Source organism: Sphaerodactylus townsendi, linkage group LG04 (assembly GCF_021028975.2).
Source record: "Sphaerodactylus townsendi isolate TG3544 linkage group LG04, MPM_Stown_v2.3, whole genome shotgun sequence".
NCBI lineage: Eukaryota > Metazoa > Chordata > Lepidosauria > Squamata > Sphaerodactylidae > Sphaerodactylus > Sphaerodactylus townsendi.
Genome location: NC_059428.1, coordinates 32398143 through 32469819, shown reverse-complemented (window position 1 = coordinate 32469819; position 71677 = coordinate 32398143). Strand labels below are relative to the sequence as shown.

The 71677-nt window shown below is 43.0% G+C and overlaps 2 protein-coding genes and 1 long non-coding RNA gene across 4 annotated transcripts; 1 reads left to right on the top strand and 2 right to left on the bottom strand.

Annotated features, from left to right (window-relative positions):
- Positions 1-17952: 17952 nt before the first annotated feature.
- Positions 17953-30271, bottom strand: LOC125431536 (arachidonate 5-lipoxygenase activating protein). The gene is made up of 5 exons (XM_048494421.1): positions 30152-30271; positions 26521-26620; positions 24465-24535; positions 22102-22183; positions 17953-19449 (listed from the first exon to the last, which is right to left on the bottom strand). The coding sequence occupies exons 1-5, from the start codon at positions 30219-30221 to the stop codon at positions 19287-19289; spliced, it is 486 nt and encodes a 161-aa protein (XP_048350378.1). The 5' UTR covers positions 30222-30271; the 3' UTR covers positions 17953-19286.
- Positions 30272-38206: 7935 nt separating this feature from the next.
- Positions 38207-61070, bottom strand: USPL1 (ubiquitin specific peptidase like 1). 2 transcript variants are annotated; one of them, XM_048493206.1, is made up of 9 exons: positions 60958-61070; positions 55601-55759; positions 55035-55163; positions 52274-52859; positions 49385-49483; positions 46224-46353; positions 44335-44460; positions 41936-42096; positions 38207-40109 (listed from the first exon to the last, which is right to left on the bottom strand). In XM_048493206.1, exons 2-9 carry the CDS (start codon positions 55682-55684, stop codon positions 38362-38364), a joined length of 3063 nt encoding a protein of 1020 aa, XP_048349163.1. In that variant the 5' UTR covers positions 55685-55759; positions 60958-61070; the 3' UTR covers positions 38207-38361. The 2 variants fall into 2 exon arrangements, with proteins under 2 accessions (XP_048349163.1, XP_048349164.1); XM_048493207.1 differs by having other exon boundaries at positions 55652-55759.
- A 15-nt stretch (positions 61071-61085) lies between these two features.
- Positions 61086-61838, top strand: LOC125430885. Its single transcript, XR_007244242.1, has 2 exons — positions 61086-61238; positions 61589-61838. It is a non-coding gene; the product is annotated as an uncharacterized LOC125430885 (long non-coding RNA).
- Positions 61839-71677: the final 9839 nt, after the last annotated feature.

Below are 71677 nucleotides of genomic sequence, written 5' to 3'. Positions count from 1 at the left end.
GAGACAGATCAACTTCTTCATAGAGTTTTCCATAGGAATGGAGTCAATCATCTCATTTAGAAATGAAAAAGACTCATTTGAATCTTTAGTGCAAACGGACTTCTCCATAGGATTCGAATCAGCATTGAGAGATGGTGCAGAATCATTCACACCATTAGAACAAATTGGATTTTCCATAAAATTAAAATCAACAGTTGACTTCTCTTTCAGAGGGTCACTTCTATTACTTGTCATTAGTGATTGTTTTGTCCCTCTATTAGCTGGATAGTCATAAAAGTCAGATAGATGCTTGCATCCTGGTGCTGCTGGTAGCCAATTAAAATATACAGATTGAAAGTCAATATGTAAAAGTTTTCTCAAAGAGCTGATAACATTCCTGCGTGCATTCCATCATGCAGTATTCTGACTAATACATAGAGTAATACGATTTATTTGTAATATGTGACTACTCTTTTGAGAACAATGTCCATCAGCTTCAGCTACAGTTTGGTGATGATTTAAAAGTAGATTTTGCCCACTAGTTGTGTTGATATTATCTTCCAATTGAAATGATTTTGCATTAGAGGCCAAGTGACTAATTAAAGCATTAGGTCTCTCCAGCTGTTTCTTAAAGAAGTGATTCAAAAGTAGCTTGCATTTGCTCAACCATTCTGGACGGAAAGACAAGTTGCTCATAATTGTCATCTACTGCTTTAGCTGTTAGCAAACATTGCTTAGCTCTCAGTTCCATATCTGAGTGCTGCTGTATTTTACCCCTGCGAGGCTGTAAAAATTCTTCCAAACTATCTTGCAGGATCTCCTGATCAAACAAAAAAATTTCTCCTGAGGGAGTAAGATTCTCTGGAGCTATGGAAACTTCCTCCCTTCCAAGTTCCAAAAGCTGTTGTTTAAAGAAACTGCACATGATTTTTCCAGCTTCTCAAATTCTCCTCCTTCTGAGAACAAAATTCATCAATCTTTGTCTGTTTAATAGGTTTTGCAGGAGGAGGGGGACCAGAACATACCCAGCTTCGTTTTTGATATGCCATAATAGTCAAGTTTGTTTGATAGGCAAAGTAATGGGCGCTCTTCCAAAAAAAACAGTGTTTCACTCCTAATCTGTATGTCCGCTTCCAAAATCACTCCACTCGTAAAATAAAAGCCAGTTCATTAAAAGGTCAGTACTCCACATCCTAAGGTAAAATAGAACTACTAGGGCTCTAATTAACAGCAATAAAATTGATTTCTTGAGAGCGCAATAAACAAGCACTTCTTGTCCTACTGATGTTTTGAGAGAATCTGTAAACACAGAAGATTGAAATACCCCTTGTTCATTCCTCTGTATTTGTGGTATGTTAACTGATACAGATTTGGGGACACTTATTAGCTGTACCAAATGAACAGTTCTGCCTTTACTGCCTACTAAATGTACTTAGTGTTGCAGTTTAATTTTTCACTTGATAACATTTTTGTTTCTCCATTCCTATATTCAGATGAAATAAAGAAAAAATCAAGACAGAAAATCAAGAGGTATCTCTAGAAAGGAAGAAAAGCATATAGGCCCAAGGGCATACAAAAAGCCTAATTCTGATCATCTGCTAACAGGTGATAACAGGTGGCTGCCCAATCCAGAGCAGGTGTGTCGAAAGCCATGGCTGTTCTCTATCACCTTTGAAGGACACATTAGTTTCCATGGACCTACACTCAGAAGGGTGTATAAGTCAGAGCATGAGATCATGGTGCATCCATAGGGAAAGCTGGGGTGTAGCGGAAACTAACATCAGCTGCACCCCCGCCATGCTGGCAATGCTGGCAGCCATGCTGGGGTTCTGGCGCAGCGCGCAGCGCCACATCAGGGAATCTGGGAATGGCATTTCTGCTGGCATAGAGCCACAAGGTTTCCACAACTCATTTCATCACTCTGAATTGGGCTGAAAGTAATTGAGCAAAGACAAAAAGTTTCAATGCAGGTTGCCTAACTCCTTTGAGCGATCACTGGTCTTAAATTTCCCAAAGGTGCTGTCAAGAATGTTGTCTCTGTCATTACTGAGAAGTGGTTACAGTCTTCTTGACTGGGCTATTATGCCCACATTTTATATTAAAAGCTGCAATACAGACTGCTTTTCATGTACCTGTCTACTGTTGCAAGGACATTGTATGCACAGAAACGGAGAGATAATAAAATACCAGCAAAGGAAGACTGGGTATTGAAAATCACAGAAAGTCACATTTCTGGCAGAATTGACAACTTTATTAAGAGACAGTAATACAGAGAAGTTTACAGAAATCTGGAAACCTTTTATGGACTATCTATTGAAAACATATGGTAGAGAAATAATTGCAGGATTTGAGCTCTATAAGAAAATAGAAGAATGAATTAGGATATTAGTAACGATATACAGTGTATTTGATAAATTGTTTCATTTTCAATATATGCACAAACCTAAAAGGAATTAGAATTCAAGAATGAGACAGCTGGAAGTCATTATATGGGTGTATAGAGTTAGTTATAATTGGTGTGTTTAGATGTATTTTTTCTTTCCTGTGATTTTTGTATTCTTTTCTTCTATTCTGTATTAATGTAATTGTGGATGTATGTATTTTTTTCCCCAGGAGAGAGAGGGAAAATTTTAAAAAAATTAATTGAAAAAAAAACTGCAGATATGATTTTTAAAATCTCTCTGTGACCGCTGAAGAAGGGAGTTAAAAGCGGCGTCAACAATTACAGCAATGGTCCTTACATGGAGGGAGGGAAAGGAGAATGAGTTCCATTGGTATATTTTGGTTTCAGAAGAGTTCTCTTCAAACAAGGAGTCAAAGATTGTGCTTGAAAACCTGGTGGCTCAGATCTTATTTTTCAGGCACATTGACCAAAGATGACTCACAGGCTATTTTGCTGTGGCTCTGAAAACGTGTGATTTTATGGAAAGAAAAGAAAAATGAAGATGAATCTAGGCTTCGCATTACATGGTAGATTACTCCGCTATGATCTACTGTCGGAACTAATTCCTGTCTCCAGCTTAATGACAAAATAAAGCAGAGTATAAATACATATTAATAAAGAAATGAATAAATAAAATAAGTCTTGCTTGCTTTATTTATTTATTTATTTGTTTGTTTGTTTGTTTGGATTTGAATCCTGCCCTATCCCTGCAGGGCTCAGGGTGGGTCACAATATAAAATCAGTTATCCAATCACTCAAATAATTACCATAAAATACCCATCCATAAAATACCCATCCATTATTAAACAATTAAACAATACAAGTAAAAACATTAAAATGACAGTCAGTATAATATAGGCTTAGAAATATGGGTTTAGCTATAAAAAATAGAGAGCGATCGTAGATGCGTAATCACAATTAGTACTTTGGAAAAATGTCAAATGAAAACTCAGCTGCTGTGTAATATAATGTTATGATATAATTTTATATATATCATAGACTAAAGTCTGGGAGGTTCATATCCCCACTCTGCCACAAAAGCTTGCTTTGATCAGTCACACATTTGCCTCACAGGATGATTATGAGGATAAAATGGAATAGAGGACACAATCGCATAAAATGGGAGGAGTACACAACGCTTTGGGGAGCCCCGGCTGATGCCCCTTTCTAAAATCTGTGGATCCTGCCATTCCATCCTCCCTCTTTCTTAGGGGACCATGAGTAGGACTTTCATCGGTAATTTTGATAGATGCTGCATTTTAATGGGGTTGGATTTAGCATATTACAGAGCCATATTTAATAACCATTTAAAAAAATTTGATTTTATTTGTGCTACCATCTCTTATTTGTTTGTTCAAGGTTCCGAGGTTGACTTCCGGGAGTGGCGGTTTATTATTATTATTATTATTATTATTATTATTATTATTATTATTATTAACAACAACAACAACAACAACAACAACAACAACAACAACAACAACAACAACAACATGAGCAGTTTGGGGTCCTCACAGGGAGAAAGATGGATTATAAATGAAACAGATAGATAAATAAATTTTCAAAGTCTCTCAAAAGTTACATACAAAAAAAGAGCTTAGATTTTAAACAAGAATGAAATAAAAGACTGTGTGCTGTCTTTTGCACAACAGCCTTAATTTGTGAGGGGTGGGGGGTGGATAAGTGAAACCATCAATGCCTTAACTCTAAAGCTTTTATATATATATAATGTATAATGTATATATATAATGTATAATCACAAACGATTATGCCAAAGTTACCCTCTAGATGGCACTTTATCACCTCTGGTAAAACAAATACTGGCAGTCATAATGATTTGCAGTGCAATTCTATGCAGTTGCAGTATGTTTTCATTATGTTTTATATATTGTACATGCATGTATTTTTTAATGTGAACAGGAGATGTAGTGTAATGCCCCTTCAACAGGAGCAGTCTCCCAGTACAAGTGTAAAGTATTTATTGCCCAAATTTGCTCTCCAAATCTGTGTGTAGCCTTCTTAGAGGAAGCTTTTGGAGATGTTAATAAACTAACTGTTTGCTGTGTTGAACATCTGAATATCTCATTTTTTTATGCCCTCATCTGATGTAAGAATATTTCATAACCTACCTCACAGGGTTATCATGAAGATTAAAGAGAAGAAGGGAGAATGTTTACACTGCCTTGAGCATTTTTGGTGCAAGGGATGTGTATGTTAAAGAAACCTTAATTAATCAGCGGTAATCTTTAGCCGTTTCATTTCCAAGCAGAGGGCAAGACTCAAACCAGTTTGCATCAGTATTGAACTCTTTGGTATAGTAGCCCCTTTTTTCTGGGTCACTGTCAAAAGTTCTTGTGGGGGGAAAAGCAAATTAATTTATTTAATGACTTGTCACCAGTTTCACCATGCAGTGTGTCGCTAATCTCTGGAAGTCTTCTCTGCCTCTCAAGCAGGAAGGCACTTCTTAAGTCCACAAGATGGAACGGGATTGCTTCCCACGATGGTGCCAACCATGGCTGAGATTCTTCCATTGGAAGGAGCCAAGAAGCACCATGTGAGTCACCTGTCTTAAAGACCCAGCACATATAATCTATTTCTTTGTGAGTGTTATGGGGCTAAATCAGAAACAAAACTCGCAAGGCAAAGTGATAGATAGATAGTTTAATACGGCCAAAGGCCAGCAAAGACAAAACAAAACAACAGCACACATTCACAACAGCAAATTACAACAATTATTACAGCTAACCATTTACATGAATGTTTGGTTTTCCAGCTCATCCCTGATTAAGTAGGCCCTTATGCGTTTTGCACGCCAATGCACAGAACTTTGTTACCTGTTGGGAGATGGTTGCATCCTTTGTCTTCCTCCAACAGCATTTTCCTAATCTCTTTGTCAGGATCCTTTGCAATTATCAAGTTGTGTTTGCACAAGCAGAGGTAAAATAAAGAGCTCTCTCTTTCTGCCTTATGCAGCATGCAGTGTAACAAGATATGTATCATACAATCCAACGTCCCTAGAGTTACAAACACATTTCCTTTTCAAATGCCAAGGGGTTTTCCCCAAATCTGCCCATAAAGCATAGATGATGGAAATGTGTCCAAACCATTCGTTCTAGAAAAAAGGCCCATCGGTATTTGGCTATGGTAATATAAGTTGAATGTAGGGGGCCATTACTGTACCACTACCAGATTTCAATGGTCTATATAGAGCAGGAAATGAGGCATTATCATTTTGGTAGTCAATGTCGTCCAATCGTTGATATACCATCTTAAGAGCTAAGGGCAAGTCCCATTCAAGCATCAGCATAGGGTCTAGCCCAATCTGTTTAAGCTTCAGGATAATCTTCTCCGACCAGATTGGGTATGGTGATGTTGACAGAAATGCTGGTAATAGGCCCTGGGGGTGTAGGTGGACTTTAATCCAATATTTGATGGCTCTCTTCCAGACTATAGTTTCCACTTTAGCTATTCCTGCTTCATGTCTCAGCAAGGCAAAGTAAAAATATCTTTAACTCAGCCGTTCCACCATACAGAGCAAAACTAACTAAAGTGAACCCAGCAATATAGCAGTGAACAGGAAATGCAGCAGAGAGTCTCTCTATGTTAAACAACTGGTTCTCGCTTGCAACACTTTGTGGTGAGTTAAGTTCCACTTCTCAGATCCACCAAGATGCAGGATTCTTCTCGTCTACTTCTCTTTCAAATGCCTTCCGTTCCAACAAACTGGACAGCACAGCAACCAGCCTGCAGCCTGCAGCTTGAAAGCTATAGACCTTACACAAAGTGATAAGAGCCCAGGAAATCTTATCAGGTTTCTCAGCAACGTGCTTCTTCCCCTGCTTCTAAGCTGTAAACATGGACTCCACCCCTACTTGGTGGGCAGCCTCATCCAAGAGCCAGGTGCCTGGCATGGCGGCACTGCCATACTCAGTCACCACCCCCAAAAAGGCTTCCCTGCAGTCAAGGATGTAGGTGGGGTTTTTTTCCCAGGTTTAAACCCCACATTACATGTCCGAAGCTCCACCCCCCATTTGTGGGGGTTTTTTTTTTGGTATTTTTAAGTGTTTTTTTCAGTTTGTGGCCTGCAGGGGGTGCATTGTTTAGGCTAGCAGTACCAAAACTTCAGGGAGTTTTCAGGAGACTCTCCTGATGATAGCCTCAACTGTTTGAGGTTTATCTAGTCTGTGTTATGGGACTCTCGTGCTGAAGTGCCCCATCCCTCATTGTTTCCAATGGGAGCAAATAGGAGATGGGGGCTACACCTTTGAATGCCCATAACTTTGGACCCCCTGAACCAAACTTCACCAAACCTGGGTGGTATCATCAGGAGAGTCTCCTAAAGATATCCTGAAAGTTTGGTGCTGCTAACTTAACAATTTTACCCCTGACAGCAGGCACCCCCAAAATTTCCCCAGATTCTCCTTTTAAATCATCCCCTTCAGCATGGATTTAAAGGGAGAATGTGAGGTTCCCAGTTTAAACATTGAAAGTGATGCTGCTTCAGGGTGGGGGAGAATCCACCGCAAAACAGCATCACTTTCAATGTTGTTTTAACTGGGGACTTCAGATTCTCCCTTTAAGGCGGATTTAAAAGGAGAATCTGGGCTTCCTAGTTTAAGCAATCAAAGGAGCCACAGCCCTCAGGCCACAAAAACCTTCAACAGTCCACAGCCCTCAGTTTGTATCATCTGAGCAAAGCTGTTAACTGTAGGATATTTTGGAGGTCTAACTGCCCAATCCATGGATGAGGGAAGGGGAATCCACTTATATATATATATATATATATACCAAATATAAGTGGATTCCCCTTCCCTCATCCATGGATTGGGCAGTTATATATATATTATTATATATATTATATATATTATATATATATTATATATATATGCATCAGTGTGATAAATACGATCTCCAATACAGTTATAACCGTTTGCTAATGACAGAGCACAAGAAGTTAGCCGACGCTTCCAATACTCCTACAGATCCACAATCCAACGTAGTTATCACAATTAATGAGTCAGTGTAATCAATGGAGGTTCTCAACCACGGGTCTAGAAATTTATTTCTAGCTAAACTATGTAACGGACAATATAATATCACGTGTTGGATCGATTCTTCATAAGCTGAGCTGCAGGGACAAAATCTTTCGTTAAAGGGCACTTTCTGTATTCTGCCCTGAGTAGTCGCTGAAGGAGAATATTGCACCTGGCAAGAGTTCGAGTTTGCTGCAATTTGGGTTCTAAAACCAAATGGAAATATCTAGCCATGATATGCGGTTTTAGTGGTACGCCCAGAGGTGGGATCCAGCAGGTTCTCACAGGTTCCCGAGAGTAGGTTACTAATTATTTGTGTGTGCTGAGAGGGGGTTACTAATTGGTGATTTTGCCACATGATTTTTGCCTTAGCTATGCCCCTCCTCTCAGCAGTAGCAGGCAGAACTTGAAGCAGTCTAGCAGGAGGTGCACCGGCGTGCGTGGCAGCCTGCGCCTGCGTGCATTCGTTTCCCGCCCAAGGACCAGCACAATGGCTGTGTCCTTGCCACAGCCCCGCCCAGGAATGCCCCGCCCCCGTCGTGCCTGACCACGCCCCCGTCGTGCCACGCCCAGCCTCATTGGTGCTACTTCACAGTTTGAATCCCACCACCATGGGAACCTGTTACTAAAATTTTTGGATCCCACCACTGGTTATGCCCAAGTGCAAGGGAGAGCAGTGTTTACTTGCCTGCTTCATCAGATAGCTATACTCGAGATCATATACCTAATCTCTTTTTGATCGTCAGCTTTAGCTCGTTGCATTCAGTAGGGCCAATGTGTCCAGGGATAAACCCAGTTCATGAATTTTTAACTCAACAAAGGACCACCATTCAGTTTGCTGGCAGATTTGCCCTCCCAGAGGTACTTACCCTGGTAGAAGGGCAAATTCACCAGTGGGTGGCCGCCACAGCCCTTCACGATGGCCAGACATAGTTAAGAGCGCTGCATCAGCCATCTTGCAGTCCTGCCACCTTCTCTTCCACCCGGGCTTTGCCTCCAGGAATGCTGGTGCCCAATCTACCCCTTTTGGGTGGTGTAAGTCCATTAAGCCAAATAGAGGGCTTTCTGGCAGCAGGGAGGCTTTTTGTTTCTAACCTCCCTGTGCCACCGAAAAGCCCTCGTGGAGATGTCAGTGTGGTGCCGCAGCGGTGCCATGTCCTGCCGTCAAGGGCTCTGGAAGGGGCTGCCCTTTATAGAGTTGCCATGAGTCTAAAGCGACTTGGAGTCACTCAACACACACACAGCCATCTCGAATATTAAGGGACAGCTCTCATGTAAAAGGGTGTTTCCTGTGAGGACATTATAGCACGAAAATTGCCTTCCTTCACAACACAACCATCTCTCTAACCTGTCACACTACAGACAGCGTGGCTCCAGTTTGATCAGGCAGCCTTACTGTGACTGCAGAAGGCAATCTGAGCTGAATGTATCACTTACAGGAGATGATCAATGTTTACACATCCGGTTAGGCTTCCCGGGGAAACAAATTATTTATGCTACCCAATTCACTGGGGTCCTGCAATTTTTAAAATGCAAAGTTCCTGCACTGGTTGTGAGACAGAATGTCACTAACGAGTTCCCACTTGAAAAGGTTTGCTGCTGATATTGATGGACATGAATGGCAATCAGAAAACACTTCATCAGAAAGACGGACCTTGGTCTAGAGAAGCGCATCCCCAGGATGGGTGTTTTGTTTTATTTTATGGGCAAAAGCTGCTTGTGCTGCTTGGCAGCCTTCTTTGCTGACCTCACTAAATTTTAAACAAAGCAACTTGCAATACCCAGAACATAAGAACATAAGAACTAGCCTGCTGGATCAGACCAGAGTCCATCTAGTCCAGCTCTCTGCTACTCGCAGTGGCCCACCAGGTAACTTTGGGAGCTCACATGCAGGAGGTGAAAGCAATGGCCTTCTGTGGCTGTTGCTCCTGAGCACCTGGTCTGTTAAGGCATTTGCAATTTCAGATCAAGGAGGATCAAGATTGGTAGCCATAGATCGACTTCTCCTCCATAAATCTGTCCAAGCCCCTTTTAAAGCTATCCAGGTTAGTGGCCATCACCACCTCCTGTGGCAGCATATTCCAAACACCAATCACACGTTGTGTGAAGAAATGTTTCCTTTTATTAGTTCTAATAAATTAGTCCGGGGGAGGGCGGTATATAAACCTAACCAATAAATAAATAAATAAATCTTCCCCCCAGCATTTTCAATGAATGCCCCCTGGTTCTAGTATTGTGAGAAAGAGAGAAAAATTTCTCTCTGTCAACATTTTCTACCCCATGAATAATTTTATAGACTTCAATCATATCCCCACTCAGCCATCTCCTCTCCAAACTAAAGAGTCCCAAACGCTGCAGCCTCTCTTCATAAGGAAGGTGCTCCAGTCCCTCAATCATCCTCGTTGCCCTTCTCTGCACTTTTTCTATCTCTTCAATATCCTTTTTGAGATGTGAAATGGGACCTATGGGCACTGGCGTAATGCCCATTGGGCAAGGTGGGCAGCTGCCCAGGGCATCACCTTGTGGGGGGCATCAAAATGCTGGGTTCGTTTTTGGGTATTTTAGTGGCTTTCCATTTTTGGCCTGCAGGGGGTGCGGGTTTTAGGCTAGCAGGAGACTGTCCTTATGATACCCCCCAAGTTTGGTGAGGTTTGGTTCAGGGAGTCCAAAGTTATGGACTCCCAAAGGGGGTGCCCCATCTCCCATTGTTTCCAATGGGAGCTAATAGGAGATGAGGGCTACAGTTTTGAGGGTCCATAACTTTGGCCCCCCGAACCAAACTGCACCAAACTTGGGGGGTATCATTAGGGCAGTCTCCTGATGAGACCCTGAAAGTTTTGAGACTGTGCCTTCTCTAGAAATAAAAGTGCCCCCCACAGCCTGCAACCCCCCATTGAAAGCAATGCACAGAAGAAAACTCAATGCAGAACAAAGATTCTTGGGCAGATTTCCACGATGTTCCTGCAGGGGGTGCATTTTTTGGATGTATCGGCAATCCAAAATTTCAGGGTATCATCTGGAGATGATGGCACCCCCCCCCCCAAGTTTGGTGCAGTTTGGGTCAGGGGGGCCAAAGTTATGGACCCTCAAAACTGTAGCCCCCATCTCCTATTAGCTCCCGTTGGAAACAATGGGGGATAGGGGCACCCCCTTTGGGAGTCCATAACTTTGGACTCCTTGAACCAAACCTCACCAAACTTGGGGAGTAGCATAAGGACAGTCTCCTGATGATATGCTGAAATGTTGGTGCTGATCTGTCTAAAATGCACCCCCTGCAGGCACCAATGTCCTGGTGCAAAAAGAAATTTGGTCGTGGTGGAGTGGCCGCCCATGGGGGGGGGGGGCATCCAACTCAGGTTTTGCCCAGGGCTACAGTTTGCCCAGGGCTGCCTCATTACGCCCCTGCCTATGGGAAATAGGGTTGCCAACTGCCTGGAGAAAAAAAATGCCCTGTCTATTTAATAAAGGCTTAATGGGATGTTATCCATGAAAAACTTCAGCTGCCCATTTCTATTAAAAGGACAGGACATTTTCTCCAGGTCTGTGGGCAGCCCTCCTCAGGGTTGTTATTCAGAGCAAAAGAAGAGACAAGAAACTGACCCCAGTGAGGTATAAGCCTGGACATGTGTAACCTCAGCTTGTGGGTTCTGTGGGGCAGTACTTGGAATGAGTTGCAACAACAATTTTTAAACAACAAAATGGTTTACTTTTCTTTACAATTAACACTTTTAAAACATCAACATTTAACGTTACAATTCAAGGTCCTGTTCAGGTTGCATTTCAAGTCCTTCTATTTACAGTCTACTGATATTGCCAAGTCCAAATTCTTCTTTGCAAGTTGGCTGGCTCCTGAAGACTCCAAGGGCTTGATGAACAGGTTGCAACATGATGAAGGTCTCCAGGAGAACTCTCACCCATTACAACCACAAAAGAAACCCCTTGTCTTCTGCAAAGAGCTCTTTCAGCCTTTCTGCTGCTCTGAGTCTCCACCCCCTTACTGGGTCAACCCATTCTGGGCCAACCCATTCTGAGCATGGGGGTTACACATGCTTGCTAGATTGCTAGATTGCTAGATTGCATCTCTTTGTTACAATATTTAACATGTAGTAAGCTTCTCGCAAGTCTAGTTTAGTAAATATTTTCCCCTGCCATAGGCTTCCCAACAACTCTTGAATCAGGGGCAAGGGGTACTTGTTTATTGCACATGGAGATAGTGTTCAGTCCTCAGTAGTCATGGCTTGAAAAGATAGCCACTTTTTTGTGGCACTAAATGAGGACAGAAGAGTATTCGATTAAACTTTACATATCAGCCCATCCGCATCAGAGCAGGGACAGTTAACTGTTGTCAGCCACACCAACTTGAAGCGCAACTGGTAGCTGTTTACACATCATTAACACCATCTTACTACAAAAATAGGACATGGGAGGATAGGGCCCCAACTAGCTGTCGCTGTTCTCATATCCACAGCAGCCCCTCCATAAAGGTGCCTGGTCCCCCCACCTGCCCAGCTCCCCTCCCCCAGGCCCAGAGAGCAAGCCCTGCTCTCTACACGCTGGGCCATCCCTCCGGCTGGGTCACAGTGCCAGGGTTCCGGTCGCCATGGAGACGGAGAACTCTAAAAAATGCTCCAGGTGACCGTTGGGCTCAGATCGGACTCAACTGCTGTTGTGCTGGCAGCACAGGCCACTCACTGGCAGCAGAGGGGGCATTCCTGAGGCTGGATTCAGGGTTCCCTGCCTTCAGAAGAATGGTAAGACACCTGGAGGTTTGGGGACGGGTGGGTCAGGAGGGCAGAACCTGCATTCACTCCCCAAAGGAAACCAGGAACCGGTGCCTGAGTCCGAGGGGTTTCCATCACACCTTCAGACGGCCATGCGCTGAATGTCACGTCAGAATGATGGGGGGGGGGCACTCATCAAGGATAAAACCAGCTGCACATGCTGACTGGAGGAGCGCTGAGTGCCACCTGTGAAAGGGCTGAGGTCCTCTTGCTTTCTCATCTTTCAGGAGTCCTGGAAATGCTCGAAGGCCGGTCGTGGAGTGGTTCTAAAGAAGACAACCGAGGTCTGTCAGACCTCTCTGGGGGTAGGTGACTGTTGCTAAGGGATGGACCAGTGGAAGTAGCTGCTGAGCCCTTCTCTCAGTCTGGAAGGCAAGGCTGCCAAGTGGGGGCCCTGGGGCAGCCGGTCTTCTGGGAGGACTCAGGGGGACAATGGCTTTCTGTGGGTGCAGGCCAAGTCCTTCCGTGAGGGCAACAGGTTTGGGGGTGAGGTCTTCCCCTCCTGCAGGTGCCACAAAATGAAGTCTTCTTTCTTGGGCTTTTCTAGCAGGGGAGGGGGAAGTCCTGGAATTTCTGCCCCCATCCCAGGGTCTCCTGAATTCCATCCTTTCCACATTTCATTCCTCCACAGAAAATCACCCGCCGAGCAAAGTCGACCCTCTTTCAAGGGATTTGGACAATCACCAGCTGGTTGTCAGCCGTCTTCCTTCCAAGATGCGGTAACGGACTCTAAGGATGTTTCATGCCCTGATAGAACCGGATGTGGGAGGATCCTCCCGTGGACTCCTTGACTCCGTGTCATGCTGCTGAGATCACTTTTTCTTTCTGCTTTGGACCACAGCACACCTGGGGAAGGGAGGGAAGAGGCCACGGGAGGCCACCATTGACAGCAACAGAAGACCAGCTTCTCTGGTTTCAAAATGTTGGTGGGAACATCCTACAGGTCCAAACATTTCAGGATCACCATGGGCAATTCCAAGATTGGTAAGAACACAGGAAGACCTCTCAGAAGCCTGGATCCTCCGCCCTGCACCCAGGAGCCCCTGGCTTCCCTCCTCTCCTGCCCGCCCCTCTGATCCCCTTCCTTTGAGCCCGCCTCTGGTGTCTTCTTCCCTTCCTTCTCCCACCCTCACCATTCTTGATGCCCTTCCTGTCCCCTCCCCCACTGTCCATCATTCCCTCACCACCACCACCACCACCACCATGGTCCGTCTCTCCTTTCCTCCCATCACCCCTACCCCGCCTTTCCTTCCCTCCTGCACACACACCTTCCTCTACCCCCTACCCGAGGAGGAGGAAGGAATGGAGTGGGGTGCCGGAGCCCAGCCCTCCCCTTTGCCGTCCACCGCAGCCCTCACCCCTTTTCCCTTCCCCCCTTCACCACCCCCTCTGCCCTGCCCCCCTCCAGCCCCGCCAGCCTGAAATGCAAACGGGATACCACCAGGACCATCTCCTCTCGAGTCTGTAGAGAAGACCAGGAGATGGAGTGGTTGGCGGGGCCCCAGCCCTCCTCCCCTCCCCCCCATCGCAACCATTTTCCCTTCCCTTCCCTTCCCTCCCCTACCCCCCACCCTGCCTCTAGTCTTCCCCGTCCCATGGCCTCTTCTTCCGCTGCACAAGAGGAGGAGGCGATGGAGTGTCAGGCCAATGGCTGACCCCCATACCCTTCCTCTCCCCCAACCTCATGCCTCCTGCTTCCTCTCCCCCAGCCTCCTGCCTCCCCCTCATCCCCATAGCTTCTGCCCTTCCCACCAATGCTGCAGAGTCCACCTGATTGTTTGAGACCTCATGGGATTTGCCGGCCACCTTTTGGAGCCAAGAAGGGATTTTGGGGGCTTCCCCAGATTGGCTGGGGACTTTTTTCAAAGCCTTGCTTTGTGAGGAATTACGTTGTAGGTGGGAGGCTGGTCCACTCCAGCCACAGAAGTAATTTTGGTGGTAGGGGTAGGGTGGGCTGACTACCTTGTCAGGAGGCAGGATGGCGGGCTGGAAGCTACACTGGGCCCCATTGTGGGGCGAAGGCGTGATGATAAAGCAGGAGCTGAGGCAGAAGACACGGGCCAAGTTTGGAGTCGGGAATTGGGTCTGCTCCAACAAACACAAGAGTGGCCAGCTCAGGCTTCCTCACCAGCTCAGCCCTATTGAAAGCATCCTCAGCATAGGTTGGAGAGGAGTAGGCTGTAGATGGGTTGAATTGTACCAATAAACGAGTTAATCCCCAGCTGTTGTCTCTTCATTGAGGGGGCTCCCGGGGCTAATGATCAGTATTACTGAATTCTAAGGCCTTGTTTATTTCACTTGGATCCCGATGTAAATACACATTTTGAGGGTGATCAAGATTATTGGAGATGTTGCCCGTCAGATCTCCAGGCAGGCGACATTCTTCCCCTAACATTGCACGCGGACCCCCCTGTGGTGCCGTGAGAACATCTAAAGCCCAACTGTAGGAGGATGCAGGATCATGTCAGCTAGGGAATGTCATTCAGTTCAAAGGTCACTCAGAGCTATCAACGATAGCGGACAGGTTTTTCCCTGCCTTTTCTACAGAATAAACACCATACCAAGGAAATAAAGTACGAAGGAAAGGGTTAAACCGTGGGTGTGCCTCACCAATTAGAGGGTTTTCCACAGGAGATCTGGGGGTCCAGAGGCCACGAAATAGGGAAATTATTAAGGGAATACATTTATAAATCCAGAACAGCAGTCCCAAAGGAGCAGAGTCCTTTCTATTGGGAATGAATCCATTTGCACCCTATCTTTCCACAAATAAAATCAAGACCCTTCTCGGAGAGGAGGAATCCCCGAGAGGAACGTGGGTACTGACTGTCGATAAAACGTCCGATAAATAAAATCAACCGCTAAACCTTTGGGCAAGAGTGAGGTACACATTTGCAATAGAGCCATCCAAGGTAGAACAGAAGCAATTGTCCCTTCCCATGCCCCGTTGACCTCTTTCCAAATGTTGCCACAATCGGAGAATTCACAGAAATGGGAAGAAGTATATGAAAATGAGTAATGGTGAGAGAGCTTTTCAGGGGTTCTCCTACAAGGGGCAGATAAGAAACAGGACTTAATTCAGGGGCCCACTGGGTGTTTTGAACAGAAAGGACGACCTGGCAACATGAAGGGGGCAGTGAACCACCATCCAAGAGACCCTCCATGAGGTAGGTGGGGCTGGGAGAATTCCAAAGAACTGTGACTAGCCCAAGGTCACTCAGCAGGAATGTAGGAGTGCGGAAACACCAGATAAGCCTCCACCACTCAAACCCCGTTCTCCAGATTAGAATCCACCTGTTCTTAACCACTACACCACGGTGGCTTTGATTGACCAATGGTCTCATTTAGCATCAAGCAGATTCACATGTTCATATGGAGCATAATCATTGGCAAGCAGTTGGCATAGGGGTTCAGTGCCCTAACTATATGACGACTGCCTGGTTCTTCTCCAAATCATTCTTCTTCTGATGCTCAGTACTATCACTTTCTCTAAAATCTTTATGTTTCCCTCCCCTGAAAAAGATACGCTATTAAAAGACCTCAGTTCCACCATCCTATTTGTTTAAGAAATGAAGTAATTGCATTTGCAGAAATTCTCAAGAACATGTAACTAGAGCAGTGGTTCTCAAGCTGGGGGTCGGGACCCCTTTGGGGGGGGGTCGAACGACCCTTTCACAGAGGTCGCCTAAGACTCTCTGCATCAGTGTTCTCCATCTGTAAAATGGATAAATGTTAGGGTTGGGGGTCACCACAACATGAGGAACTGTATTAAAGGGTCGCGGCATTAGGAAGGTTGAGAACCACTGAACTAGAATAAACCAAACAAAGGGGTAGGAGGGTATAAATGCACATATCTCTTTTGATGGGCAGTGATTCTCCAGGGTCCCAGGGAGGGGTCCTTCACATTACCTGATCCTTTTAACTAGAGATACCTGGGATGCCCTAACACTGAGCTAAGGCATGGTGTGGCAAAAAAGTCATTTTGGTGGGTTAAGCAAAAAAAAAACACCTTTGGTATTAATTGCACTTGATTGCTTTGGAGGCTTGATTGAATGTTTAAGGAGAAGTGTTTTTTTTGTGTGTTTCTGGAGGAAAGCCTGCTTATGGAAATGAAAAGAGTAGCTATTTTTACCTCTAGTGCTGGTGCAAATAGGGCATGCATCCTTCATAGATTTTATTTTCAGCTCAGGCAGATCATCATCGTAGGGGCATGGCTGCAGGGGAGACTTGTATTCATGAGAGTAAACTCAGAGCTTTCATGTATAACTGAAACAAAACTGAAATTCTTCACTTTGGAATGGATTGCCAGGACAAGTGAGAAAGATTTCAAGATTCAATGCAGAATAGTTTTAATATGCCTTGGACACCATTTAAATGTTGATAACCAAGTGGCCTAGTACTGTTTTCTCCAACATTCTGTTGGATTCTTGCCGGGTGGTTCCGTCCTGTTTTATTGTCTGTGTGGCATCTGGACAATTAATTTGCAAATTGATTTGAGTCCAGTCTTCAGAGGAAAGCAAGATATGAATACTTCATGCAAATCTATATACTTATTTAGATATGTATAGCCTACTTTTCTCCCCAATAGGGGCTCAGAGCAGTTTAAAACATCATTATTTCACTTTCACCTTTTTCTTTTCCCAGTACTCTTCTTGTGACCCCCTTCTCCCCTGCACCAAAAGGGATTGGGAAGCCTTGTGGACCCAATCCTAGTTGGCACAAGAGGCTGCATGCAGTAAGTAGTGGGTTCGGGAAAAATTGCCCTTCCTTTCTTTTCTGCCAAAGGAGAGCTTCCTCCATGGCTCAGGGTGATTTTTTTTTACACAGCTCCCCATATCCTGTAATATTGTGCCCAAGAAGTTTCCTCTTTATCACAGTCATAAGAGTCTGTTGCCAAAAAAAGGAAAGACAGGAAGTTCTGCCTCAAAGAGCACTATGGGAGGGCAGAAGGGACTGCCAGCTGCCGACTCAAAGCCAGCAGCCAGAAGGGGGCGGGGCTTTGGTGGGGCTTGGGGGTGGGGCCGGGGTGGGATCCAACCAGTTCTCACCACTTCTCTAAAAGTGGTTACTAATTTTTTCTGAGTGCCAAGAAGGGGTTACTAAAGCAACCTCCCTGCCCAATAGGGACTGGAGGTGCGTGTGTGCGGCGGCGCCACTGTTTGAATCCCACCACCATCGGAACCTGTTATTAAAATTTTTGGATCCCACCACTGGCCTCACCCCAGGCGTAGTGGGGGTGTGCCTAGAGAACGGATGTGTCCAGGCGCCGTTTCCCCCAGTACGCCTCTGTTCAGCAGGGATGACAGCTCAACCCTTCCCACACAATGCAAGGCAGATGGATGCTACCAAGATGACAAAGGGCGATTCCAAGATCCTGTTTGTAGGGATTTCTCCCTCTATTAAAAAAAAACTTTCACATTTTTCTGCAAACCTGAGGGTTCCCTTAAGGTTGTAGAAAAATCTTTATTCTCTCTACATGGCCCCAATCCACAGATTTAAGTATGTGCAGATGGGACAATGTTGAGAATTAGATACCGTATATTGATTACTTGCTTTCATATTGATTACTCGCTTTACCGTATATTGATTACTCGCTTTACTTGCATTGAATACCATCAGAATTCTCATCCCCTTTGATGGGCAGCTATATAAACATATGAACATATGCAGCATTTTGAATGTAAATGAAAGAGCAACAGAAATGACTGCACAAACTCAAACATGTTGAGATGGAGTTTATTTATAGATTATCAGAATAAGTTTCACAATAACATGCAGCCATATGCCTTATTTTCTCTGATCTTTTGTCTTCTGTTTCTTTTCCTTCTGAAGTATTGATTTATTAAAGTAATAAAATATGGGAGAAAAATCACATTTTGAAATACTAGATTCGAATCCAGTAGCACCTTAGAATTGTTTTACACCAAAAATCTTTTTGGTCTGTTTCTAAGGTGCTACTGGGTTGAAATCCAGCTGTTCTACTGGAGACCTAGATGACTATCCTCTAAAATCACCTTTTGAAAGATGACAAACAATAAATAACCTTGAGTTAGTAGTTCTGTATTCAGAATTAGTATTGCAATCCTAAACAGAGTTACACCCTTCTAAACTCATTGACTTCAATGGGTTTGAAGGGTGTAACTCTTTTTGGGATGGTATGGTACTGTAAGTGATTTAACATTCATAAGCCACATCCATTCGTAACATCACCGATAACCATCGTTACTGTGAAATGTTTTGTTGAATGTATTCTTTGCTTTAAATTGTTGTGCTTGAAGACTTATGCATAACTCTTCCAGCATTTTGTGCATTGTTTGATCCAATAAAAGCAATTGTTTGAATGGATTTGTGTGTTTAAGTAGCAGACATTGGTGATAATAAAAATCCAACAGTAAACTAACTTCAGTAACTGTAAATAATTTTACTGATAAGACTATTATTCCTCCTCTGCCAGAAAAAACCCACACAAATAGTATTTTATTATTTATATTTAACTATTATGATAGTGCTAACTGGGGTGTAAATAAATGTATACATTTCCTTTAACTGCAGAATCCTAAGCAGAGCTACACCCTTCTAAGTTTACTGAAGTTAATATTTTTAGAGTGTTGTATCTCTTTTTAGACTGTATTACATCTCTTTCCTTCAAGCAGGCTGGACTTCTGAGTTCCACTGAATGTCAACTGTTCATTTGTGCTGAACACAATTACTTTACTTTTGCATCCTGTATGAAAATGTTATGCCAACGAACATTTTCCCATACACTTAACACTTCAGTAACCAAAACCAAGCAAGGTACCATTTACAGTGTGGGGACTTACAATTTACTGGGGCATATTACTCTTCTCCCAAAGACATGTCAAGTGCTTGCCATAAATAATTTTCTTGCAGAGAAAAGGCAGTGCTAAATCAAAACTACAAAGCCCTAAAGAGTGTTAGATTTATGGCAATGTAAAAGGAGCTTTACAGGTTCATTTTGAACATCTGCTTCTGGAAATCGATTGGCTGCGCACCCTGATCTTTTCCATTCTCTCTCCACCTCTTTGCTGAAAAGATTTAAGGAATAAGCAGCAGCGGAGAGATGGTACTGGTCACCGTTTTTATGTATGTCTGAAAGTCGCTTCCAAAAAATAGGCCCAGGTAATAGTTGAAAACTCCAGCCACAGACATAAGGAAAAGGAACAATATGATGCGTTTTCCAAAAATGTAACCGGGTGTGCTGAGAGAAAGAAAAGAGAGAGCAAAGAAATGCTTAAGAATATATCGATTCGCTCGAAGAGCATTTATCCTTCCATGTGTCATCAAGGTCAAGTTAAATAGAGCTCAGATGTTCGGATTAATGGGGTCAGACTCTGCACTGATGTACATCTCCACAGCACAATTAATTCCATGTGAACAGTGCAGGTGTAAATCAGTGCAGGAAATTTGGCGCAGTGTGCAAAATTTATGCATCAGTAATCAAGAACGTTCCATTTAAAATATACATATATCTTATCCCAGCTATTAAAAATGATGGTCCCTGATTACGTCAGAAACAACGTTCAATAGACTTTCATTGTTGATCTGTAGGGGAGATGGGTGGCTAAACAGTAGAAGACTACCATTGTTCCTCAGTGCCAGCATAAATGTTTCCCCATTCCAGAGAAGTTGAAGACTGTTGAGATGGATGAAAGAGGGCCAGTTCACACAATACAAAGTCCATGTGGTGGACATGTGACAGTCAACCAGTGCAGACATGGAGTTCTGTGCTGGGAACTCAGTTCCCAGGTGTGCGGGGACCCAATTCAAAGTAAGCTCTCTACTGATATAACTCTGCCAAGGAATAGAATCCTTGCTAAAACCAAAGGGTTGGCAGAGAATGATTCCCCAGTGCTTCAGCTATTAGCTCCAGTTATTCTCAGCATTACACTCACACTGGGAAGGGACTCAGAGGGCCAACTGCAGTCTTTTCCAATGTGCTCTACCAAGGAGAGGAGTGCAGGATTCTCAGACATCTCCCTGATAAGCAAAGGCATATCAGGAGGAAATGTTGCCTGGGGACAACACCTTCTCCTGGCACCCCCCCAACCCCACGCCCCCCTATGCTTGTGGACATGGCTTGTGGGTGTGATTTGGGGGTGCTGAGCCACCACCACCCCACCCCCGCAGGCTGGTTCCTGCCTTCCCCAGAGCCTGGGGAGGGCAAAAGCTGGATGCACGGAGGCCAGGGGCGAGGCACATTGAGAGCACAGATCCATGAGCAGCTACATATCACCAAACTAGCACCAGAGATAGTGTTGTAGTGCCTGAAACATATCTCCAGTGCTCACTGTTAAGAATGTTTATGACTGCAGCCTCTATAATCTTCAATTTTTGAGAATTAGAATCACTGTGGATAGCAAATCTTAAGGATCTAGAACATAGGTCGATTCCGCACTTGTGTTATTGACCTCAGTTCAAGCTGTGTTCGACCTAAGTGCTCCGCACAACCACTGGGATCGACGTGGTTTTGTACCAGCTTTGCCCCGTGTAATGGTCAAATTTCCGACTCCAGTTGGGAACGACTACTTTTTCAGGGAACCATGCTCGAACTCAGCTCGATTCCAGTAAAGTGCGGAATCTCTGGTGCCAGTAGTCCCCCATTCAGCCAATTACAGCTGAGTGTTTCGGGCATGCGTACAGCTGGAGAACTGCCGTGGTGAAAATCACGCCTAATTTTCCCCCCTCTTCTTCCTTGCGTTTGGAGCGATGGCTGGTCGCACAAATCTGGCAGCACAATGGTCCCGTAGTACCAATGTAAGCGGCCAATCAAAATGCCCACCTTAGGTCACACCTCTCCACATTCCTGTGGCAGTTTTATAGCATGGTGATATTAGGGATGAAGGATCGAGACATGGCCGTCAGAACAAAGTAGCCAGCCATCCCGGAACCAGATGTATGGCGCGAAGAGGCACAGGATGATTCCACCCTCCGAGCTGGGATCAAGCTGGTTGTAGTGGGGAACAACAATGGCTTCGACCTAGGTTAGTACCCTTCTCAGGGAACTGGGTCGAACCTATTTTACTCATGTGCCGAATCGCCCCTAGTCTGCTGGTGTAAATTAAATGTAAAAAGCAAGCCCATATCTTCAAGATCCCACAACATAAGCAGCAGAAATAAGCTGTACCAAGTAATTCTGCATATCCTCATGTGCTTAAAAAAACAAATAACCAAAGCAAAAAAGAAATTTCACAAAACCAAGCTATCTTCGTTGCCAACATCTGGGGCCAGAAGTACTACATGATCAGAAGAGGTGGGAATTTTAATTCTATGGAGGAAACGTCTAGAGAAAAAAACATGATAAATGTGGATTTCTAATTTTTTCATATCACAAAATCCACAGCAATTTATCATTTTCTTCATGTATCTCTCTCCAGGCCAGGGGTGTGGGCATGGGGAAATGGTGCCTGGGGAAACACCTGCTCCAAGTGCCTGCCCCCGCCCCACCCTGCGCTCCACTTACATTAGCTGGCAGGAGTCTGCTGCGGGCTGCCCCTCAGTCTGGCCCTGCTAGGCTGCTCCTTCAGCTGACAGAGCTTCCACCAGCTGAAAGAGCAGTCTGGGAGGGCGGGGCCGAGGGGAGGGTGTGTGTGTGGGGTGATTCTCTGCCCCCCATGTTACCAGCTAATGTGCACCCGGGGACATGTGACCCTAAATGTCCTGGTGAGCACTCTACCCCTGCTCCAGGCATTTCACCATATGAGAAAAAAAAACAACACAGCACAATTGGCCCAGGAAAATGAGTGGGAGAATCTAGAACATGACACAATTATGGTGATGGCAAAGAAATGTAAAAATGTGTGGCTACCTGAGAATTTAAAATATTTTCAGAAGATACAAACTGAGACATTACCTCTGTGTCCTTTCTCCCATATAGCCGACAAAATACTTCTGTCTCACAAACAAGTACATCAATCCAGCAAAGGCTGCAGGAGCTAGAGAGAAGAAAAACCGCTACCTTTTAGATCTTCAACAAACCTAAACCACCTTCCAACCTGTTTTAAATCACATGGATTAGAGCCAATGATCTGAAAAATGAAGGTCAAGAACCTAAGAGACCAAAAACCTGTTTCTGACAGTGAACATCTAGATTCTTAAAATGCCAACAGTCACACAAATCTTTTTGTGAATGCGGTACAAGAATTAACAAATAATTCTGAGCATTTCCAGATAACTACAATTGCCAAGGTTCGTTAGGGAAAGCTATTTAATGGAGATTAAACATATCACTTTCTGTATGGGAGAAAGTATACTGGAGTCAAAATTAGGACACAGGAGCACAAGGCCAGTCATATGCTGTGCATTTGACCTAATTTCATAAAAATATTCTTATAATGGTCAGTGCCAGATACTATTTAATGATACATGAAGGCCCAGTTCACACATACAGTTAGTAGTGGCTGCTGTGTGTATATGTGTGTGGGTGTGTGGGTGGGTGGGTGTTGCTCTATTTACCGACTAACTCCCTATGCAGTTAAGCAATTTTTTATCATGCAAACTGCAAACCTATCCAGATAATAAAAAATCAAAGGGATCTGGCCATATCCTGAAAAAGGCACACTATTTTTGCAGAAATCTAAACAAGCAGAACAATTCCTAATAACAAATTCAGGAAGTAAATGTGATACACACATAAAACAATATTTTCCTTGGAGATCAGTGGATAACCAAATAGCAAGATTATGATGGCACCAATGTTGCAACCCAGAAGCAATGCTACTACATAGGGGTGACACCCTAGAGTTCACCAAAACTTTATGAGTTAACCATAAAGGTTATGAGAGAATGCTAGAGTGTTGCCTGGCATGACAATGTTATGTCTGGGTCATGCTGAAAATGATGTTACAGCAGCAGCATTATACCAATCCGTTGTGCTAAGGGTAACATGTAGACGACTGGGGAAGGCAGTGGCAAACCACCCTTCAGTGAACGTCGTGATGTAACATCATCCCATGGGGTCAGTAATGACCCAGTGCTTGCACAGGGGACTACCTGCATAATAGCTTATTGTATAGCAATCTTAACACAAAAATGCAAGTATTTTATCTTTTTTGGGGGGGGAGGAAATCACCACAAATCATGTCTGGAAAAAACATGGCAGGATAGGCAGGAGGGGTTTCCAATGACATCACTGAGATTTTATGTTGAAACTGAATGAAGAAATGATGGTAAGTCCATGGGTAATTCCATGCTAATTAGTGGGGAAAGGACCCTTACTTCTGAATAACTGCATTTAAGAATGGACCGTAGGAGGAGAATAATCTTTTTTAAAATTATTGTTCTTTTGACTATATTTGGGCATTATAGTAAGGTGACCAGATGGTCACCTTTGTGAACCGGGACGGGGGATAGGTGGCCACGCACACACGCGTGCATGCGCGCGCAGCCGCGCACTGCCTTCTGGGGCTCGCCCTGTGACAGGGCGGGAAACGGCAAGCCCCAGAAGGCAGTGCTCCTGCGGCTGCGCGCACGGGAGGCTGCCACACTGCCTTGCACCCCACAAGGCAGTGCGGCAGCCTCCCCAAAATCGGGACAATTTAAATAACCCGCGGGACGCTGGACAAATTGTTTGAAGGCGGGACTGTCCCGCCAAAAGCGGGACATCTGGTCAGCCTGTATTATAGAGAGAGAAAGAGAGAGAAGGAAGGAAGAAAGGCAATATATTGGCTTTCAGTCTCACTTAGATCCCACCACAAGGGCCCTAAATTCACTTGCCTTAGACAAGTTTCCAAGAGACCCATTTTACACAGAGTTACCATGAAGAGGAGATAACTGCTACCCACCCTTAGGAGCAGAGTGGATGGGTAATTTAGGTTTGAATTGGAACATTATTCCACAGTGAAACATCGATCAGCTCTTTTTTGGTTTTGTTCCAAGGCTGTCTGACTGTCTGACAAGCAGAAATGTAGGAGATAATGCCCCCCCTCCAGTAAATAGATCCACCGAGAGGAAAGACTTCACTTCACCCACTGAATGTCTGTGGGTGGAATAGCTGAAAGGAACACTGGCAATCCTAAATCCATTTCAGTCTGCAAAGAAAACCGTTCATGCTCTTGCTGCAGCTCTTTCCTTCCTGCACATTTGAAGAAAATCCTCCTTGGTTCCATTGCTCGAGATCAAAGCAAGAAACTTTCAAAAGGAAAGCGCTGCCTTGCCTTTAACCCCAACATCAAAAAGCTAGCACAAGGGCCAGGGAGAGTACGCTGAATACATTACCTTGGCTACAGAGCAAACCAGCACACCAAAGCACAGCAAGGAAGGTAGGATAAGCATCTCTGCAGTTTTGGCTAGGAAAGGAAAAGATTCTTTGATAAAGGAATACCGTCATAATGAGAGTTGGGAAATCATGTATCCATATGATTCAGACACCACAATTAACAACTTGCATATATAGATAATAGAATACAGAATCAGAAAAGTTCCTCTCTCTCATGACCTTCCCATTGCAACTATTAATGGTAACAGCTTGGATGTTACAATTATGCAGGCAAGATTTGCTTGAAATGGCAGATCGTTACTGCTGTCCCCCGCCCCGCCAGTGATCTATGAGTGACAAAAAGACAGTGCTGGCGTGGGGAAGAGGTGCACAGGGGCAAACCCCACCCAATATTGTGGCTTCCATATGGTGTAGCGTTTAGAGCGTGTGCAGAATCGGTATCTGGGATGCTGAGGTTTGAATCCCAATTCTACCACAGAAGCTTGCTGCGTGATGTTCAGGGTGAGTGTGTGAGAATAAAATAGAAGAGATGAGAATGATGCAAATTCCTTTGGGTGCCCAACTGCTTTGAGTATGGACAATAGAAAGGCAGGGTTTACATACTTTTAATAAATAAATAAAACTAAGTAAAGTAAATAATCTGGTTGGGGGGTGGTGGTGAGTAAAACCTCCCCTCTCCCCTTACACCAAGACAGAATCTTCCATCAGCACAAGAAGCAGCAGAAGTGAGCACCATTTATAATTTCTGAATTTACATATTACCGTAATTATTCAAGATTTAATTTCAACTAGAGCTCACCAGCACTGAGACCTCTGTTTAGAGTGCCAAAACATACCCTTGAACATGGGATCATGAAATGGCTTAATTATGACTGTCCTCCTAATAAATAAATAAATCTTGCAGCCCAGTCCTAGGGGTGTTCATTTGGGGGTTTTCTCCATGAGCGTCTTCATCAATTCGGCCTCCATACTGCTTCGGTTTATCCTGATTTCAGCACTCATTTTTGTACCTGTTATTTTTGCTGGTGGTGGGAAGTACTTTCAAGTCACAGTTGACTTAAAGGGACTCTGCAGAGTTTTCAAGGCAAGGTACTTTCATCCTGATCTTTTTCTATTTTGAGTTAGCTTTTCCCTCGAGTGTAATGTTTCCGCTGGCTTTCTTTGTCTTGCCTATTCATACCCGCCTCCAGCCCACTTTTTTGACGATGAACTGTCATCGTCACCATCAAACCACTCCCTCTTCCCTGCCCCGCCCCCACTTTCTGAAGACAAATAATTTCATTTTTTTAAAAAAAATAACTGCAATGTTGATGTATTGATGTAGTGTTGGATGGTAATTTAAGAAGGTTCTCTAAATTCTCAGCTTTCATTTTTTTTAAAAAAAGGAACTCTCCATTTTCTTCTTCCTTGAAGATATAACAGAAATGGACCCTGACCCTGGCTAAGGTCATTGTGTCTGAGATTGTACCAGCAAGTCAGCCCTAGTGAATTCTTCACTGATAATGGAGAAGATTAAATTTCCTGAGGTGGTAACAAGTCACACGTGCCCTATTGGGTTTCTTGAACTCTTGTAAGATTACTTCTCATGGGAGTCTGGCCATCATTGTGATAGGCCTGGCAACAGATAACCAGAAATGGAAGCCAAGTTCTCACCAAAGAACTGGCACCTGCAGTTTGCCATGTTTTCTAAAAGGGTGCTGGGGAAGACTGGGAGGCAAAAATGACCTCGTGTCGTCTTATTATATAGCCAGGCATGAACTGCAAGATGGAGGGATGTGTATTTGTTTTCTTAATTGTGTTTATATCCTAACTTTCTCCTGAACAGAATTCAAGAGAATATGCACACAGTTCCCAAACCTGTCAACCAAGTACTGTTTGGAGTTAGACCCACGCCTAGTTAGATTTGCATGATGGCCTTACCAAGTACCTCTGAACCATATCCCAGATGGCTGGCTCAAAGTATTTATTTTTAAAAAGCACTTTTTGCATATGCATAAAATATACTCCTACTAGTACTGGATGCACTCTTCTTTACTCTCACGTGGGAATACTCACTTGGCAGTGAAGACACGGTCAAAAGCAGACGACGCAACTCGCTGAAAACCTTTGGACGTGTGGTTCTTGCTTTCATGTTCTACCTTACTGGCAAAAAAGGCTGTCAGATTAAAACAAAAACAACAACAATTGGTTTATACCAATAAGGAAAGGAAGACAGTTGGAAGAAGTGTAACAATGGGCCAAATTCAGATTTTGGTAGAATGCATCTCCTTTATTGACATACTACAATACAGAAGCAGACTGATTTTTATTTACATCAGGAGAAATGTTGGAATAGGTAATGTCTGATGTATAAAGAAGAGAAGCAGACCCTGTAGTGGCATCAAGTATGCGGTTAGATAGGACATGACAATGAGACATTCCATCCTTTTAAGCGCTGTTTCTTGTTTACCTCCAGACTGATACTCTTAGGGCAGTGGTGGGATTAAGAACATAAGAACATAAGAACATAAGAACAAGCCAGCTGGATCAGACCAAAATCCATCTAGTCCAGCTCTCTGCTACTCGCAGTGGCCCACCAGGTGCCTTTGGGAGCTCACATGTAGGATGTGAACGCAATGGCCTTCTGCGGCTGTTGCTCCCGATCACCTGGTCTGATTCAGCAGGTTTGAACCACTTCTGCAGAACCGGTTGTTAAAACAGTGCTTGTAAAGAACCAATTGTTAAATTATTTGAATCCCAACACTGTCTTAGGGCAATATCCTGCTTCTTCTTGGAAGATACTCTGACACACACACACACACACACACATACTCTGTTCTCAGTTAATCATGTATTTATCTCTATCTCTAGTCTTTACTATCTAGTATGGCAGTTCCTTAATAAACACTTATCTACACTTTAATCAGCTTGTACTCCTTTTCTGTTGCTAATTACTCTGCCAACAAGAAACAAGGCTTGAAAGAGTCCTTTCTTTGGTTTATGGATCCAGTTTCAATAGATCAATACAGTTAACAACTGTTAAACAGATTAAGGGGGCACTCATGCAGAGATCCACACAGGGGGATTTTCTGTGCTTTCCTCGGTGTGCCTTCATGTTCACCATTGAAAGGCTGCGCTGCTGACAGGCTTTTTGCTGACTTTAAAAAAAGGAGTCGTTTCTGTATTGTTATAGTGTTATTATGATGCTACACTACCAACATTGTTAAAAGTCAGTAAAAGCCCGCCAAAAGGCATGGTAGTGATGGCGGTACAATACTGAGGAGATACTGAGGGAAAATGGCACCAGTGTGGTGTGAAGATAGTCACTGTGGGTTTTCACATTGTTTGTGTGGAGAGGTGAATACTCACACAGGCAACCATGATCTTTCCTGGAGGATCTGTTCCAGCAGGTTTTGCAAAGAACTCAGCAAAGCAGGGAAAACCTGGAAGGTTAACAATTGCCCCATACACCCCCAAGTTCCAGTTTGTAATGGCAAGCCAGAATAAATTGTCTGTGTGGATACAAGCCTAAAATATCTGAAGTTGTTATCAGTTGTTTTCAGATTGCCTTAGAAATTTATCACAGGATTGTTGAGGAAAAGCAGGGCTTACTCTTTGGAAGCGCTTGGAGGAGCAGGGATGAGAAAGGCAGTTATTGGAGACTACGAAATATCCTGTTTTTAGTACACAGTTTATGAATATAAAAGATCATTTCATTGACATTATAGCTGAGAAGGCAAAAAGGGATGATGGAAAATATTTTGGAGGAATGCTCACTGTGTTAGGCTTGCTAGCTCTGAAATTCCTGGAGATTTGGAGGCAGAGTCTAGGGAGGAAAAGAGTTTGGGGTGGGGGGGAGGGGTCATTTTCTCCAGGGGAATTGATCTCAGTATTCTGGAGATCAGATGTAGTTCTGGGAGACCCTCCATGTCCTTCCTGGTGGTTGTGACTTTCTGAAAATAAAATCAAAGTCTAGGTTTGCCAGCCTCTAGGTGCGGGTCTCCTGACAGTGCCACTGATCTCCAAACGACACAGATCAGTTCCCCTGGAGGAGCTTCAGAGGGCAAACTCTATGGTATACCATAGATTATAGGTGAAAATCCTTTCCTAAAACCCCCTTTTCATATGCACTGCGCCCAAGTCTCCTGAAATTTCCCAGGCCAGAGTTGGCAATCCTACCTACGATCTTGCACCTCCTCACATGCAGGCAGATATCTGTGAACCTAACAGGCTCATTTCCCATGGCTGTGGTACCAGGGGTTTTTGATTCACTCTGCCTGAATTTTCCCTATATAGCTATAGGTTGGCTACTACTGCTGGATACCCTGGGATACTCTCTGGAAGAGGTTCTGGCACTCGGCTTCAACACCCTCTAAGGGCTAAGGACATTACACACATACATATTTAAAAGCCCAAATTTCTGTTTTAGAAAAGAGAAGTTGCTTCAAGTGGAGTTTTGGAGGGAGAAAAGTGGAGGAAGTGAGTGATAACATCATAACCCTTTTCTCACTTGCCTGTTGAGTGTTCTCCATTGCAACTTTTTTTCTCCCTGAGTTTTTTTCCTCACACAGGCCAGGTCGACAAGTACAGATGCATGCTGTTTAAAGTGGGGAGGGGGGAGGGAAGGTGATAAAATGGTAGCTGGAGAAATGGTGGACTGCTTCCCCTTAACCCCCCCCCCCCCAAAACCTGCTGTAAGAATTTGCTGTTCTTAAAATTGGCGTTGGGTGTTTATGGCCCCAAGACCATTTACACAAGCATGGTTGGGTTAACTTTTCCCCTGAAGCAGGTGGGTTGCCACATCTGAATTGGAAAATTCCTGGAAATTGGAGGCCTGGGGAGGGTGGAGTATGTGGAGACCAGGTACCTAAGTAGGGTGTAATGCCATAGAGTCCCTCCCCAGTCCTCACACCCAAAGCAGACTTTTTCTGCAGGAGGTCAGTTGTAATTCTGCAGCTATATCTAAGGATCCATGGACTGAGTTTAGTGTAAGGATGCCAGTCTGTAGGCAAGAAAAGGGTTCCCTTGGAATGGCAGTCCATCTCCAAATTACAGAGATCAGAGAAAATAGATTTGGGAGGGTAGCCTTAAGGGCATTGTACCCTACCAAGGTCCTTGTCCTCCTCAGGTTCCATCTCCAAATCTCCAAGAGTTTTCCAGCCTGAATCTGGCCACCCTACTCGCCCTCCCACCACCATCCCCTGCTGAGATCTAGGGTGGTGGAACCTGGAAAACTTCAGCTAAGAGGATATTACAGATTTTAAAGATATTACAGATTTTATTTACAGATATTACAGATTTTATCTGTTTCCACAAAGGTGACTTCTGTGGCTCAACACTGCTTGGCATTTGCAGCTAGATCAACTCCTGCATATCCAACTATTTTGGCTAAAGTGAGCAGGGAAGCAAATGGTTACTTTACAGCCAATAGGTTTCTCTTTACAGCCTATAGGTTTCTCTCACTCTAGTTCTCACTAATCACATTCAGCTTAACTACACATTCAGACTATGGAGTGTAACCATTATTGGTCAATTCAAACTCGCACAACTTACAAAAGAACAAAAGGATTCTGAGAAGCTCTGGCACAAGATTGATGCAACTTCACACATACACACAAGCATGAAAGCCAGGTTGATTTGACTCCCTTGTAGTCAGTACACAAGTTTATTCCTCACCCTGCTCCCAAATGTGCCAATTTTCTCTTACCATTTTGGATGACACTTAAAAGAGTAACGATGACCAGAAGGACAAAGCTCCCCACCACTTCTTGATCCATGTTGGCAGCAAGCTGGATAGGATGTTATCTGCTCGACTTTTTTTAGCTGCTCAGCAAGACAAGCCACAGAAAGACAAACCACAGAAGGAGGAAGTGATGTTCTTTATCTTGCACCATGGAACATTCCTGATACCCACACTGTTAGAATACGTGAGATTAATGCTATATCATATTCTGATGTGCTCTCAGTCAGTTTCAGTCCATTGAAAGAATCAGCTGCACATAGCTATTATTTGGAGGGAAGCTGAGTCCGTATTTAAGCACATTTGTTACTTAGCGGACAGACTCATACATACAGGGTTTAAACTGAGTTGACTGTGGAAAGTGCCATCAAGTCAAGCCACTTATGGTGATCCTGTAGGGCATAGGTGTCAAACTCGCGGCCCTCCAGATGTTATGGACTACAGCTCCCATCATCCCCTGCCAGCATGATGCTGGCAGGGGATGATGGGAACTGTAGTCCATAACATCTGGAGGGCGGCGAGTTTGACACCTGTACTGTAGGGTTTTCAAGGCAAGAGATGTTCAGAGGTGGCTTGCCATTGCTTGCTTCTACATCACAACCCTGGACTTCTTTGGTGGTCTCCTTCATTTGTCATCTAGTTATCCTTCTATCTGACATGCCTACAGATTATGAACCAAAACTGTGAAACCGGCTATGCTTGATCTTTTAAAAAAGGCATTCAAAAGTTTGAACTGTGCGAAGGGAGAGGGCTTGCTTGGGGCACTGTTGGGTCTAGGGCTGGTTAGTGTTACAGAGTGCTCAGATAAAATGTGCAGGAGTCTCCTTCTGTCCTCAGAACAAGATCCGGCAGGGACTGATGGGAAAATAGAATGACAGAAAACCAGAATGACAGGCAGTTCAATGGTTTAGTGTCCTTAAATCCTGTCTTCAGTCACTAGTTTTGCAGATTTTGTTTAGTAAATGTGGCTGCCTGCTCTACATCTTGGATGAAAAAAGTTAATTTTACTCTGTGCATACCACCAAGAGTCTTTTCTAGTATTGCTACTGTCCAGGCCAAAATTACTCAGCTTGTAGCAGTACATGCCTGTGACTATTAAGCACAAGTAGCTTGAAGCTCAGTGGTGGAGCACCATCTTTGTATGCAGAAAGTCCCAAATTGAATCCATGGCATCTCTAGCTGAAAGCACAAGGCAATACAGGAGGTGTAACCATGCAGTATCGGGCAGTTTCATGTATTCAGCTGCAATAGGACAATAGGAAAGGACAATACCATTGCAAATGATTGCTAATGTGCAACAATAGTGCACATCTAATGGTGTGTGGATGCAGTTCTAATAATGGAAACAAAACACAAGTCAAGGAACCATGAACTTCTGAAAGGCCTAAGTTTTATCCCAGGTCTTCCAAAAGCTCTAGCAACCAGCCTGCTGAATGCTGCTCTGGGAGTAGGAATACCAGCCTCCAAGCGGGTTTTGGGGATCTCCTGGAATTGAAGCTCATCTCTCAATTACAGAGCTCAGTTTCCCTTGCCAGCGCCCCCTCACTTGCATTTTCCTTATATGGAAACTATGGGGTTTGGCGTATTGTCCAAGGCTTTCACGGCCGGATTCAACTGGTTGTGGTGGGTTTTCCAGGCTGTGTGGCCGTGGTCTGGTAGATCTTGTGGCGAACGTTTCGCCTGCATCTGTAGCTGGCATCATCGGAGGTGTTTGGGGTTTCCTCATGCTGTGTCATAGCACCTGCAGATGAAACCAGATTCCAGTGCATTGTGTCATTGACATCACAAGTGTTCTCAAATTCATGTGTTCACAAATACTGCACATGATTCTAAATTACACTTGCACATGTGAAAATGCACAATTCACCACAGCTGAAGGCACTTAAGAATAATCCCTCTCAGTAACCGGAGAACTGCAGAAAAGAAATTAGATTCTGTTATTCTGTGAAGATTCTAGGTTACAAAGGACTCTGAGAATGAATAATCTTAAACTAGTAGTAACATAACCTAACAGGAAGTCAGTGAACTAAAAATGCCTAAAATGAAGCCAGTGAACTAAGTTCTTTGACAAATGTGTGTCGTGATAACTGTCATACCCATAAATATCAGCCCTAACCTAATTATTTCTTAGGAGGAAAACCCAGAGTTGCAACGATTTTATCTTGCAGTTTAGTAGAGACCAAGAGATTAGGCACTTCACATATAAACCACAGAGGAACCTTACTCACATTTAGCATGCTATGCACTTGGTTGCTGCAAAAGGGAAGTTACAGTGCAATCCCAAGCAGAGTTACATTCTTCAATGGATTTAGAAAGCGGCAACTTTGTTTAGCATTGCATGGCTAGTCACTTCCAGATCCATCCTCCTAACAGCCATGTGATATATGAAGCAATACAGTAGCGACCTCGACTGTGGATGCGCAGTTGAGCTGTGTGCAGGTCTAACAAGGGGGGGGGGGATTCCTGGGGGCTAAGTCAGCAGGAGGACCCCCGACCTTGCAGCCATGGAATACATATCCTTTTTACAATTTCTGATGCAGTTCTAGATTGCACCCACTGGGGGTGGCTTGCTTAAGGTGTCAAACTCGCGGCCCTCCAGATGTTATTAACTACAGTTCTCATCATCCCCTGCCAGCATCATGCTGGCAGGGGTTGATGGGAACTGTAGTCCATAACATCTGGAGGGCCGCGAGTCTGATACCAGTCTAAGCCCATCAGCCAAGCCAGCTCTGGAGCAAGGCAAGACCAGCCAGGACAAAACTACACTCCTTGCCAAGATTCACTCTCCTAATAAGGCTGTTATCTCCATCATTCAGAGGCATTCCTCCCATTGGGCAAAGTGGGCAGTTGCCCTGGGCGCTGCCTTGTGGGGGGGGGGCGCAAAAACTGCAGGTTCGTCTGTGGGATTTTTGGCCTGCAGATGGCGCAGTTTTTAGGCTAGCAGCACCAAAATTTCAGGGATTTTTCAGGAGACTATCAAGATGATATCACCCAGGTTTGGTGAGGTTCGGTTCAGGGAGTCCAAAGTTATGGACTCCCACAGGGAGTGCCTCATCCCCCATTGTTTCCAATCGGAGCTAATAGGAGATGGGGGCTACACCTTTGAGGGTCGATAACTTTGGACCCCCTGAACCAAACTTCACCAAACCTGGGTAGTATCATGAGTAGGGTCTCATGAAGATACTTGGAAATTTTGGTGCTGCTATCTTAATAATTTCACCCCTGACAGCAGGCATTTCCCCAGATTTTCCTTCTAAATCCATTTTTATTTCTTTTATTCTCTCAATGCCTAATAAAGGTTATTATTACTATTTTGAAAGCAATTTGAAAATGTTTTCAAAAAATATTTCTGCTGTGTTCAGATTTGTGAGTTGGGGCATGTTCTATAATGTGATGGTGACTTTGAAATGGCCTGGTGGAAAAATTTTTTGTTTGGTCACGGTGGGGGAGGGTGGCTGCCCATGGGGGGGGGCATCAAATCCAGGTTTTGCCCAGGGCTCCAGTTTGCCTGGGTACGCCACTGCCACCATTCCATGGTTTCCCTCTTCCTTTAGTTCCACTCAGCTCCATAGTTTTGTCTGCGTAGACAGATCTTTCAAAGGGGCAGCCCTGCAAGTGTACTGTAGCAAACAAACAAAAGCTTTCCTTGCGTTTTCCTTAATTTCACTTCCTCTTCCCTACACTTTTTCCCTCCTTCATTTTGCTCTTTTCCTTTCATGATCTGCCTTCATTTTTCTCTCCACTCTTCTAATCTCTCCTTATTTTTCAGTCCTGGTCTCACCTCCTACTCATGCATTCTGGCGTGCTTTTTTTTTTTTAGTAGTATAGCAGCAAACCTTTGTTTATAACAGAAGGGGAAGTTCATATTTTCCCATAATCTATCCAAGTAGTAAAAGGATGCTCCCCCCTCCCCCCTTTACATACATAATAAAATGCAAATCTGCTTTAGTAGCAAGCAACAGAATTTAGCTTAGCTGCCATTGCAAATAGTATTGGGGGGTGCGGGCTAGAGATAACCTGGGCCAGGACAATGTGATTCCTTTCATTTTTGGTCTTGGAACTCTCATTTTGAGATTTCTAGTTTATTTTTTTAATTTTTGTTACGCCTGCCACAAATGCACAGGCAGATGGACATGCAGGTTGTTTTATTATTATATATGCCTGGTAACAGCCAGCCGAATGATTTATTTTGTTATGATATTTGGTTTGGATCAGGGCCACCTGGGAGGCCAGATGGAATCTTTGTTCAAAAGCCATAGTGGCTCTTAGTAGCGGCCACACATATCACTGACATTAGATGAGACATTCATGTTGCAGTCAGTTCTGCAGGAACAGGGGATGAGTGTTGAGACTGGTGGGGCACCACAAAGACTTGTGATGCGCTACGGCTCTAGCAAGGTGTGTGAGTGTGAGAGCTGCATAGTTCTGAAGCAGGAGGCGCTGGTCTTCAAGTCTGCTTTGAGGACTGGGGCCGGGTTGGATACAGAATGAACACAGGTGGAAATATGAGGCCCACACATGCTTTGGCTTGGGGAAACCATCAATTGCTGCCTGATTTATCTGCTGGACACTGGCAGGGCTGGCTCTGCTCCCAGCAGCCATCCCTCCAGTGCAGCAACAGAATGGTTGGGCAGAGAACACACTGTGCACCCGGTGGTGCATGAGAAGACGAAGGGGCAGGAGAGAAGCTGGAACGTTGTTGTCAATCAGCTTCCCTGCACGATCCTCAGAAACCTGAAGCAATCGTATTTCAAAGTGCCGCATCTTTTTTTTTTCCACACGTGCACACGTAAGTGGGAGAAGGGCTGAAAAGTATTTTCAGTGTCCCATATTGATGAGGTGTGGCTGCAGTTTGCTGCACTGAGCCAGTCACACAGCCTAACATACATCACAGGGGGGTTGTGAGGATAAAATGGAGGAAAGGAAAATGGTGCAAGACTCGTTGGGTCTCCTTTTGGGAAGAAATAAAGTCAATGTGGTTTGGACTGGGAAAAGGTGGACTTTCCCTTCCACATGGATGCTACCCTGGCTTTTCTGCAATCTATCTCAAAACATTATCCATGAAAGATTACGGCAAAGATGGGAAAAACCCTATTGGTTTATAGAAGCACCATGATGCTGTAGAGAATGTATTGTGTGTGAGAGAAGGGCGGGGGATGTCTTGTTGTGTCCTCCCACTGTTGTTTTAATGCCTTAAAAACTCTGCAGGGAAATCCATTAACAGATTTCTTGCTATCGTGCCAAGTTTGTTCTTGTCGCAAACCAGTTTTGCACTTCAGTTTTTCTCATTGAGACCTGGGGGGGGGGGGGGGGGAAGTGTGTAAGTTTCATTTTTAAAAAAATCCTTAGTCACCTAGCCACAAAGGAAATGGTTGCTGTTTTTTTAAAGGCCCGTTTAAACCTTTTTCAACATAAAGATCCAAGGACAATTATGAATCACCATGCCACCACTTCCTTCCAGAACTTATTTTTAGAGTAATTCTCTGCAGAGATCCTAGTGACTGCCTAGTTTCTAGCAACACCCGCCCCACCCCAGTCCAAGCCATTCTGGGGTGCAACTGAGTCTATTAAAGTGCCTTGACGTCACTGAAGGTTTCCTGCTGATGTGGGCTGAGCTGCACCCCTGGATTAGGAGTTTTGGCAGCCCTTGTGCACGCGCAATAGCTTGGAAAGGGATCAGAGGGCTTGCAAGCATTGTTTTAAATGCATAGACACTGGACACGCTGAAATGAGTCCCACCACTTATTTCCACATAAGTAGTATGAATACAAAAGTTATTCCCAGGAAGAAACTTTGCCTGCACACAAGAAGGTAGCCAATGAGGTCTGCATGGCATAACTGGTTAGCATGTTTAATTGTTAACTGAAAGGTTGGTGGTTCGATCCCACCCAGGAATGCGGTGCAATTTTTACCTTGCTTTCAGCAGTTTCTTCAGATTCTTTGCAAAGATGTACCTTATTTCGCAGCTCTGTCTTGTTCAGTTCTTTGTCTCTCACAAAGGAAGCAGCTCGTGTTTAAACCAAAAAATATATAAAAAATACTGGGTTTTTTTAAACTTAAAAATGTACATGAATGCCAGGAAGACAAGCGAGCCTAGAAATGTCTGAATTGTCTTAACGCCTACAAGCAACTAGCGAAAATTAAAAATACTAAAGTTGGACAGATAGGCTGACAGATTGGCAAATCGAGGCAGTGTTTTCCTCTCACACTTGTTGGCAGAGAAAGCTTCCCTCCTACCTCTTATGTGAAAACTGATAAAGTAGCCTCTGCATAGAATGTGACTTTTAGTAGTTTTCCAGTACATCATCTGCAGAACGTCTGTCTGATCAATGCAAACAAATGCAAGTCATTTTATAGCCTACTTTAAGATTGAAGCGAGAAATCATCTTCTTGGCCCAAAACAGGTAGGTAGTAATGTTGTTGCCTTACAGTAAAACAGACCATTAATCATTTAAATAAAATTCACATCCTAGCAAGGCAAAACCAGGGGCAGGACCTTGCCTCCCACACAGGTGGAAAAAACTAACTTAGAAGAAGAGTTTGGATTTATACACACCCCTATTCTCTCCTGTAAGGAGACTCAAAGGGGTTTACAATTTTCTCTCCCCCCCCCCCAACACCCTGTGAGTAGGTGGGGCTGAGAAAATGCCGAAAAGCTGTGACTAGCCCAAGGTCACCCAGCTGGCATGTGTGGGAGTGCACAGGATAATCTAGCTCACCAGATAAGCCTCCACAGCTCAAGTGGCAGAGCGGGGAATCAAACCCGGTTCTTCAGATGACAGTGCACCTGCTCTTAACCAATATGCCACTGCTGCTCATCTAATGGTAAAAAAAAATAATAGATGGGCCTTACAGAGTGATTCACAGTTTAATCCTAAAAACAGTTCCACCCTTCTACCTCAATTGTCATCAACAGGTGTCAAAGGCTCTGCTTCGGATGGAACCAACAGCAGCTTGATCTGAGATATGCCTGGTAATTTGGATTGTTTATTAAGTTCTGTTGTCTGACACTTCTTCAAGTTGTAAAAGTTTCATAAATATTTTTTCAGTACTGACTTGTCATAAATGTGAAAAATCATCATTGCTAGAGAATTGGAGCGGGTGGGGGGGGAGTGTCTTTACCAGGATCAAGCACCCATCTACTTGAAGACTTTGTTGACAGGCAAGAATCACCTAAGCAATACACAGAAGGATCCTTGTCTTTTCTGAGCCTATAGTAATCAAAGGTATACTACCTTTGAACATGGTGGTTGCCTTCTAAACTACCATGAAGGACAGTCATATTAACTATAAATGGAATCAAACATACCTGCCTGCCCTTCAGCCAATACATTTCACCAAATGGCCCCAAATGTTATGAGAAGGGGGTGTTTAGTCTCAATTCAGTAGCCATGTTTGCCCTTTACTTCTATCAAGTTGTTCCTCAATGCCATTTCCTTCTGCAAGACTTTCAGTGTACATGGTTATGCAGGAAAACATAAAACACCTATTTAGTTGCAATTAAATCCCAGTTGACTCTTCATTAAGCCTGTTCAACTTATTGCATAGTTCTACCCTCAATTATGCTTTCCAGACATTTATCAAGGTAGAAATGCCCACCCACCCCCAATTCCAGCCTTTTAATAACTGTTATATTAACCACCTGCTGGTTTTCTGAAAACCTGGTTTCTTTTAAGGATGACTAACCAGTTTGAGAGCTTGGCCACTTAAGTACTTCAGAGAACCACCTGAACCAGATTTAGTCAATGAGACTTACTCCTAATAAAATGCTTGTTGGGAGGCAATTGCTGAATGCCCGTCAGCCCTCCTGGCCATTTATTTTTTAATTTATCTGTCTCATATTTATTTAAATGAAGATGGCCCATTTTTTCCCATTAGGGTGACAAATGCATCTTAGAATACCACCCTTCTGTATACTTGGCCAACCAAAAGATAATTCAGCATAACTCTAGAACTGGTCTAGGATCTTCATACTTTATCAAACAGAGATCATAAAAGTAGAAACAGTTAACTTTTCATCTCTTTGTTTTGAAGGATTTGAAAAAAATCCACTTTATTAAAAATAAAAACGTCTCACAAGTTTTCAGTTTAAATATTCAAGTAGAACCCCAGGCAAATGAGTGATGCTTTGTTTCAAAGCCAATTAACAGGAAATTCCGAAATTGTTAAAACACAATTCACAAAGTTAACAGACTTTCATCAAAATTATGGAAGACTTCAGCACTATCCATGACTGAATTCAGCACTGAACTGCGCAACTCTTCGAAAATATCTTGTTTTGTGGGATTTGTGGGATGATTTGCTAAGATGTCTGGATAATCCCCACATAAACTTTCCATTTCAGGAATGTAGTGACTGTGATCGAAGTACTGCGCACCCTCAACTTTCTCTCTAGATACTGGAGAGTCAGTCCTGCAGCCCCCCATTTCCAGATATTTGCATTCTTCTTCCACTGGAAGCTCCAAAGAAGCAACAGTCGTAGCAGGAGAAAGCAGCTCAGATAAAATGTCATCGCTGCTGCACTGCGACATAGAGGTGCCAGATCTCTGTGATTTGCCATCTTCAACCCCAATGTGGAACTGCAGTTCCCTTAAGCAATCGTCTTCCTCCTGGGATCCAAACTGCAATTGCTCCTTCATGCTCTTCTTGGAAGACTTTCCATTTCGCATCCGGGCCTTTGTCTGCTTCTCTATCTTCTTTTTATCTTTAAGTTGACTAAGTTGGATGCGCAGCTGGTGTGTGTGTGACTCCTTGCCGTTCTCAACTGATGTAAAGTTTTTATTTCCATTGAGAGTCTGTTTAGGCTGAACCTGCTTATTCAAATTAAAAGGAACTGGGATCTTGTTTACAGTTTTTTCACTTCTAAAGACCTGTTTCTCTCCAAGGTGGTTGGCAACCAGGGAACCGGCAGAGGGTAACGAAGGAAGTGTTCTCTCCTTGTGCTTTCTCTCTGAATGCTTAGCTAAGAAGCCACCAAAGTTGGCTGCTCCTTTAATCAGTGGATTTGCAATAGTTTCTTTCTGCAGAGGCTTTTGAGAACTCACTGTTTTACTATTATCTGAGACACTTTTAGGCATAAAAGGGTTTTTTCTCTGAAGACCCTGCATCCAACTTGCTACAAATGGTTTTGCTCTGGTCTGACATGGCAAGTGTGAAGAACAGTTTGCAACAGGAGTGTGGGAACTGGATGCCCTTTCTCTTGACTGTTGCACGGGTTTAGGCGTTTCCTGGACACTCCGCAGTGATTTTCTTCTGCTGATATTACTCTGTAGCCTTTCTGGGAGCAAACCACAGCTATCCTTAAGAGGAACTGCTTTTCTTTGAGCTAATGTTGTTTGAACTGGCAAGGTTTCTGGTGAGTAACTGTTACCACTTGGAGAAAATTCTGGCGTGATAGATGTGGTACTTCCATCGTTTGGTTGTCCTCCATGCAAGAGAGCATGCGTATTTTCTAACAACGGCGACATAGCAACCCCGCCTGGATCTTGCTGCTGCAATGTTTCAGCTACCAGGTTACTCTCTGATACGCTGCTGTCTCCCAACGGTTTATCGACAGAGTTATGTGTAACGCTTACAAGAGTCAGTGTTATCTCATCATCATCTGCCAGGTTTTCAAACCCCCAAAGTGAATTACTTTTGTTATTGGCAACTACATTTTGTGTGTCGCTGGAATGAGCATTGGAGAGGTCCTTTCCATAGCAAGGTAAAGGCGTATTTTCTGCAGCCTCATCACCAAATACCTTCTCTGCTTTCTGAAGAGGAACTTTGCCAGCTCCTCCCCTCTGCAATTGCAAATTCAGTTCCTTTGTCACTTGTGGTGGCTTTCTTTCCCAGATGACAATGTGAACCTCAGAGGGAGGCACTCCAAACCTTTCACGTCTACTGCAGTATGAACCCTGCAAGTCGTCACACTCGAGCCACGTTCCTGAAGAATAAGAGGAAGAGTTTAGAAACACAGGATACATAATCCGCCACCTGACTTCTGTAGACTTCTTTTCAGTGCAAGGGTTGTGAATTTTCGACACTTACTACTGCGGGAAAGTATTGTGAATTTTCGACACTACTGCAGGAAAGTATTGTGAATTTTCGACACTTACTACTGAGGGAAAGTACTGTGAATTTTTGACGCTTATTACTGAGGGAAAGTACTGTGAATTTTCGACACTACTACGGGAAAGTATTGTGAATTTTCGACACTTAACACTGAGGGAAAGTACTGTGAATTTTCGACACTTACACTGAGGGAAAGTATTGTGAATTTTCGACACTTACTACTGTGGGAAAGTATTGTGGAAATTAGCCATGCAGGAATATTCACAAGAGCCAAAAATTCTTCTTTACAAGCCTGTCCACCCACATCACTAGAGACATATGGGGGAAAATTACAAAATGGCGGCCAGGAATCATTTTGAGGGGGTGAATGTGGACATACATCATGGTAAAGGGGGGCACTGACAACATTTCAGAAACATTTTTTGGGATTTGTGTGGGAAGGGCCAACAAAATAAGTCTGCTGCAATTATTTATTCAGTCAGTGTAGAACTGGACTCTACTCACAACAGAAACCAAAGCTCAGCTGATTTTCTCTTAGGGCAAGTTCATATAAACTTGTGGGACTTATTTTCTCCAGGCAAAATGGCCTTACAGAAAAAGTTCTGATGTCAAAGAGAGCCAGCGTGGTGCATTGGTTAAGAGCAGGTGCACTCTAATCTAGAGAACGGGTTTTGATTCCCCACTCTGCCAGTTGAGCTGTGGAGGCTTATCTGGTGAATCAGATTAGCTTGTGCACTCGAACACATGCCAGTTGGGTGACCTTGGCTAGTCACAGTTCTTTGGAGCTCTCTCAGGCTCACCCACCACACAGGGTGTTTGTTGCTGCGGGGGGGGGGGGGGGAAGGAGACAGTAAGGCCCGTTGAGTCTCCTTACAGGACAGAAAGTGGGGAACTCCCCCTCCTCCCTGAAAAGAACAGCTGCAATCCTAGAAACAGCTCTGGCTCTATGTGAGAATTAAAGGTTTCTCTTGAGACTGTGCTCCTAAATAACCAACATGGAGGCCCTGGTTTTTTCAGGGTGAATGTATTAAAACACTTGTGTAGAGTGGTGCTTCAAGAGGCTGTAAGGATGGGGTGATGCAGGAGCACCTTCCTGGAAGCAGGAACATGCAGTGCCTGGCCCTCTGAATGTGTACAAGATGCCATTACTGAGGAAGGCTTTCAGACACTTTTAGAATAAGAGGGGCACAAGAATGAACATACATGTTGTAGAAACTTCCTGTGGAACTGGAGTAGTACTTTATGTACACTAGAAGAAAAGGGTGTGTGGACTCAACTACCCATAATATACTATTAGCAGATCCTGTGGGTTCTCACTCTCTTGTGCAGAGCCAGCATGGCATAATGGTTAAGAGCAGGTGCACACTAATCTGGAGAATCGGGTTTGATTCCCAGTTGAGCTGTGGAGGCTTATCTGGTGCACCAGATTAGCTTGTGCACTCCAACACATGCCAGTTGGGTGATCTTGGACTAGTCACAGTTCTTTGAAGCTCTCTCAGCCCCACCTACTTCACAGGGTGTTGTTGTGAGGGGGGAAGGGAAAGGAGATTGTAAGCCCCTTTGAGTCTCCTTACAAGAGAGAAAGGGGGGGAATATAAATCCAACTCTTCTTCTTACTATGGAAAAGACCAGAAGCTGGAGGTCAGTGTATCACATGTATAAAAAGTGCAACAGTTTAAACAAAACGCACTGAATTACCATCTGAGTTAAAGACCCATGCCACAAAATGTTTTGGCTCCTGAAGATACTGAACCACAGCTGATATTTGATAGGAATCCTCTTGAAACTGAAATGAATAGGTCATCAGGTCATCGTGCGGCAACCCATCCACAAAGTGCATCATAAGTATGGAGGGGACCCTGCCACAAAAGACACAATATATTGTAGTGTTATAATTCAATTATTAGTATTATGAATGGAGATTAGCAGTTTTGTGTACAGTTGCTCTCACAAACGTTATACAAAAGCTCAGAAGATTTTACACAATAAAATATTATTCTGCAAAAATAAAACTAATGTCATAAAATATGCTGATCAGTATGTCTTCTTATACAACAGAACTATTAATTGCAGATCATCCACAAGAGACACCTTCAGAACTGGAAATTGATATATTTCATTTACTTATTTTTAACTAATCTTTATTTAACTTGTTAAATATTACCGTATTAAAATGACTATATAGTCCAACAAAACATTTGTACATTTGTACATCTTCTCTTTTGCCCACTCAGCTGTGAAAGCATTGGGGAGGGGATTAGCTTCAGAGTGCCGTGTTGGCTCGCATTCCCAAGGACCGAGGGTTAGCTCTGAAGCCTTCCCAATCTCCCTGGACGTTTCGGGCTCACCCTTGTTGTTCCGGGGGTGGTCTCCGACAGAGATAAAACTCCAAGAAGGCAAGACTCCCTGTACCTTATAGGAAGCATGCAAACACCACCATTGTGCCACCGGAAGTCCGTATTTCATTTATTGAGGATATGTACACCTTGCATTTCCCCAAAGACAAAACAGGATCCAGGGACAATGACAAAGTATTAAATGAAGTGAGACACAATTAAAACAGTAATATAAAAAACTGAAACAGTTAAATCAATTGAGACAAAGTCCATTTAAAATGCCTCATAGATTCTTTTAAACCAATATTTTTTTTGTTTTACTTCATTTATAGCCCACTTCTCTCTCCAGTGGGGATCTAAAAAGCTTACGTCATTCTTTTCTCCACTGTATCCTCCCAAGAGGTGAGTTGGGCTGCAAGATGGTGACTGACCCGAAGACATCCAGCAAGCTTCCTCAGCTCAATGAGAATTTGAAACCGGAATAGTTCAGATACTAGACCAGTCCCCTAACGTCTGCACCACGATGACTCTTGCTAGCTCACCAAAGGGCCCAAGAGTAGATGCCTGCCTCACCCCTTCCAGAGAGAGCCAGAGTGGTGTAGTGGTTAAGAGCAGGTGCCCTCTAATCTGGGGAACCGGGTTTGATTCCCCACTCTGCCACTTGAGCTGTAGAGGCTTATCTGGGGAACCAGATTAGCTTGTGCACTCTAACACAGCTGGGTGACCTTGGACGAGTCACAGTCTTTGGACCTCTCTCAGTCCCACCTACCTCACAGGGTGCTTGTTGTGAGCGGGGGGGAGGGAAAAGAGATTGTAAGCCCCTTTGAGTCTCCTTACAGGAAAGAAAGGGGAGATACAAATCCAAACTCTTCTTTTTTTAGGAGGTTATGACATAATAACAAAAAAAAAGGCTTGGGTTGGGCCACTGTACGCTATATCCTCAAGAGTAAGGGGACTTCTAGAAGACTTTTTTTGGAGAAGCATAATTGTGTCTACATGACACTGCCCAACAAGGCTATTCAAGTTTACGTGGTGGAAAGTGCCATCAAGTCACAGCTGACTTATGGTGACCCTATAGGGTTTTTAAGGCAAGAGACATTTGGAGGTGGTTTGTCACTGCCTGCCTCCACGGGGACTGAGAGAGTTCTGAGAGAACTGTGACTCGCCCAGAGTCACCCAGCAGACCTCATTTGGAAAAGTGGGGAATAGAATACAGTTCTTCAAATCAGAGTCTGCCTTTCTTAATCACGACACCACACTGGCTCTCTCACAGTCACAGAGTTCTACCTAACTAGCCATGAGTGGTGTTCTGGTCATGGACTGAAAACTTGCCGGTCTTTTCTCTCCCTCGGCAGCATCCTGCACCTCCCAAGAAGAAACCATTCTCCCCCCAGCAGAAAGAACTTGACATGGTGAAGGGACTAAAAGAAAAGCCCAAGCATTGGTTATAACCAGTAACGGCTGATTATTTTCCAACTCCTGATACAGCTGTGCTTACTGTGTTTCCCCGAAAATAAGACAGTGTCTTATATTAATTTTTGCTCCCAAAGATGCGCTATGTCTTATTTTCAGGGGATGTCTTATTTTTCTGTGTTCTGTTTGTTGGGCATGCTTCCAAACAAAAACTTTGCTACGTCTTACTTTCGGGGGAAGCCTTATATTTCGCACTTCAGCAAAACCTCTACTACATCTTATTTTCAGAGGATGTCTTATATTCAGGGAAACAGGGTACTTTGGAATTTAAACAGGAGCCACACTTACTGTTCCAGAACCATTTTCCTTCTTTGAGTTCTGTGTTTACAGTTGTTGCAGGGAGCAATATGAATAGCATTCAGTGGATGCCATTCTGGGACTATATTTGTAAACGTTGTTAAGGTCTTCTGACACCTGAAACAAGGGAACAAAGAGTTAATCCACTTTGTAGAAATATTTCTTGTACAGCAAAAGGTCAACATTAACTTGAGATGGTCGGAAGAGATGCCAGATAGAACAGTTCACATTCAGAGTGAATCTGCCATCTGGTGCAATTTGAAAGACCATATCCACTTGCAAATCCCTTCGGAGGCTGCCTACCATCTATAATTCTTGATTTTAGCCCTTTTAGGAATTGTCCCAAAATGCAGCAGTGCTCTCCCATTCACTCCGACTGCTCTTGACTGGGAAAACGGGATATAAATTATTTAGGATTAAAGTAGGTTACAACCTCCAACCAAGACCTGGAATTCTCCCAGAATTACAACCGACACCAGAACTGCAGAGCACAGCTCTCATAGAACAAGCACCCGCTCTGGAAAGTGAACTCTATGGTATACTGTAAGGTACAGGAGAAACTGGAAGTCCTAGAATGACATCACATTAATACTGAGCACCTTCCCTAAGCTCTGTTCTCCCAGACGCTTCCGTCAAATGTCCAGGAATTTGCCAAGATGGAGTTGACAGCCCTAGATTACATGAAATGCTTCAAAAATGCTGTGTAATTTCTAAACTAGTTTATTCCTCATCAGCACAAAGGACCATTCTTTCCTCTTTAGAACACTGGTCACAGGCTCCTGTAAATGATGCTAGATACTTTAACAAACATGGAGTAAAACTGTTCTATAAATGCTAATTGTATGAATTATAGTATTTTTGTGTACTGCGCTAAAGCACCTGAGTTCCACGATGACTCAGCAGCCCTGCGAAGAAAAGAACAAAAACTCCCTTGTACTATGAATCTGTTCAGCAGGTGGTTCAGCTAGTTCTATCTATCGTGAACCTTTGCAAAGAACTGAGAGCCTGAGGGCAGCTGCTTCAAAGATAACCAAGTCAGTAGGCAAAATGCCCCCTCCCCAAACCTACAAACACTTGCAGCGGGAATAGCCTGCGTAGCTTTCAGGTCTTTGAGGTTCCTTGTAGCACTGGTAACTTGTCTCAATGCGCAAGGCTTGCTTATGCAGCTGAAACAAAAACGCCAAAAGGTATATCTAGGGCTTGTGTATCCTTGCTCCTGCCACGTGCACGCACATTCACATGGTACAGCTTATCTAGCACAAGTGGTATTATGGCTTTCCCCCCTCCCTCTGCAGCACTTCCAAATCATGTCAGTTGATGGACCCCTGGGGAAAAAAAGGCAAAATGGAAGTCTGCCGTAGAGGAAGAAAATGGCAAAAAGCCCCCCCCCCCCTTTTGTCCTGGTAGACGTGTCTTGCAACCTAAGTGTGTTGGCTCTTTAGACTGACAAATAGCTATCGACAGAGGGTTTGAGAGGTGAAATATTAAGCTCCTAGGCTTAAGAAAAGTCAAGGAACAGAATCATGCAGAATGGGGCGTGTTCAAACCTTATTTTATGTTCAGAGATCTTAATGTTTGAGACATTGTTATATAATTTGTAGTGTTTTATTAAGCAGCATTTTTAGTTTACACTGCATGTTATGACCTATCAACATGATAAATCCTGATTAACACTACTGAAAGACCAGCATTTTGTGGAGCTAACTCCTACAGCAAACACACGACTATGTCAAGCTCTGAAATGCTCTGCAAGCTAAGTGCTGACATTGAACATCTTCATAAATCCTGTATGTACTCTCAGTTCAAAGAAAATCATTACTATAAATATTCACATTTCATCAAAGGTACTAAACGAGGGGGAAGAATCTGCAGAAACTCACCTATCATTGACCTGGTGGCCACATTGTAAACATTCAAACTTCCATGAAAATGAATGGAGAAAGAGCTTCTCTATTTGAGGATCAATCCCTAAAAGTAGTGGGAATGCAAACACAGGGCTTTCCTCCTGACCTGTGGAGGGAAAAATACAACAAGCACCCAATGTAAGATCATGAACATCACACAATGTTACTCTATCAAATTCAGCCTAAAACCAAATGTTATTGACTACTACATAGCAACACTGCAAGGTAAGAGTTTATAACTGACGAACTGATTAAAGATTAATCAAACCTTTATGCTTCTGATACTGAGTACATAGAAGGGGAGTCATAAGAACATAGAAAAGAGCTTGCTGGATCAGACCAGAGTCTATCTAGTCCAGCACTCTGCTACTCGCAGTGGCCCACCAGGTGCCTTTGGGAGCTCACATGCAGGATGGGAAAGCAATGGCCTTCTGCTGCTGCTGCTGCTGCTCCCGAGCACCTGGTCTGCGAAGGCATTTGCAACCTCAGATCAAGGAGGATCAAGATTGGTAGCCATAGATCGACTTCTGCTCCATAAATCTGTCCAAGCCCCTTTTAAAGCTATCCAGGTTAGTGGCCATCACCACCTCCTGTGGAAGCATATTCCAAACACCAATCACACGTTGCGTGAAAAAATGTTTCCTTAGTCCTAAAAAATGTTTCCTTAGTCCTTAGTCCTAATTCTTCCCCCCAGCATTTTCAATGGTTGCCCCCTGGTTTTAGAATTGTGAATAAGAACATAAGAATGTAAGAAACACAGTATTGTGAATAAGAACGTAAGAGTCAATTGCGCACAACCCCCACGCCAAAAATGCTCAGTGCATTAGATCACCATAACCAGATTCGTAACGGACTCTAATGACAACAAAAAGTGCTTTCCAGCTAATGGACAGACCTAAGAGTAACAGCCAGTGAGCATTGTACTCTGTTGGCCCATAACTCAATGACTCTCTCTTGAGACCCATAAATAATTTTTCAAAAAAGCTACAGAAAAAGCAAATATATCAAAGATTGAAAAAAGGTGGATTAGTGTACTATCATATATTTGGAAATGCAATTATACATTACCTGAACGTGCTGGGGGATCTCCACATCCTCTGAATAGAGTCTCTCCCTCCTACCACTATCCAATAGCCTCCCAATCTCTCCATCATGTCCCTCTGTGATTATATCCATTGCTGTGGAAGACAGCTGGGTCACCAGCTTTATTTGCTTTCCTTACTCTGATCAAAGCCACTGATGTTTTGATCGTTCTTTTAACCCAAGGACTGCCTGCCTGCCTTCATCTCCCTCTCCCCACTTGGATTGGTCAAACACTTTCTCCTGTCAATCACATGCCTCTTGCCACACCCCAAGAGTCCTAGTCTCAGACTCGACTATGCATACTGAATGAAGGAACTTTTCAGCCAAGTGGGAAGTGGCTCAATATTAACTCCCATTTATGTAAGTCAGGAAAAAAAAATCTCTGGCTCCAAAGGGAGCAACATGCATTTTTCAACTGTATTTGGAGAATGAACAGTTGTAAGATGAGGGAGTCCAGTTCACTTAGAACAGTGGTTCTCAGCCTGGGGGTCGGGACCCTTTTGGGGGTTGAACGACCCTTTCATAGGGGTCGCCCAAGACACTCTGCATCAGTGTTCTCCATCTGTAAAATGGATAAATGTTAGGGTTGGGGGTCACCACAACATGAGGAACTGTATTAAAGGGTCGCGGCATTAGGAAGGTTGAGAACCACTGACTTAGAACCACAAAGAGACGGATCGACTGAGTTCTGCCTTTTGGAGCTGGAGGTTGTATGGGCGAGGCACAGAACCCACAGGAAAGAAAAGTGAGGTAGCTGGTCTTTGCTTTGTGAGCATCCAAAATAGGGATGCAAGCAATGAATTTTTTTTCCTGCTCACATTTAAAGAGCGGCAGAAGGAAAGGTTCTGGGCTAGGAAGTGACAGGCCCCTATAAATATTGTTTTCCTCACAGTACAGACAGTCTGGTGCAGAGATCACTGGCTGAGGGGACTTTGATTAGCAAAAGCAATAATCAAACACGAATCACTTGCCATTTACCCTGTATCTCAGTAGATACCCTGATTTCTCCAGACAGCATTAAACAACATTTAGGGATCCTTCCTTTCCATAAACAATGAGAAGGAAGGGGAAGAGAGTTACTGCTGTAGGTTTTGAGGAGAGTTTTTGGAACAGGAACCAAAACAAACAAACAATGGTGCCTATGAATATACCACTGATAGTGCCGTTCTACACCGAGTTACATTCTTCTATTGATTTCAACTGACTTGGAAAGATGTGGCTTTGTTTAGGATGGCTTTGTTGGTTGCCTAATTTCAGTCAGAAAGTTGCTGGTCTTGGTTCAGTAAACAGTCTGCATGGTAGAGGCCATAAGATTCTCAGGCACGTTCCTGACTGTTGTGCAAACGCCCTCACAAAACAGACTCATGGCCATCTCAGAACTGTATGAATAATTTGTGTAGCACCAGAGATGAGAACAGAGATGAGGAGAATGGCTTTTGAGGATAGAACGAGGGGATAAAATTCACAATCTGGCCTGTGGATTTCACGGAGGCCCCTGCACTTCTACTGCAATTATGTCTTGTTTCCTCACCCCAAAACAAAGAAATGAACAGCTTCTGTGCTCATGAACAGGGTGCTTCCTCATGAAGTAACAGTTATTCAAAAATACCTCTCCTAAGATCAGAACAGCTCTCTAGAATAGCAGCTAATAAGCCTTAAGGGGATACAGTCATCCTCATACTATGCCAGCTTTCCATTGGACACCCTGAGAGCTTCTGGGGGGCAGGACATGGTGACACTGTGGCACCCAATGCCAAAATGTTACTTCTAGTTAGGTACCTGAAAATGGTGATGCTCTAAGAATCTCCCCTCAAATGGTGATGTTCTAGGAATTTCCCAAAATTTCTATGGTAAAAAACAGAGACATTCCCGGAGGATCACAACAATGGCACTTCCAATTATGCAAGTGGAAGCAATGTTGTGGTGTCCTGGCAATGCTGACTTTATCCTTGCCTGGAGGTAGGACTCCCACCAAATCAGGAGAACAGGTGACCCTAATGCCTACAAGCTTATAAAGCCCAAAATTAAGACGGAATACCCCTGAAGTTACTTACCCAACGTACACTTAAGTTGAGGCTGAAGTTGTGCAAAAACTGTATTTCGGATTTTATTTAGTTGCGATTCAGCTCTTGACAGAACATCTACAGGAGGCTCTGAAATGAGATCACCAGTGTGAAATGATTTTGATCAACCAACCAAAAGCTCTCCAAACCTGACCTTTTTTAAACCTGTGCAATTAATTATTGTATATTTCTTAACATGTGAAATTCTATCACTTGCTTGTCAGAAGTCACACAAATAAGCACACTGCAGACAGGTTTACTGCTTAACCAAGTTGTGTCAATCACCTTCAAAACAACTAACCAAGTTGCATGAACCACTCAATTAGAAAGTCTGTTGTCATGGGCCATCCCCTGAACAGCAGTGATTCCCAACCAGGGTTCCAAGGTACCCTAGGGTGCCGTGAGAATGTTCCAGGGGTACCACTGCAACGCTACCAGCCCCCCTTACTTTTGTGGTGTCTTCCGCCAGTGCCAGCAAGGACATGGAGCTGTCCAGGGGGCAGGACCTGCTGCAAGGTCAGCAGCCACTTCCCACCCCACAGTGCTTCCCTTCACCCTGGGAGGGAAGGTGGTGGGGGGCAGCAAGCAGAGACACTGGGAGGGGAAGGTGGGGTGGCGGCAGGCAGGAGCACTGGGAGGGGAAGGTGGGGGGGATGGCAGGGGTACCGTGAGATATGAAGAGTGAGGTCAAGGGTACCATGACGTCGAAAGTGTTGGGAAACACTGCTTCAGGGGATAAGCAGAACCCAGTAAGCCCAGACCAGGTTGGGAACCAACAAGGGCTGGGCTGGGAGCAGCCAGGGCCCCTGAAGGCTTTACAGGGTGAAGAAGAGCCAGGTCAAAACTCAGAGCGAGAAGTGCCTGCAGAAGCAGGCCATGCATCCAGCCCAGCTCCAGCTGTGGAGACTCAAGCACTTAGCTCACCTGAGCCCACATCTCAGCAAAGGCAGAGACAGAGGAAACTGTTATGTGTTAAATGAAGAAGTGCACACCTGCTAGCTCAGAGAAGGCACCTTCTGCAGCAGGGGGAGGCAGAGTCTTCACAGGATGAAGCCTAACATGCTGTAAGAGCCTATATCAAGCAGTTTCACAGAATATCCCAGCATGGACGCAATAAAGCTCGTGACTGCTGCAACACTTCCTCTGACTTGTGCATTCTGACCTCACTGGACTTCTGACACTGAAACCTGACTCTCAGATTGGACTCAGGTCCCTGCTGTAACCTAATATCTCTGACTGGCAGCTGAAGCCAGGACATGCATCTGACCACAGGCAATCCTGAGGTTTTGTTCTCCTGATTTTCACACTGTGCTCTGAGAATCCTGGCGTTCCCTCAGTAAGATTGGCTAATACCAGACAGGTATCTCTGAAGAACAGCATGCCATTACCACTCATCCTCCCTTGAAACATGCAGTCAGAAGGAAGTGCTGGTTATACTTGAGAGTGCGCTTTCTGTGGACAGCAGTATCGTCTGGCTAATTCTCTGCTTGAACCATATACTCTGTAATCATGTACTCTGGAATGTTCCCCCAAATTCTATCCATCATACTGGGAATACTGTGCCTCATGTCTAAGGATTCCCTAGCAGACAAACTGATGCAGAAAATGTTCCCTGAAGACATAATTCTTGAAAAGCCAATGTTTTTGTGCATCAAACTCCATGCAAGTAACTGAATAGATTTAGTGATATCACTGCACTGGAAAGGTAGCAGAGGGGCTACTTCAGCTTTCACATTAGGGATGTCTACCATTTAAATTTGCCAGTATTTTTGAGATTTGGGTTTATTGGACGTGAAGATTTCTGGTAAAGCTGAAAAAAGCTGAATACTAATAAACTGGGGGCAGGGTTTTTTTTCCAGAAACCTAAACATTTTCAGCTCCATTAAAGTCTAGGGATTTTTTTTTCAAGGCTTGTGTGTGTGTTTTAAGGTAGAGGCACCAAATTTGCAGCATAGCTGCAGGTGATTATCCTCAGCAGAATCACCAAGTTTGGTGAAGTTTGTCTCAGAAAGTTCAATTTTAAGGGTCCCCAAAGGGGGTGCCTTCATCTTGTATTGGAAACAATTAAAAACGTCTGATTTTCTCAACCTTTTTTGGTCTCTAGCTTATTATATAGGTTGGGTTTTCATTTTCCTTCTGTTTTTTGCATGCCATTTGTAAGGATGACATTCAAATTTGTGAAGCTTTTTACATTTTGCCAGAGGCGAAGCGAGGGGAGACTGAGGCCAGGGTGCGCACGCCCTGCACCCCTGCCATAGCCCAGCCCTGGAACATCCCCTCCACGGCCCAACCATGCCTCCGGTGCACCTCTGCTCGGGGCATTGTGCCCCCTGCCCTGTTGGCGCTATGCCACTGTATTTCACAGACTTTATAAGGTGTAAGTATTCTCTTGATTTGCTTTTTTTGTCTAGTCATGTTATACTGTTGTATGGTTTTATGCTTAAGACCTGAGGTCATACAAGCTTAATAATAGGAAAGGATAAAATTCAATCAAAAGCTAAGAGAATGCCTGGCTGACAGGCACTTATTTGCATACAAAGGTGGAAATTAAGTCTTCCGTGAAAATTGTTATCTCACATGCACTAGAGAATGCATGTGGGATTTTTTTGAAAAAAAATTGTTCTATAGTCTAAACCTTGACAACTGAATAGCTGTGTACCAACACTGAAAGGATAGAAAAAGTACCCAAATACATAAACGTGTTGGGTGGGGAAGGGGGGGGGGGGTGAAAATACACAACCTAGATCAACATTGTTACAAATGCTATAATGAAATTACTTACATTTTAAAGGGCCAAATTTCTGTGCTTGTCACCAAGAGCATCTCACCAAATTCTTGTGAACACAAAATTAACTTTTATTTATCAAAAGAAAAAAATACCTGTGCCCGGGAGATTGTTTAGGGAGTTATTCACAAGTGCAGTTGCTTGGTTGTACGTTGCGAGCAGTCTGTGGATTACTGATGAATTTTCTGAGATGGATCCTATCAAAATCATTTTCAGTGTTTCTAAATGCACCAGTATTGACAGAATGCAATCTAACCAGCAGAGAGCCTGCACATTCCTCCATTGAAGCCACCGTGACTCCGACAGAAACCTGTTGCCTTGAGGCAAAATTTTAGACACCAATGAGCAAGGTTCAGAATTGGATAAACCCTGTTTCTGTTCAATTAATGTATGTGGTGAATGTTCTTGGGCTTCCATTTTCTGCTGCGTGGATTCCGTTGCATGGTTCAAATTAGGCTGAGTGGCTGGTGAAAAATCGGGATGTCCTGAATGAGGTCTAAAGAGATTCTCTTCGTTGTACCTCAGAGCAAGATCAAGTTTTGAGGAGGGTTCAGACGAAGTGGTTATCAAGCTTGTTTCAAAGAACTTTCTCTTCCTGCCAGTGCCCTGAGATGAATAATCTTTTGGATCAACAGGAACTATAATGTTATTTAGTGATTCAAATCCAAGAGGGTAGATACACTGCAAGAAAAAGAGACAATACATGTAAAATACACAATACTAGAACTGCAATCTCACAAATCAATAAACAATAAATGTGAATAAAAGTCTGGAGAAGCATAGGTTAAGGGGTGACATGGTAACCATGTTTAAATATTTGAAGGGATGTCATGTCAAAGAGGGAGCAAGCTTGTTTTCTGCTGCCTCAGAGACTAGGACCAGGAGTAATGGATTCAAGGTGAAGGAAAAAGAGATTCCACCTAAACATTAGGAAGAACTTCCTGACCGTCAGGGCTGTTCGACAGTGGAATTCACTGCCTTGGAGAGTGGTGGCGTTTCCTTCTTTGGAGGTTTTTAAACAGAGGCTGGATAAGCATGTCGGGAGTGCTTTGATTCCTGCATTGCAGGGGGTTGGACTTGATGGCCCTTGTGGTCTCTTCCAACTCTATGACTCGATGAATTACCAAAAAAGGAGAGTCCACTGAATTCACAGCTATAGGATTCAGAGCCCAGTCCTGATAATCTGTACAGGCAGGCTGGCTGGCAACAGCACCACAACGCCTCTGGTGAGTTTTCCTGGCAGCGCAGGGAGTGAAGAAAGTTGAAAACCCTCCCCACTGCTGGGATTCCCCTATGGAGCCCTATGCACTCACACCATCCAAAAGGGTGCCGTAAGTACAGGGCCGTGGTGGAACTGGTGCCAAACCCAGGGTGGAAGCTGACTGAGGTCGGCTCCATCCACAGGAATACCCCTGCTATGCCAACACAGCTGGAGGTGGCACAGGAGCGCCAATGTCAGGCCAGGCAGCAGCCAGCAGATTTACCCCTCTGCTGGAGTAAGTGCTGGAGGGCATTTCTGCTGGTGTAGGCCGACGCTGCCTCCAGAATGGGATTCCCCCGGATTGGGCTGCCCAGCATCCAATTAAGAGCAAAAATTGCAACAGATTTTTAATGATCTCATTAATAGTATTTCTTTGCAAAAACTGATCAGTAAGGAAATAAGTTTTGACACTAGTCTATCACATTATAAATTGATTAACTGAAATCCAAAACCTCTGAAGTGCTGAAGCTGTTACTAAAGATGATGAAGGTCTCTACTCAAGAGTGCAAGACTTTTCCACCCTTCAGTTTTTGGAAGATATTAAATTATCACTCATATGCTGCTTTTTGAGCACTGCTGGGCTTGTTATTTTTACCCCTTCATTTTTGTGCTTAAGGAATAGGAAAGAAATTCCTAGCCTCATTCTATCAGAGTGGAATAGGATAGGATAAAAGATGACAGGACCAGAGAAGCCTATTTTCTCATTTCTAGGGTTCTGTGGAAATCCTACACACCAGAAGATTCCAGAAATTGGCTTCCCCTACCCTTTTGAGACCATGTAGGCCTCTCTTCATCCACAAGACCAAAAGGCAGTAGCAGAAAGAAGCACAGCACCAGTGCTTACACATTCACAAACGAGAAGCTTATTTAATGTAAACATTTATGCACCGCACACTCAACCAGACTTGACTCCCAAGGAAGTAAAATTATCAATCAGCAGCTTAAAAGCAGAATATAATTTTATACCCACAACCATCATAAACACAACCTGCACAAAGTATCTCATAACTAGATATTGCTTTTTTTTCAATACTCTGACCATAGAAGAGAAGCTGATGTTTGTGCGAACAGCAATTAAATGTAAGTGTGCAAGTAAAACTCTCTGAATGAATGTGTCTATAAACAGAAGTTGATGGAAAGAGCAGATGTGCACATTAGACCAGAAGATGGCAGATGTCAAAGTATAATTTAATGTAAGGACCTATATTCTCAGATTTGGTGTATGTCCCCAGGTAAAATATTCAGTTGAGAATCTTCAGAACAAATTTTGAAGTTCAGGGATTAACAGGCACAGGATCCATCTGCAGTGTGTCAGATGACATTGCAGATTCTTCAAGACATCTTTTTTGCACATTCAGATTTCCCTTGTTTAATAGAACCTGGACAATTATGTCAAGGAAGAAAGAAATACTCTACTATAAATCGCATTTGGTAGAAAACTACAAACATTCAAATTGATGGGTTAAGATGAAACAGAACTCTGCCAGCAATCCTGAATAGGTCTGTTCAAGAATAATTCCAATCTTGTTCATTGAAGCTTGCTCCCAGGCAAGTTTTTAGGATTACAACCTCAGCAACAAGCCATGCCAACGTACCTGAAGATTTTCACAAAGGAAAATAGACTCCTGAAAATTGATGCGATATATTCTTAAAGCTTTCACTAGACCTTTCTTTTTGCAAAGGGGGCAGCATCCATCCGAGATTATTTCAGCAGAATTAGAGTCCTAGAATGATGTGAAATATACATTCAATGTGTTATTGTGGAGAGATCAAACAAAACATTGTAAAATGACTTTTCATATCATGTAAGTCATTGATGCATCTCAGAGCTAAACTAGACAGCATAAGAACAGAACCAATAAAATACAGATGAGAGATATTTGAGCAAACAATATAATAAGGTATTCATTTAATTTCCATCGAACAAAACAATGTTTATTATCATCCTGAACTCTAAAATGTACCCCAGCACTAGATAAAACAGTTCCCTAAAACCATAAATCTTTCGCCATTTCAATAGATTTCCGTGGAAAATAATTTTACTTTTTTTCAAAAAATAAAGGCCAAATAGGAAAAGCACACCAATTGTAAGGAAAAAAAACTCCCAAAATTGAGGAGGATAAAATGAACTTTGCACAATGTGAAAGAGAACTGAACTGACTTTTCCCAAATACCCCACCATGGGGAGAGCAGATGCCCCTACACCAGCCACCTGCAAACCATTTCCAGTCTTCTGGTAATCCATCACTCTGAGGCACTGGCTAAATTATCATGTCTCTGGTAACATTTTCAACAGCCTTAAGGATTTTTTCCATATACCCTGGAAAAAAGCGAACAGAAAGAAAGTTATATAAGCATTCCAATTAATCACAATTTTTAGAAAGCATATTAATAAAGGAGAGAGAGAGGAAGACGGTATTTGTATCGAGATGGGAAAACGTACACAACAGCAAGAGAGTCAATCTCTATCACTATCACAGGGAGGTAAAGAAACAAAATGGAAATTCCTACTTGCTAACCAAAGCTCAGTTCATAGTTCCAGCAGATCCTGAACATTTTCCCACAGAGCCACCTGCAAAGTAGAACTTTCAGCAGAAGCAAGGAAAAGTGACACAAATGCAGTGTCTACCGACAGGCCAGTGGCAGTCATTTCTATGGTAAGATGCGAATATATAACACAGTCTAAGGTAAATGTCTGATAAGGACACAGCTAGGTTAGTCAGAAGGCCTTGCTTTTTGCACATACCCCGACTGCATCATACATACTTGCCTGTTTTAGACAAAATGATGCCAAATCTCCTTACTAAAGTCAGGAACTCTGGGTGGGTAAATGCATAACTTTACACAAAATGCCAGGCTAACACAATTAACAGAAAGTACTTTGTTACCTGGCTAGCATCCACTGTGAAGGTCCACATTTTGGCTATTTTCCTCCGTAGCCTATCAAAACTATGCATCTATGTGGAAGCAAATCATTAGAGAGGATGTGATAGCTTACACCAGGGGTGGCCAACCTGCTCCAGATATTCATGGACTGTATTCTCTCCAGCCCCTGCCAGCATGGCTGCTGTCAGGGGCTGATGGGAATTGTAGTCCATGAACATCTGGAGCATCATATGTTGGCCACCCCTAGCTTACGCAGTTCTTCAGAGCTTGCTCAAATTCTCCCCAAAACTCCCCAAACATGCCACAGTACTTTTAATCTCTTTTAAATAAGTATTAGAGAACATTCAAATCTAAAGCAGACAAGCAAATTCCTCCAATTGACGCACCAACATGGTCTGAGATCTCATTATTATATCTTCACTGTTCCAAATGAGGGAGAAAAATTTCAATGTTACGTCTTCTACGATGCAATTCTATGGAGCTACTTTAGACTAAACCCACTCAAATCAATGGGTTTAGGAGAGAGTAACACTGCACTATAAATATTCTTTGCATTGCCAGTTCTAGGAAAATGACATCATATTGGACGAGATGTTTCGGAAAAAGTTCAGGCAACAGAGTTTGCGATCTCTGTATCCCTATTTTACAGTCAAGAGAGTCTTATCAGATGATCTTAAGGAATGGTATAGGATAGAAGGCAATTGCATATTAAATCTAACATTTTGAATTTGCTCACAATCTTATTGAATTGCTCAAAAGCGTGCAGCACTGGTAGACTACCTCTCACCAGGAAGCAGACTGAAATCTTCTGCATGAACTATGGCCTCTGAACAACTGCCAAAGGCAAGCTTATTCATATTGTGCCATTGCAGGCTGGCCTTGAGGTTCAGGAAGTGTCAGACTTCAGTCAGAATAAAGAACCTGCAGACTTAGCTACAGTCTTTATTGGCAACCAGAGATCAAAACAGGCCATTGACAATTCTAAAGAATCACACAGCAAGGCTTGAGCTTAAATTCCCCTTCCCCCGCCCCATAGTCAAATGGCCTGAACCGTTTCCACAGGATCAAAGCAATAGTATACAAAAGAAACCAAAACTACAGAGGGAGATGGCATTTCACACTGATAGCGGTTTGAGCCAAACCAGACACCAACGACAAACAGGAGATTGCTGACACCTGGGTGAAACTAAACATCCGTCACCCCGGACTCCCCTCCCCAATGACAGAATGGGGCCATTCTGACAGGAAGCTGAATGAAGCTTGCCTGCGATTCCCCAAAGAGTCTCCAATCCTTGCTCATTTCGAAGGAAACCCATCAAATGCAATGGGTTTTAGTCCTAAGCAAGCATGCACAGTATTGGAGCTTTAAAAAAACACTTTTATTTAAGATTTCACATATTCTTCAAGTCACAGTAAAAGAAATACTACCATTTTCTATCTGTAGCTTAAATATGGTGATCCTTCATCAGACCTAAGCTTTACAGTACAGAACGAAGTATCCCTCAAGCCTCTTTCAGATGCTGGTGAAGAGCAGGTGCTACTTCTTCAATGATGGATCCATAATTAGCCTCAGGCTGAGAATACCTCTGACCTGCACCCATTTGAAGATTGCCAGGCCTAGTAATCATTGCATCAGGCTTGTTTGGGTCAATCTTCCATCAGCTTGGCCACAGATGACCAAGGAGAAGCAAGGGTAGGTATTGACATTGCAAGAGTTTCCCCATTTTTATGTACAACTGGGCTATATTTAAACTATCCCTTTATTAAAATCAATGGGGAAGTTCTAACATGTGCACGTGGACATTTTAAAATCATGATACTATAACTGCTGTTACGGGACAGTGTATTAAAGATGATCTGTCCTACGGCAGTAATTTCAATGAATAAAGACAACAGCACAGCTACCGGTATTTCTTATAGTCTATCATACACCATTTTACTTCAGCTCAAGCTGTGGAAATAAAGAGTTTAGATGGCATTCCAGTTAGCCGATGTCTAATGTCCGTGATTTCTTGAACTCTATGCACACCCATCATTTTTAAAACATGAGACAGCAACACTACTACCTTGCCACTGAAAGACTCCACATTCAAACTCAGGTTCAGTATACACCGTTTAAATGGCAATGAAGAAACTAGATTAAAAATCATACAGTTTTGACAAGAAATACGCAGAAGTATGTTCAGACTATACCAGCGTAAATGTAGTATAGAAAAACATTATTTTAAAGTTTTGGAACCTCAGGCTACCGAATGTATTGTTGCATAAGCTTTCTTGGGCCAGAGACCACTTCTGTTTCAGCACAGTTAAAGTTCAGTAAAAATAAACATATTTTCTAGGAGAAAAACACCCAAAATTCAGGTGCAGTTATAGATTCCATTTTAAGCACCGCTAAGAGACAAACCTAGCAGCAAAACAATCTACAGAATTAGGAAATCATAATTCCCATGTGTAATGCAGACATCAATTCTTGCCTAATAAGAGTTGTACTATATTTTAAATAAAATTAACTCTAAGAAGATCTGTGTTTTGCTGGCAAAAATCAGACATCTACCCTATAATATGTAATAGAATAAGCAAGAGATAAGGACGTCAGAGTTTGCCTTAAACAGACACAACTGGTGATTTTACAGTTGTGTTTAGCTGAGTAGTGCAGATCCCTAAACTAGGTGCAAATTAGATGATTCGTCTCACATATGCAAATTTTAATAATTTTACCTACCTGCTTCCTGATGTTTCAGTACTCATTTTGCAGCCAAGGACCTGCAAGTCTAGAAACTCATCACGCGGTCAGTGTTTTTGTACAAACTCCATGTATCCAAAAACTGGGATTATGGAATCTTGCTAAATGTTTTGATGGCGGGTTTTTTAATGTGTCAAATTAAATTGTAATGGGGGCCAACTCACAACTCCTAGGCATTTGGTCTTTTCCTATGTCACCAGGATAAGATAGTGAATACTGAAAGAATGGGAAAATCCATCAGATTTCTTTCTTTCACTGGGTTAGATAAAACAGAGAGTCACTGATGTCTAAACATTAGAGTGTTAAACTAGGATCTGGGAGACCCTAGTTGGAATCCTCTTTCTGCTGGGTGATGAAGGACTAATAACACACACTCAGCTTAACCTACCTATTGTGAGGATAAAATGATACAAGTCAGTATGGGTTCCCAATGGGAAGAAAGGAGGGTATAATTCTGCTAATTGTACAGGCTTCCAATAGTGTGAGGGCTTTTTACCCCAGTAGAACACAATTCATCCACGGAAGCAAGACTCCTTACATTAAAAGACCCCATTCTTACCAGAATGAAACCTTTATATAACAGGAAAGTAAACAGCATTAACCGATAATTAATCTCAAAGTATGCACAAGCACCTTACGAACTGTCAAACAATTAGGATCCTTTGCTATGGTTCCACAGGAGAGCGGTGCATAATTCTCAAAAGTGAGGACTTTCTTGAGTGGCACCCATGCTTTTGTTGGGTTAGATTTTGTACAGATGTGACAACACATCCAACTGTATTTCACCATAGTGGTTTCAGGATTTTAACTGCTATTATTTATTTTGGTTCAATTACTATTCTATTTTAGAAACCACAGGTTGGGTAGAATATACAATTTGTGTACAATAAACACAGCCCAAGACACAAGTTGAAACTGTCATGTTTGAGAGAAAGAAAACCAAAAGAAAGTATACTTGAATGAAAATTGTTACATTCTAATACTGAACCGGCTCCACCTAAGTTTTTTGTTAGGTTTTGTTATGGCTGTGCTGCAGTAGAAGGAAAAATAACCAAATGCAATTAATTTTTTATCCAACTGTAGGCAGAATTAAAACCCTACAGAGTTCAAGGGGATCTGATCCCAAACAATAGCGCTTAGGCTTTCACGGCCGGATTCAACGGGTTCTGGTGGGTTTTCCGGGGTGTGTGGCAGTGGTCTGGTGGATCTTGTTCCTAACGTTTCGCCTGCATCTGTGGCTGGCATCTTTAGAGGTGTATCACAGAATGTAACAGTCTTCCTTCTGTGATACACCTCTGAAGATGCCAGCTACAGATGCAGGGCGAAACGTTAGGAACAAGATCCATCAGACCACTGGCCACACACCCCGGAAAACCCACCACAACCAATAGCGCTTAGGGTTACAGCTTTCCAGAAGTCCTTTTAAGATCAACACCCGCTGCCAACCTTGGATCTGATCTCACGGTTTCAAGTGATCTATGAAATGGAGCAAACCCTCCAAATCTCTAGGCTTCCATGGAAGCAAACTCACATCTAGAGAAAGTCCTACCCAGAAGGCCCCTCCGTTCCTCTTCAAATGCATGAAATAGCCGTCGACATTCGGGGATGAATTGCACGCAGGTAGAAACGTTGCACATGGTTATTACGGATCCCTACAAACTTAATATCCGCCATGTGCGAAGCCAGCCTCGAGGAGAAGGCAAGCCCCACGTGCACCGGATAGTGCCATTTTACACATGAGGGCGTGAGAATAAAACTGAATATGCGTAGCGGCGAAGGCTAAAAAGGCACAATTGCAAGGTGGTGCTGGTAAAAAACGGACCGTTTTAACATGTCGGGGTGACACCCACAGAATGGCGACCTCCCCCACCCCCACGATCTTTACTCACCACGAGGGGCTGCTCGGTGCTGGGTCGGGAGGCCACACGCTATCAGCGCCGGTTCCTCAGGCTACGTCGGCTGGACGTCCTAACAGGCCGAGGCTTCGCGCAGCATCCGGGGCGTCCCTTTCAGCTGTTCCCTGCCGGCGGCGGCCTGGTTTCTGTCAGGCCCCTCCTCCTCCTTGCTGAGGCGGGCCTGTGGGAGTGTGAGGAGGGAAAATGGCGGTCGGGTGAGCTCGGCGCAGGGTTTTTGCGTTTCCCTGACTCCAAGCCAGAAAGAAAGCAAGGAGGTTGGTAGAAGTAGGCCGCTTCCTCAGGCTGGAGCGAGGCGTTGAAGAGGAGGGAGGTGTGGTGTTTCGTGTAAGATGTAGAAACGCCCCACTGCATGGGAGAAGCTGCCCAAGCCCTTTCGTGCAAACGCTGTCTGATCGCAGTCCGGAAATACGCACACGTTTTTATTTACATTATTTATAGTCTGCCTCACAGGGACTCGAGGCATATCTTTGAGACTGTAACAATCAGCATGACAGAATGATGTTTTACATAAGCCTTTCATACTGTACTTTCTGAATAAAATCTTGTTTTGAAAACCATGTCACAAAATGGAAAATAATAATTTATTTTATTTTTATTTAACCAGGGTACTTTCCAGGGAACCTTTGGTCTAAAGGAGCTTCCCAGGAAGTTTGAAACGCGCATTTGAAGTTGCCTTGAAATCTTGAAGAGATTTTGCTGCCAAGAAGGCTTCCAAGCAGGGAAGCGATTGCTTGTGCTGAGCTACTTGCTCATCTTTGAAGGGGAACTGAATTTTGGGGGGTCGAATGAAATCTGTGCAATACTTTCAGCAGTTTCCTATCAAACTTAAACTGTGCTCATTTTGCAACGTAAAATGCCTCGTGTATAGTCATTTATTTAATGCGATGTATTATTTGGGATATGTATTACACTTTTAATTTATTGGTGCTATGTATACTTTGCCTTTTTCTCAGAGACTCAAAGTAGATTACAGGAGATAAAATAGTGCAATGAGCAAAAGGCAATTAATAAACAATGCAATAGGACTAGGATCATTGAATTAGGGAAGTTATGAATAATACTATATGAATTGAATTGTAATGGATACAGCAGTGAGTAAAATCAGGTGATATAATAATCATTGTAGCAGATTACAATCCTATTCTATTCTACTATAGCTCTGATCTTTTAAAAACACCCTGTGACAGAAATCCTAAAACTTGTTTAAACCCAGGCATGCCACCTGGAGCGCCTGGGGTCCTAGATTATATTAAAATAAAGATATTTAGTACCATCCTGGCAAACTTAATCCCTTTTGGACTAAGAACAAACTAGTTCTAATTAGACCAGGTATTTATTAGAGCTGTTGAAGATGGGATATGGCTCTGATTGGCAAAAGTAGCTTCTGACATCAGAGATGGGGATTTGTGTAGGATTGGAGAAATCTACTTGTCAGTCTTAGAAAGGAGGCTTTAGGTCCAATCTCATTTTGCATAAATATCTGTACATTTGGGCTTTCCTTTGTCTTCAGTATTAACTGGGGCCAAAGTAAGCTGGGTAGAGGTTATGGACTTTTCAATTTTTTGTTACTGCAAGGACCTCTACATAGACTTTGAGGAACTAACTACGGTGTATCAGCTCAGTTAACACAACTGTATTGCTTTTATTTGAATATATATGTGTTGATGTGATTTTCCTTGTTATTTCTTTTTTGCCCTTTTCCGTCCCTTTTTGAAGCCAACCACCTCTCTTTACTTTTCTCTTTTTTACAATAAACGTTTCTATTTTTAAAAAAATGGCTTCACTTCTTTCAAGGATTTTTCTCTTTATTTCTTCCCCATGTTCTAGAGTGCACAGGTACTACTAGGCTGTTGATAAGTTATTTTGTTATGGTTTTTATAGGACATTGGAAGAGGGCCTTCTCAGCAGGACAGGTTCTTGGGAGGTCTTGAGTGATGGTGGCGATAGGTAACCAGGGTACTTTCCAGGGAACCTTTGGTCTAAGGGAGCTTCCCAGGAAGGAAGGGCACCTATTTCCCCTTTCTGCCTTAACATAACCGTCTTGAAGATTCCTGTTTTGCACATTCTGTGGAATGGCAGAAGAATGGGAGTCTTCCTGACCTTAAATAGGCCATCCCATATTTATGGAATTTAAAACTTGAATGTCATCATTTTCTAGAGGACAAATTGCAAAGGTACACAATACTTTAGAGTTGTGAACTGCTGCATCCTATGCTACCTTAGCAGATGTGTCTTGATTTTTGCTGTATGAGAGAAAGAAAAGAATGGTTGAAAGCAGAACATGAATTCTGTCATAAACAAAAATAAGTGTAATATTTGGACAGAAACACTTATATAGTAAGAAAAGGTCAGACAACCAGCATGTTTTGTTATCAAGCTAAGATTTATAACAATGAAAACACTGGTCTCTTTAATCATTGAACACATTATAGCATGTTAATTGTTGCCAAAATTATTTACACTTAAACAAACATCCCTTAAAATGTGTTGTCTGTCAACAGTGCATATAGGTATTATTATTATACAATTTATTTTTATTTACATTATAGTCTGCCTCACAGAGACTCAAGGCAGATTACTCATATCTTTGAGATTGTAACAATCAGCATGATAGAATGATGTTCTACATAAGCCTTTCATACTATACTTTCTTGTTTTAAAAACTTGGGTCACAAAATGGAAAACTAATTCATAAGTTCTTTTTCACTTCCCAAATTTCCCATTTTTCTTCAGTTACACACACCTTGCTGGAGGACTGAGAAAGTTTTTGAATGGTAGCATTCAGAATTTATAAATATAAAAGTGCAACAAAAATCCTGGTATCCTGTTTTTAATCCATCAATCTCATTTTCATACCAGCTTTTCTCTAAGGAACTCAGGGTGACATAGGATGATTGTTACTTCCTCTGTTTTAATTTTGCAACAGTGCATTGAACTTGAGTCATACTATCTCAGCCTTGCCTACCTTATAGGATTGTTGTTGTAAAGATAAAGTGGAAGAAGAGAGCCATGTCATCTCCCTTAGCTTAAAGGAGAGAGCCATCTTACCTCCCTGAGCTAAAGAGAAAAGGTGGGATAAAATGTGATAGAAATGGGTATGATAAATACAAATTTTGGTAAAAAGTCTACTTACGTTGGTTTAAAAGTCTACTTACTACATTATTACTAAGATGGCTGAAGAGGTGGGGGAGAGACATTTTGAAGGGATAGTGTCAGAGCAGTAGAGAAAGGATTCCTATTGCCTTGACCCCTCTATCTCTCTGACTCTCTAGTCAAGTCCCCCTCTGAAGTCTAATGTTAGGAATAAGTGCAAAGTCCCTCACCTCCAACAAACCCTGCCACTTGGAAGGAACTTGGAGCAAAAGATCCCTGCAGAAGGTACTAACCTTTTGACTGCATCCTCTGCAAAACTGGCTGCTTTTGATATTATTTTGGAATTGGGTTCTGGTCATTTATCAGGTGTTTTGTGTGAGTTTTATGTGCAATGCCCCCTCATTGTTTAGTAGATCCTTATCAGTAGGATAAAGTGAAAGAGAACTGAAAGAATTCTCTCCTTCAGGTGCTACAGTCTTCCTGAGAATCATGTGGTGTTTGCTTGCTGCCTGTCAATTGATGAAGGAAGAGGAAATAGATGGTAAGATCATGTTTCCCAGTTTGTCTGATTGTTGTGCTCAAGGGTTTGCCTGGCTGCTTCTTATGGAGTGCAGCAACTGGATAAAAAGGTTTTACATCCTCTAGTACAAAGCTCTGTCAGCTGATGCAGCTATTGACTATAAGTCAGCCAGTTCAACAACATTAGTCTTCATGATTTTTTTGCCAGTGCCAGATATGCTGTCTATACACTGCTGGCCTCTGGTGGCGGTGCGTGTGTTGAAGAGGTGTGGCCCCTTTTTGCTGTGAGGTATGAGAAATGTAATGTCCTGGCCTGCTGAGCTCACAGGGTGTCAAGTTACAGCTCCTAGGGAACATAGAGAGAGGGAGAAAGCAGTCTTCCTCTGAGTCCAGAGGAGCAAGTCCAAAGCAGGTCTGAGAGGAGGCAGTCAAGGGTCGAAGGTGGGTAAGGTTAGGCAATCTGGTCTGAGTTCTGAGTGATCAGTCTGTGAGCAGGTGCACTAAAAAGACTGTCGGGCTTTCAACAACGTTGCTTCCCAGAGCCATCTCTTCTACCTCTGTGTTGTGGTTTAATCTTGACCCTGAGCTGACTCACAGCGTTCCCTGCAATGCCTCGAAGCCTCCAAGCATTCACTGCATCTTTCAGAGTGCAGTTCCTGCTGGCTACAGATTCTAGTTGCCTTACTGGTTCAGGTGAACTGGGTGGACTGTTAGTTCTGGCTTCAGTGGCTGCAGGTGCTTCTGCAAGCACTCTGACTTCCTGCTCTTGGCTTGTCTCCGAGCCAGCTCCATCCCTGTTCTGTGAAGCTTATGGCTGCTCTTGAGTCTCAAGCACCTGGGCCCTGGAGAGGCAGGGTCACTCTGCCAGTACTCCACGTCCAAGATATCCTGACTGGCTGACTCTGGGCCCATGGCACATGAAGGGAGAGAACTGTGGTTTTGGAAATGTTTGGTTTGTGTCCCAGTTAATCGTGTTGTTGCAGTTTCCTCATTAGTGGTTAGCCTATATTATAGGGCCAAATGCTTTTTACCTGATACACTGATATCAGATATATGAAAGTCATGTTGGTTTTGAGAGACAAGCAGGAACACAGATAAGAAGAAGAGTTTGGATTTATACCTGTAAGGACACTCAAGGTGGCTTATAAGCTCCTTTCCCTTCCTCTCCCCACAACAGACACCTTATGAAGTAGGTGGGGCTGAGAGAGTTCCAAAGAACGGTGACTAGCCCAAGGTCGCCCAGCAGGAATGTGTAGGAGAGCAGAAACACATCTGGTTCACCAGATAAGCCTCCACCACTCATGTGGAGGAGTGGGGAATTAAACCCAGTTCTCCATATTGGAATCCACCTGCTCTTAACCACAACACCATGCTGGCAGTTTGCCACTTGTCCATTCTCTGTCCCATTCTTCAAAATGAGACATAGAGGTTCCCTTAGAACCCACTGCATCAATCTTAATGCTAGGCAGTATTGGCTCAGTGAGCAATGAGGTTGCTCCAAGACTTTATTCTGATGTAGGCTGTTGACCTGGCACAAATGGCAGAAAACTGGCTGGATTATGTTCCTATCATGTTGTTGCAGGTGTGTCTAGCTTAGTGTATGATCTTTTATTTACCTCGTAGCAGGGTTTGGGGTACCGTGATCCTCCATGAGTCTTTCAGTTTTCACAGATTCCCAGTATAAGTAATAACCAGTAATCATTCTTGGTATATTGTGTAGGGTGGCAAAGGCTGAGTACCTCTTTGGTAGGTTCCCTGTCTGGACTGGCAGAGTTGATATTGAGCCTGGTTTTTGGAATCCCTAGATCTATTTTGCCTTATGATTTTTAACACCTATACAATTTTTTTATGGATTTGGGGCCTTCAGGACTTGTGAAGATTTGGAAAAATTGGAACAGACCTATTTCTATGTCTTTTCCAAAGACTTATTTTTGGTTTTTCTGATTGAAAAGTTAAGAGATTTGGAGATAACTGAAACAAATTTCAATAAAATATTTTGTTTTATGGAATGAGTAAAGTACTCTTAAAGACAATACTTAAGTCAATCAAAATATGTAGTATAAGCATTCTTATGTAAGACAGTTTGTAGCATTAGATAATAGTTCTGCATATACTGTGCAAATAAATATATAGCAAAATAATCCATCTCTAATCTGTCTTGCACCCATTTTCAAGACCCCTTGAAAAGCAGTTGATCTGGTAGGCCCCCTTCGGAGTGATCAGCTGGACAGAGCCACATCCTAGTGATTGTCTGGCATCACCTGGTACCCCGAAGGTGTGATCTTTATAGGATGCAAATGCCAGAGTTACCAGCCTGCAGCTTAGAGCTGGATGCAAACCCGGGTAAGGCCAGGCTCAGACTGACCTCAGAGCCTGTCCCCCTCTAGCTTTATACTGGTGGCTCCACCCCCTAAGTTTCACATTGAGTTCCTAACCAGTGCGCTGTTGCGACCCCCAGAAAGTGGCGCCTGGAGCTTGAGCCCCGTTTTGTTCCCCCTAGGTACACAACTGGCCTCCTGTATATTAGAGACTAGAATGCAGACATTTGAGCCGTAAACCTGTGTGCTGGCTTTTTGTGCACCATGGATTCAGTATGTCCCTGCCCCCAGATGAGAACCTGCTAAATTCCCTTACACAGCCAATCCTATGAGTATTCCAATTGGGCTGACTCAAAATGTCGCTTGACAATTCTAATTTTACTTAGGACTGAGAAATCAGGAAGATGCAGTCATAGAATACAGATGTGATTATTATGCTGAGATTCAGAACTAAGAAACTAGCAACTTGCTATTCTAAAGAAAGGTATGGAGTCTGAAAAGTTTTTATATGCATATTTGTGCAATAACAACCTGGCATATTTGTGCAATAACACCCTGGCATCTGCATGTGATCATACAAAAATAAATTAGGAGTATTCTCTTAATTGTGTTGCTTTTAATATGTTGGGTATTAAGTATGCTGAGAGGGTGTGGAATAAGAGGGGAGTCTAGGGCAGTGATCACCTACCTTAACACACTTATTTCAATCAATTTGAAAGATAAGCTTGATTAAGCGGCAGATTTTACAAGAATTTATGTTCAAGAATGTAAGAATCATGGGCAATAGGCATGCTTTCTGAAGAAGCATTTCGCCTTATTCTCTTATATTGGTTTCCCTGTGTACTGGTTTTAGTTATATAATATTCTAAGAAGATATATATTTTTGCAAGCGTCCTAGTGATTATAAACTTGTGTGCTTAGGGGTGGAATATTGATTTGTAATGAAAAGCGAAGCTGTTGGGAGTGACAACTGGAGGAACATAATGAGTTTCTAAATAATTTCAACCAATAGACGCCATTTTTTCAAATAGTCTGGGGAAAGTGCAAAGGTTAGATTTCGGAGTTCTTTGAGGAACATTGCTTCTGCATGTGGAGTAGCATAAAATACATTGAATCTTCCACCACAGACTCAGCTTCTCCCAACTGCAGACTGTAACTTATTTTAAAGGAAAACTCAAACCAGGCTTTTTGAGAGTCTCGTCACATTAAGGTTCTCCTGTCTCCCTGTTCTGTGAACTGTATCTTTTTTATTCACGTACATGAGTACAGTTGTCCAAATTTAGCACTGGAGGGGAATCAAGGTGTCATTTTAAGAGGAGAAAAATGTGTATGTGGGAAAGGCATTAAGATTTTAATACTTGTACAGTCAAGGTCAAAAGGAAAATGAAATATGACTTGATTAATGGTCTGAAATGTACCGAAATAAGTGAACCAACGTTGCACCAATTGGAAGAGAGTATACTAGTATAATAGCGATCACTTAAAATATCAGATCCTATTATACAGAAAATAGACCAAAATACATTGGCGATTGTGTGTGAAAACAAATTTTCAGAATAAGGACGACTTTGAAGCTGTGGAAACTGAAACAAGGACCAGCCTTTATTTTCTACGTTAGTTGTAGCACACAGAACACCTCTTGTGTTCTTTAGGAGCAGCAGTGGTATAGTGGTTGAGAGCAGGTGCACACTGAGCTGGGTTTGATTCCCCGCTCTGCCACTTGAGTTGTGGGGGCTTATCTGGAGAACTAGATTAGCTTGTGCACTCCAACACATGCCAGCTGGGTGACCTTGGGCTAGTCACAACTCTTCAGAGCTTTCTCAGCCCCACCAACCTCACAAGGTGTTTGTTGTGAGGGGGGAAGGGAAAAAAGATTGTAAGCCCCTTTGAGTCTCTTTACAGGAGAGAAAGGGGGAGTATAAATCCAAACTCCTCCTCTTCCTCCTCTTCTTCCAGGTAAAGATAAAGGAGTAGCTGGCATCCTGGGCTGTGTAGGTAAATGCTGAGCTGCTATGATGTTGCAGGTTATTTTACAGATGTCCTTGGAGACAGTGCAGATGTTATTACAATTTCCTAGCCCCTGCAAATAACTTCTTCTTTAAGTTACTGTCGTGAGATGAAGAGAAACATTACATTGCCGTGGCTTCTGCCATAACAATGAATCTCGTATTTTTTGTGTATTTCAAACACTATTCTACATATTGAAAAAGAAATTATTTTTTAAAATACATCTACATCACAGCTAATGATAAAGGGCCAATCACCAAGTGTTGGCCAATAGTGCAGTTGCTTTGCAGAAAGCAGCCTATTCACTTTATTTGAAAGAGAACTACCAGGAAGCAGATAATTACATGTCTAAGCTGAAGCTGCATCTATTCCTAAAGAGGTTAAGGCTGTGAGAAAAAAATTAGTCCTTCTCCTTCCCCCCTTCAAGACTTTTTAATGAGATTTTGGGAAACGCTGGAAAGAAAGGCTATTTTCCCCCTCCCATCTGGAGTGAAAGTAAAATCTTTTAAAGACAAGGTTTTACTCAAAATGTACAGGACTGAACATTTTTATGTAAGAAAATCAACAGTTCCTACGCATGCTGTAATCATATGTAACATATTTTCAAGGATGTGTTCATTGTTTAAATGTGACTGAATGTAGACAACAATAAAACGCTGTAAAGTATTTGATAAATCATTAAAGAGTTATGTTTTCAGTGTTAACAACATTTAACTTGATTTGTACATAAGTCAGTAATCCCGCCTGTTGTGACTGTAATGGACTTTTCCAGTTCAAATAATACTTTTTCTTTAGTATAAACCTTTCTCGTTTCGACTTTTATTTGTTCCTATCTCTTAGACAGCAGAACTTAAGATACATGTACTAATTTAGCATAGTGTATTTTTCATCTGTTTCTGAAGTACTTGATATATTTGCAGTTTCACTTATAGAAAACTTAGCCATTTTATACACAAACTCTATACATGTGCTAATTAATACAATTTGATATACTAAATTGTAAAAATTGCATTTTGAGTTGTTTAAAGTGGGAAATTAAATTTAGGTTTTAAATTTCATTTTCCCCAAAAGGATTTTATGACTTCAGAATTTCTGGAAACTGCACATCTCTGTTCCTTTAGATATTCTGGTACTGTGCCCTGCTTCAGGCATTTATTGGGTGCAGAGACACTGGTAGATAGTAAGAGACTATTAAAGATTCTCTGACTTAATGTAATTTCAGCTCTTTTTGAATTGGTCTTGATATTTTTACGTACCAAGGTTTTTCTTCTTTTTTTTCAACCTGTTGGGTTACCTAGTCACCAACATCCCAAGATTTTTTTTAATCCTGTTGTTTTACCCTACAAATGGCCTAGAAGAGAGGTCACTAAAAGGAAAAGGAGAAGAAAAAAGTCCAAACGAGCTTTTACACATAGCATACTTCCAGTATAAACTTGGATACCTTGGTGGAAAGCAGCAGAAGTGATGTGGGACAAATGATTAACAGTTGTTAAAATAATGTGTGTGTTAATTGTACCTGGCTTTGGTACCACTCCCTTACAGCCCATATTCAAGAATGAATTTAATCTGTAGTAGTAATGCTTTTGCTTTCTTTGTGAAACCAAACAGATGCTCAGAATACCTAAAATAGCACTTAGGATTTGGACTCTTCATACCACTTCCTTGTTACACATCTGCCATCTGTTTGTAGGACTCAGTAACTTTCAGGCTGAAATGTTGATATAAAGGGGTTGATAGTCTTGTTTTAGGATATTTCTGTTCTTTAGCATCTTAATTCTGATCTGATGGCAAGAAGAAACCATCAGTGCTTGCTGCTGACTGGGTCTTGTTGAGCAGGGGGAGTTGTATGAATCTTTTTAGTATGTGGATCCTAAGCTGAGAGGGATATTACATTTTAGTTTAGTTCAACCGACTGTTGAACTGAACCCATCAGCAAATGGGTTGCAATTGCTGAAGCTCTGATTGAATAGTGTCCTAACATCCAGCCTAATGTTAATGAAAAGCAACCATATTCTACATTAATTGAAACTTCTGCATAGTTCTAAAACGTCGCCCACGAGGAATGCCTTTCAGTAGCGAAGTCTTGAGATTGCTGATGCATGGATCAGGATAGCAAGATTTAGATTTGTCTGCGAGAGGTGAGAGCCTCCTTACAAGCTGAAAAGAGGAAAGAACACTTAGCCATATGTAGGTTTGCTAACGGTTCCAGAGGAGTAGGTGTAGCCGTCTGCTGCAGCAGAAATGAACTGGCATTTTGTGCCACTTTAACTATTTTCATTTCCTAGCTCCATCAAATGCATTCAGTAGGTGTAATGTGCTTCTCTGAAGATGCTGTTCATCATTTTTTATCTTTTCACAAACTATTTTAAGCCCAAGTTACGACTAATAAGTGGTTAATAGCCAATGGCAGCACATAATACAAAACAAGCTTACTTGTACTTAATACAAAATTAGTAAAATACCAATTAATTTCATTGTATTTCTTCCTTATGATGTACATGTGTAATTTGTAACAGTTGTGTCAGAAGAATGGCTACAGGGATCCATAATGTTTTCCTAATTATAAGGAAAGTCTGAATGTAGAATTTACAAGTGGGGATCCACAAAAACTTGTGGGAGGCATCTCGTTCCCCCTTCCCTCACCACTTTCTCTTTTTATTCCCCCTTTCCTGCTTCCTTCTCTGCTTCTAGGGTTGCCAACGTCCAGGTGGGCTTGGAGATTGCCTGTAATCACAACAGATCTCCCAACTACAGAG

Excerpts from the sequence above, each read along its gene's own strand:
- LOC125431536 (XM_048494421.1), bottom strand. The coding sequence starts at position 30,221 with ATGGATCAAGAAGTGGTGGGGAGCTTTGTCCTTCTGGTCATCGTTACT. Across the intron at positions 26,621-30,151 it reads TTTAAGTGTCATCCAAAATG|CCTTTTTTGCCAGTAAGGTA; the intron begins GTAAGAGAAAAT and ends TTAATCTGACAG. Across the intron at positions 24,536-26,520 it reads GACCGTGTCTTCACTGCCAA|CCAAAACTGCAGAGATGCTT; the intron begins GTGAGTATTCCC and ends TTCCTTTCCTAG.
- USPL1 (XM_048493206.1), bottom strand. The coding sequence starts at position 55,684 with ATGGATTACCAGAAGACTGGAAATGGTTTGCAGGTGGCTGGTGTAGGG. Across the intron at positions 52,860-55,034 it reads TCCTTTGTGAAAATCTTCAG|TGTATCTACCCTCTTGGATT; the intron begins GTACGTTGGCAT and ends TTTTTCTTGCAG. Across the intron at positions 42,097-44,334 it reads AGGAAAATGGTTCTGGAACA|GGTCCCCTCCATACTTATGA; the intron begins GTAAGTGTGGCT and ends CTTTTGTGGCAG.